The sequence below is a fragment of the Rhopalosiphum padi genome, chromosome 2 (assembly GCF_020882245.1).
Source record: "Rhopalosiphum padi isolate XX-2018 chromosome 2, ASM2088224v1, whole genome shotgun sequence".
NCBI classification, from domain to species: domain Eukaryota; kingdom Metazoa; phylum Arthropoda; class Insecta; order Hemiptera; family Aphididae; genus Rhopalosiphum; species Rhopalosiphum padi.
The window spans coordinates 46,037,192-46,109,280 of record NC_083598.1 but is presented as its reverse complement, the minus strand read 5'-3'; the positions used below and the strand labels follow the sequence as shown (position 1 = coordinate 46,109,280).

At 29.1% G+C, this 72,089-nt stretch overlaps 2 protein-coding genes across 2 annotated transcripts; both read right to left on the bottom strand.

Annotated features, from left to right (window-relative positions):
• Window positions 1-42,274: 42,274 nt before the first annotated feature.
• LOC132923279 (uncharacterized) lies at window positions 42,275-44,424 on the bottom strand. The gene is made up of 4 exons (XM_060987161.1): window positions 44,320-44,424; window positions 43,098-43,247; window positions 42,653-42,823; window positions 42,275-42,563 (listed from the first exon to the last, which is right to left on the bottom strand). Exons 1-4 carry the CDS (start codon window positions 44,407-44,409, stop codon window positions 42,387-42,389), a joined length of 588 nt encoding a protein of 195 aa, XP_060843144.1. The 5' UTR covers window positions 44,410-44,424; the 3' UTR covers window positions 42,275-42,386.
• Window positions 44,425-57,719: 13,295 nt separating this feature from the next.
• Window positions 57,720-60,632, bottom strand: LOC132918974 (uncharacterized). The gene has a single exon (XM_060980328.1). The coding sequence runs from the start codon at window positions 60,630-60,632 to the stop codon at window positions 57,720-57,722; it is 2,913 nt and encodes a 970-aa protein (XP_060836311.1).
• Window positions 60,633-72,089: the final 11,457 nt, after the last annotated feature.

The window sequence follows — 72,089 nt, the reverse complement described above, 5'->3', positions numbered from 1 at the left end:
GTTGACCGCTATTATTATAGTTGCCCTCTAATGAACATTTTAGTCATACCAATTGCATCACCCCACACTATATTCAATACAATTTTAGTAACCATTTTTTACTCCCAAATTATTGTCAAGTACCCCATTTTTTTTTTTTTTAAATCGTGCAATTTAATGTTATTTAGATTTATCATAATGTATATTACAGACTATACGATGAAATAAAAATTAAATCATCAAGCATTTTCTTAGACCAATATTGTTTTAATGATAAAATTTGGAAAACGTATACAAATTGTACAGACTTTGTTCGTAATATTATGATTAAAAAATATTAATGAATATAATGTAGATAACATATATCCAGTAGCCAAATTTATTGCGATTTAGCTATATTAATAATGTATTTAATATAAGTTTTTTAATTATTTACAAAATTCATAAAAATACTTAGCATAGGTACTAAATTAAAACATGTCTATCAATTAATAAAAATATAAGTTTCGAGTTGTCTTAAAACTTTTTTCTATTTTCCAACTTTTTGCCTTTTTTGAAATTATCAAATACTAAGAAATTTCTATTTTACATTCTGATCAAAGCGATGAATTTATTATACTGTATATATACTGATAAAAGTATATTACACGGAAAAATACTTTAAAATTAAACTCGTGATTTCTTATAAGTTGATAATTTATCAATTAAAAACTATCTACACTATTTATCGTCACAACATTTTAATAAGCATTTTAAGTTATACAAAATTGTATAAATTACAATAGTATTTAAAGTAATTTGTAAAAAAAAAAAATATATAATGTTCAATTTTTATAACTATAAGGTTTGGCATTGTTATATCATATACAACGTATCTCTTAAATAATCTAAAATGGGACTAAAAATATTTAAAAATGTATACAATCTTAATTATTTGTATAGATATTTGAAGTTCAGATTCGAACGAAATTACATATTTTAAATTTTAATGTTGAATAACAATTTATTATATAAACTATAGTTTTTGTTTTTTATAATTAAAAAACATATTTCATAAATAAGAACTTAAAATTCTTTGTTTATTATGAATTTCACCATACGCAATGACATTTTCAAAATACATATATTAATTTTAGGATAATATTATCAGTTTTTAGTTTATACTATGACTCTATTCACACTATTTCGCGGTAAAGTATTATAACTCAAAAGTTAATAGCGATAATATAATATATATATATAAATACTAATAATATAAAAAGGCAATATTTTTGAAAAATATTAAATCAGCTCACCGTAATGGTCGTAATACTAATAGTGAAATAAATTACTTATTTTAATAGCTATATCAAGAAATATACCGTGCAATAGGCTTATAGACCATCTTCGCTTAGAATAATTTTTTGTACACAACGATATATTATCATTGAATTTAAATATTTTAAATATAATTCATTCGTTAAAGTGACACTTTATTTACCACAGAGCGATACTCATTCATTCACTTATTTATTTTAAAATTTATTACATTTTAGTCAAATTCTTAAAATACAAAACGTGTTCTAATTAAAAGTATTATTAATAATTTCAAATTCTTCATTAATTGTACGAAATTTAGACACACTTCACATAGACTACAACTTATTTCCAGTTAAATCTATCATAAATGACTTGGATTAAAATTATGACAATCGATATCATTGACCATTTTTTTTAAAACGTAAGGATAGCATTACGCATTGTTACCTAATTAACAAATAAAAATCTACCGATGTCAGCTGTGCTTTATGTATAAACACTATAAGTGCTATGCATATTAATATGTTTATATTATTATCATCATATCAATTAATAAAGTTAAATATTTATACGATTTATTTTTACCATTTTGGTCGAAACAAAAAATATTTTTATTTTATAATTATAATCACGACGTGGTAAATCCGAAAAGCCAATCACAAAAACGAATAATATATCATCATTATTTTATTTTGTTATTGAAATGTTATATAACATAACTAATATTTCATTATAATATGAAATACCCGTAGAAACAACGAACACATGTAGTGTACCAAAATAGCCTATACAATACGCCGTGTAATCATAATATTATTTAAAAGATTAAATTAAAACACCGACTAGAAATTCAATATTTCTTTGTGACATTATGAATAAATTAAAATAATACCATTTGGGATAATAAATCAATTAAGATTTTCATGAGAAATGAGTAAAAATTCAATTCCAGAACAATAGTTTAAATAGTATTTAAAAACTTACTATTCATAAGCTTAGTTTTTTATTTTTGTAAATAGAATTTTACGGAAACATAACATTATTATAATAAAATAAGTAAACTATAATAAATATCGGATATAATTGAATATATTTTTATTGAAAAAAAAACTTTTTTATGGAGCAATACTAGTCCAATATAATGAGTAATCAAAATGAATATAATATACATATCTAATATGGTACTGTGGAAAAATAAACTGTACTAAAATATATACGAGGACAAATTCCGGGATAGAAAAAATATGATCGATGTCTGATTTTGGATAATGAAATAACTAAATTATAAGAAAATTAAAAGTGGTTTGTTCAAAAAAGAAATAATAACAATAATAATATTATTTTTATAATAATTAATTATAAATAACAATGAAATATTAATAATCACTTTATCCAAGTTCAAATCACATTAAAAATAAAAAAAATGTTTATTTTTTATAATGATTTTCAAGTTTCAATAAGAAATTATTAAATATTAATTATAACTATAAGAAAGTATAGTGCATAGTAAATTAATTAATAATAATACATTGCGTACTTTCGTATAATTAATTTTTCATGGAATACAATCAATATAGTTTTATAGTTCAAGAAAATTATACGTAAACTCCATTTTTTACAATAATTTACAATGAACGATCAATATCTTTAATATTATCGGTGTATATATTTAATATGTACAGTGTCTTCGAATTGTTAGACATATTATAATATGTGAGTTTAAGCTGATTATTTTATCAACATTTTTTTTTTGTAAATAACATATAATTATATTATAGTAATGTCTAATATTAGATTCATCAATTTTAATGGAACCATTGATTTACCTGCAGTGACTATACTATTAGAATTATGTACGTATTCTACCATCGTTAAGAGTAAGTAATATCAGTATAGCAGCATTGGAATAGTGTGTTAAAAATTTATAGGTATTTATTTTTTATTCGACGCTTTGTTTTAATTGTTTGTTATTTTGGAATTAATTAATAAAAATAAAATTTGTTAAAAAATATATATAAAAAATGCCATTCTTTATTTTTCTTATAGAACTTATTGCATGTTATTTTTAAAAGAAATAATTTCATTTTTAATGTTTACGTATACTCAAATAATGTAGTTATTTTTTTTTGGAGTTAGTTTTTAAAGTTTTTTTGAAATTATCATTTTATTTATATACCTATGATTAAATTTAAATAATAAACAATCTAATTATTATTATTATCTTAAGAGGTTATATTTTGAATTTTTTTTTTTATTCGGATATCATGTCATCTATTACTTTTTATAATGCTGCAATTTTTGTTCTTGAGATAACCTTGGATATTTTATTTCATGATATTTAGTGTTAGATCAATTTGATATACGAGTATATAATATGTTATAAATATCGTTCACATATACAGAATATAATATGTATTATGTATGATTTTTGTACTCGCTTAACATTTTTGTTGAAAAATCACTGCTGTACATTAACGTTCATGGTTTTATATACAGTTGGACCCAACTTGGTAGTGATAAATATGTATGTATATAATGCATACATGTATAATGACTCGACGATGACGTTTACGTTTTGCGTGCACTTTTAGTCGCTAGACGCATTTCCGGCTTGTCACGATCATTGCATACCACAAAAGTACAAATTGTATTTATATATATATATATAATAAACAAGCTGTAATAGTAGTTATATTTATATATAAGTGGAGTACACTGTATATTCACAGTTCAGTGTATTCTCCGAAGTAATCAATTCTTTCCGGACGTTTGTCGATTTGCACCCCGAAAATCATTCCAGCATATAAATATATAATAATATGCTTACCACGCCGATTGTTTGTCGGACTTTTTCGACTTTTTACAGTCACCGTCGTCAATCGCATCATCGATCACGTACGCAGTCAACTCTAGACTAATTTATTCAGATCGTTCGGTTGGATAACAAAAAAAACACTGCATTTATCGATTTTTATAATTGCATATCATTTACATTTAACTACAATATCTAGTACAGTACTAGGCACATTTGTACTACTAAATACACTGTGCGTTTGTTTTCAATAATATTATATTTGTAATTTTTTAAGACAGTACTTACAGCACGTAACGTATAAAAAACCTTTTTGTTTTTTCGGTCATGGTTTAAACTTAAAAATTAAACAGCTCTTCCTAATCAGTTTCTCGCGAGATTATAGAAGACAGAACAACTGTAGATATAAAATGTTTTACGATGCATCAACGAATCATATAACGTATGTATTATAGCTTTATTAATAGATATGGTTACCTTAAATATAATATTATGACTGCAGACTTGTATATTATTCAAATAGGTATCAAATTCTAATTGAAATCATTTCTTTGCGAAACCCTATATTAAAGTTTTTTGTTCGCCAAAAAAGATATTTTAGGGGCATGTGTTTTTTTTTAGGTACATTAGCATAGTCGGGTCTGTTTACATGCTCGGCGGTTATTCGGTTTGTTTATCAATATGAAAATAAAATGTTTTTGGTGCAAGAAAAATAAAGGGAGTGCAAAGGCTACACACACATACATAGTATATAAATACCCTTTTAAGCATGCACCCTCGTAAATTCGGTCAAAATCCGAGCTTATTTCCTAGAGACTCGCGATACGCCAAAATACCAAAATCATTGATATAATATGTGGGTTCACCTATATTTATGTATACATAGACATGTCAGACGTAATTGCTCGTGTATATAAAATGTATTTTATCGTCGATGTTGTTTTTATTCGTGACGTATATATTATGGAATATAACCACCACAAATACCCACCACAATCGCCCGCACAAACCATTATCTTGCTATAACATTTACCGTTGCTTAAAATATACATTATATTTATACCTCCTAAATCATTTAATATAATAGAATATTTCCCGTGGCGAGAGATGCGGTTCATTTTCATATGTAAACACCAGTGAACTCGTTTGACATTTGCCACCGTCTAGACTTTTATATAAACAATAACTATGTTAAACTATATACGTTGTATAATATATTATTGATATTATACCTAATTCATATTAATAAAGTTTATATGACTGAATGATATTATATATTATGGTTGACCTCCGAATAAAAATACAATTTGAAAGAATTAACAAAATTCCGAATACTCTCAAAATGGTTTTGTTTTGTACTATTATTATTTCGTTGTGCATACGCATTACGTATAGATTGGTTTGTTTTAGAATATCGTTAAATTGCGATCCTGAAAGTTTGAATTCGCAATTACAAAGACGAATTAAGTATAAAAATCAATATCACTAAATAAAAATAAAAAGCTGGTTTACTTTTAATTTAAAATTAAGCAATCAAAAGGAAATGTTCTTGTTATACAAACAATTATAATAACAATAATAATAATAACGTACAATATATATTCTTTACTATAATTATATTTATTTGTTTATAATTTCACTGACTTTAACTGTAATAAACGTAATTTTAAAATGTTTTTATTCAATTACAAAATCTTTTAAAAAGACAAATGTTTTTAAAATAATATAAAATATATATAAAACTCGAATAATTTAAAAAATGGAAAAAAATAAAACTGTAGCTATCATATAAGGGGGTGCATTTGCATCATCATGATGGAATATGATATTTTTATTCACGTATACTACTCGTATTTGCTATAGAAAATGATAAACATTTTTCTAATACAAATAATATTTTGATGGTTTTAGATACTTTATATTCTGAGTAGAGCGAGGATTGTAATTTCTTAGAATAATATGTGTTTTAAAAATATATCTCATAATGTTTAAAGCATAAGATTCGTTCCATTCTACCACATGTTTACACATGACGCAATCTTACATTTTTATTTTTTATTTTATATATGTGTTCAGTTAAGTTAAATAAAAAGATGAAAAAATAGACATTTATTATGTATTAAAAATAATAAAAATAAAGCTGTGAACAAGTAAGTAAATTATTAGTATCAAAAGTAAATTATATAATAAAACTTATTTACTTATATTATATTACGTATGTTACGTTTATATCTAAATTAAATATATAAATTATAATTTACAAGAGTAATAATTAAAGATAATAAAAAAATCTGAGACTTTTTTAATTTGAAAATGTTAGTTCTCGATTATAGAACGCAGATAATGATGGATTCGTTAAACTACGTATGCATACGCTTTTATTTGAATAATTATTTTAATACACTTTACCTATAACCTATAAACCATAAGGCAATTGATACTTCAGTACACTGCATTTAATGTAAATTACTATTAAAGTATTTGCTGGCAATCAATTTCTATTTATGAAATGTAAAAAATATCGATAAAAACAAAAGACAAAGTATTAGATTACTCTGTTATGTATGTATTTCTTGATTTAACAATTTTAACATAGAATTTGTAACGTGCAGTATTCTGTATTACCTATATCAGTATTTTATTTAGATAAAAATAATTTTAAGTTCCTTTCCGACTATCTATTTAAATAATATGGTTATCTGATAAAAATTATCAGGATAATAATATGTTATCATAAGATTTTAAATTCTATTTTTTTATAATTCATTTTTTGGTGGATGTGGAGACATTATTTTCTCTAATTTATTGCCTATTATTAACTATTGTGTCTTTTTTTCATATTTATTGATTACGTGTGTATTACACATATATTGTAAGTGCAACAATGTAGTTATGTCTTATAGTATATTGCTCATTCTCTGTAAACACTGATATGTATATTTAAAACACACATATTTTTGAGTGTCAACATTTAAACTTGTATCTATAGGTTTATATTTTTATTATATTTATATAGCAAAAACACTAACAACTGCAATTTTTAAATTATCTGTTTTTTATCTTGATGCATTTTATTTATCTGATATATTATTGTACAAGTTTTAAGTCAACTTTATGCTACGCTGAAACATATCCATTGCCTCCAATTATAACTTGAAAATTAACAAATCTAATCAATGTTGATGTCTTCCTATTTTGACCACTGAAATTGGACATACTTTAGTCGTTAGACGTAATGAAAATAAATATCGTAGAGACGCAGAGTATAGTGAGTATACCCCAGAGATGTGGTCTGTAATTTTGAAAAATTAATTAATTTTAACCAAACGTCGTGTTTTATATTACATTTTTTTTCCGAAACATTTACCATAACATTTAATTGTATAAAATGATATTATAAAGCAGCTATTTTTTATTTATTTATCAATCTGACCAATCGACAGCAGACACGTGCACACTAAGCCATTATTTATAAGTACACTCATCTGCATACATATTATTATTATTATTATCATGATAGTTTCCATGTTTTCTAAAACACATATTTTAACGTGCAATTATAATATATAGGTAACTATTACTGTACACAGTATGCTTATGAGGTAATAATAATATTATGATAACGCTTCCTCAAAGGATAGGTACTTTCAAAAGTATTTTTTTCCATTATTTTATCTATATTTTAATAACTATCTATATATTCGGGTACATACGTATATGTCATAAAATATTATAATTATTTATTATTTATATTAAATTGGTACCTACCTACATCGTAACAATATTATAATAACAATAATTAACTGTAATAATGCGCGCACCCCCCGCGTAATGACGCGTATATCATCAATTATAATATTATCTTCGTTATTTCTACGCACGTGCGGGGCGCGCGTCCGAAAACGGCAGCCGGGCCTATACTATACACACACCTAAGTGTCGGGCGCTTAACTACTATAGTTTTATATACATTATATTATTATTATTATTATATGTACACGAGAATTAATACGCATGCACTGCCGCGGGAGGAACTTCTCTCGTCGCGCAGCAGTAGAACCACCACCAGGTGCTATTGTTATTGTTGCAGGAAGAAAGCTGCTACCCTGCAACGAGCGCCATACCTACCTATACCTATATACTGTATATTATACACGTAATATACTATTATATTATACTATATAAATAGTTTTTCCGAGGGTTCTGGCACGGCGTTCGCACTTACGCATTAATTATTTATTTAAATGTTTTGCTTAATGGCGTCAAAATGGGTTTTCCACCGAAATCGGCCCGAGACCCGCGTTGTATGTGTATATACGTATATATACGATATATATATATATATATATACGAATACACTACACAGCAGCACTGACTTGGGAAAAATAATGTGTATAATGTGTATATATATATATATATATATATATATATACGATTGTAGGGTCTGTCGGTATTGGCTGCTGGTCGGTTATGGGTGAAGATTGAGGGGACGCGGAGGAAACGAACAGTTGTGCGGTATATTATACTGAAGAGCGATTCGGAACGAACCCACACCGCTCCGTCGTCGCTGCCGAAGAGTGGTTAACCGTCACGTTTCGGTCGGGATCAAAAAAGTTTTGTGCGTTGATTTCACTGGCGCGGCCCGCCGCCGCGCGACTATTTTCCTTAAACTTTTAAATCCTTTTCGCGTTTTACGTAAACTTTAAAACGCATAATTCATATAAATTATTTTCGTTTTAAGTATAAGAGATTATAATATTTTGATAATATAATAATAAACGCGTTCATATTATAATACTTTACTTTGTACTTAAAACGTATATGTATATGTGTTATACACAATATATAATGTATAATGCCGCTTAGGTACTATACATACGGTGTGATTAGTTTTGTTCTATTTATTTTATTTTTCCAAAAACTTGTAACCATAGACATAATATCCCGTTTTATATTTTCTGTCGATTATGATATATATAATTATATATTATATATATTTACCGATATGGATATTCTATCGGCAATAAAGATTAGAGTAGTATACATAATATATCTATACTAACTATACTAACTAAACTAACTATAGTATCTAACTATCTGTGTTACTATCGCCACTGTCATCAATAAGTTATATACAAAGATATTATAAAAATAATACATTTCTAATTTTTTTATCGATTTTTTAATTTTCGAATTTTCCTAAATTTAAAATAAAATTTAATTATATAGTTTTTTTTAGTTTTTTATATCATGAAAACATTTTAAGCTTTCAAAGCATCGTTTATGACATCTCCCCCAAAACATTCAAAATTCATCAACATTTGGGCCTTTATCACAACGAAATTAGTGCCCTGATCACGCTCTTTTTTTGTCACATTTTGTTAAAACCCCATGTTCAAATTATTAATATATTATCGACTTTGGATATTTGTTATAACGACAAAAAATAATTTAAATTTTCCACATTTAGACATTATTTTCAAATACTTATTTACTTATAAATAAATTACTTTTAAATGTCAACTTACTTGAATTGGTCAATTTATCAATGAAAAAACATTTTTTGACAATAAAAATTGTTTAAAAAAATCGTCTATCCAGTCTTATATATAAAAAAATACTGCTGTCATTTAAAATAAAGTACCTAAATTCTAAATTGTATTGCGCATATAATATTAACCAAAAAGAGTAAAATGTTCTCAAAATGTGTACTTCAATATTCTTTGAAATATTTAGTGGTACCATTTATCGTTATATATTTTTAAATTCAACCCTTCTCACTATATCTACTCATCGTATGACCCAAAATAAAATACATAATTATAATTAATTACCAACCTTTACCGATGTTAATATTTATTTATAATAAAAATTAAGGATTTATTCTCCGAGATACAGCGTGTAGGTTTATTTAAAAAAAAAAAAAAAATATCACACTTTAACCTTTTCGATGAAATAACAAAAACAATAATTATAAATTTATAACACTAAAACATACCCATCGTTATTTAGGTACAGATGTATATAATTTAACCCTGAACGCAGAATCGGATTCAACCCAATTTTTGATGGGGTGAAAATTGTGAAAAGGATAAAATATCTCTCATGGACCGCCATAAATATGTGAAATGTGCATATTAATATAATAGGGTGTTATTGTATGTATCGAAATTCGAATGTACATTAAACATTATAGTATTTCAATTTTTTTTTCATATAATACTATCGGTCAATAAACAAAATTACATTGAAAAACATTATATTATAAAAAAAAAAAAAAAAAAATCAATGGATGGATACAAAGAAAAAACTACAAACGCACTTTTCCTTTTATAGTATTATGGATTTTAATGAAACTGAAAATAATCCGTTTTAATGACCAAAACGAAAGTATTACTTCGATATACTACCATGTTTGTCCATTTAGCTTGACGTGCAGTACATGAGAGTTGATGATAACACGTCACTGAATAATAGTTATTCGAAATAACTAATTAACATTAAATGGGTTTTTTTTTTTGAAAATAATAATAGTAAAGTATATGGCTTTCAAAAATAATGTTTTGTTTGTTTTTTATTCAAAGCAGATGTCGGTGGCGGTTGTATGATAACAAAGAAAAGAAAACGTATATCATTAGCATGCAAATCAAAATCAATTTATTAAATTAAAAACAACGACACGAAAAACAGAAATGATTAATATTTACGTTTAGGAATCATTTTAATTCCATTTTACAATCCGTTGAATAAATTAATATGATTACGTATTTATATTAGTAAAAAATATAAATATATAACTACAGTATTCATAGTTGTAACTAATTTTTTTTGTTGTTTATTAAATTCATAATTATTAATTTATTCCGAAATATACGTTGAATTTATATCGACCCCTACAACGCGAAGCTAATGGAATATTGAACAAATAATGAGATTACAATATACCGAAACGTTAGAATTCAATAACGTTTTTCGACACTTTTTCCGTCGACAGGAATAATAATTAAAATTGGTCATACATAAATTATGAATACGCGGATGTACGAAGACGAAAACACCGTGAAGTAAATACTATAATCTCAGTTAGGAACATCGGCCACTCTAGCGCATACGCTGTACTATATTATTGTGTACACGCCATAAACCATCCGTATAAATATACTAATATAAATAATATATTAATATTATGTATTTGATATTAGCCCCCAAACACCTGTCAGTTTTACTTTAAAAATTATAACAACTTTACTCTCTACGGTCATTTCTCAATCGTAACAGGTACCATAATATAATTAGTGAACAGTCTTATTGTGAATATATTTTATGTTTGTATCGTAAATTTATTATATGTTTATCGTAATATATAAACACACATTTATTATTATAATATAATACCTATAGGTACCTATCATATTATAATCCACCGTTATTATTACATTTTCGTTCGATGTATATTACAATAATTATTCTATGAAGTAAAAACATTTGTTAATGCACGATATGGGTAGTATGATATTATCAGGTAGATTCCGTTCATTTAATATATATTTTGCTTCGCGGTGCATATGTAATAATAATATATAACGGCGTTTAAGTTTAATACACATACCTAGGCATAACGTCGATGGACGTAATTTGTTACCTTTAATCGCACGATCGGATGCCACGAATGTGTGCGTATAATGTCACATAACATTGTAATATTATTACAATGATAAATTATAAATAATATAGTATTATGATGTGTTATATTTTGTTAAAATACGACAACAAATTATGTCAGTAAATGTTATTTAAACGTAAAGATTATGATGTAAACACACAATAATATTGTAACATTGTGACCTGTAAACAAATTAATACACATTTATTAAAATGACTTTTGATTGTTTATTTGAAACAATTATCATCGATTAATGTACATTATCAATAAATAATAAATAATAAATAAATAATAATATATAATAATACACCTCATAAACTCAAACTAAAATTCACAAATTCGTCTGTTATGATGATAATATGTAAGTTGTAAGAACTAGGTAAGTCTAAGAATCCTCCTTGTCGACTCCAGAGAAAACGTTGCCACCATTATCGATAAAATCGCATAGATGAAAGTGTCATTAATGACTATAATGACTAATGAGTAACTCGGCTTTTCAAGTCTTTACAAATACATAAAAAAAAACCAAAAAATATGCTTAATATACAAGAAGCAATGCATACATGGTAAATCACAATTCAATTAAAAATTAATATATATAATATATATATTTATTTATTTAAAACGTCAGTTTTTTGATCCAATACTATATGGAACCAAAAAGAAACATGATCAAGTCCTATAATAATGCAATACAAACGAATCGAACTATTCGTTAACTAATTTCCTTTACAATATAATACATAGTATAATGTATTACAATATATTTTTTAGTATTTATTTATTGTACAACGATTCGACTGTGAAGTCTGTACATTTTACTCGCCGATAATATGAAAAATATACACTTCAAAGTCCACCAAACCACATTGTGTTTTTTTCATTTTTGTAAAAAAATTAATCAATTACAAAAATGTTTAGACTATTTTCAAATGGACAATACCATTATAATATTGAATATAAAAAAAAAGGTTCTTTATTATAGTTTATGTTTATAATTATGGAATAGTATTAAGTATATATATTTTTTTTTTTTACGAAATTTGCCCGCACAAACCGTATTATAATATGAGTGTATGATATATTATTTGGTTTTACAAAAATACTTCGAATTTATATATTATAAATATAAATAAAAATAATAATGTATGCGTATACCAAAGCACCGAGGTTGGTTTAATATATATTAGCATAAAATATTTATTTTTTAATTTTTCACAATATGCTTACACGTGTGGGACGTGAGTGCCTATTTGATTTCATATAATATACGCAGGCAGGTACCTACATTTAAAATATTTTATCGTCCGGTATACCATATCATGATAATTAATAATAATGTAGGTACACTATTACGATCACGGTTCCGCTAAAAATTTATATGCACTATATTTTATAATGTATTACTCGTGCTGGTTTTTTTGCCACGCGAAATAATAATATATACGATAAAAGTGTATGTTATTGTATTTAGCGCTGATATATTATAGTTAGGCACTTCAAAAGTGTGGCAATAATAATTTAATATTTATACAACTACTGTACCTGCTATAGGTATACTCTCGTGTGCACATTGTACACACGTACATAATATAATATCATACTTATGTGCGTTGCCGAGTACACTGTACGTGTATTAGATAATATATCCGAACGTAAAGTGAGCGAAGAGAAAAAAAATGTTTGTGAAAAAGAAAGAAGATTTTCCGTATAGACTCATCGGGGTTAGTGTGCGCGTGCAACAGCGGCATCGGAAGCTTTCATTAGTGCGGTTGATGAAAATGTTTAATTGAAACGTCGTCGTGAGTGTACGTATTTAATAATAATAATATGGTATAATATTATACAATGCGGGTATATATATACCTATATAATACATCCGAGGACAACGGCAACGTGTTCACCCGCGGAATGCTGTGTAAATCGAGAGTCTATATATAGTGTACATATTATTGTACACACGTTTTATTATTTTATAATATATAATATATATACTTATATATATATTTTATCATTCGGAGCGTATACAAACCCACGTACGCACATACGCGCGAACACGAATATATATATTATTAATTATTATGTCCGATCAGGTTTGAAGAAATATAGGTATTATTTTATAATATATTATATATTCCTTTATAGTGTGTAATATAATGTAGTTTATATGATAATTATTAATGTCACACGATATATTATATTATACTATAATATGGTATGTGGGTTTTCGGTTTATTTTCAACAAGTACTTATAATTATTATTATACAGGTACGCGCGATACGAGTTGATCTACGCTATTATTTTTAAACGACAGAATTATAATAACCTGCGAAAGTTTTAGTTCACTACGCGGCCGACCGGGATAACTAAACTTGAAACACTTAAAAATGAAAAAAAGAAAACGTTTTCTCCAATACATGGTACTAATAAATCAATATTTTTGGAAAAGTATTCTGTGGTTTCTAATGTTCTTTACCCGTAAGTTTTTAATTATTGTTATATCAAAAACTGAGATATTTATTTAAAAATCGCTATCATGAACAGTTGATAGTCAAAATTAGATTTGTTTGTTAAAACGTAATGATATAAAATAATAAATTCATACTATAGTATAAAAAAATACGACACTATTGTTTTATGGAGTTAGTGTTGCCCAGTTGCCTTGTATGATATTGTATTATTAAGTATTATACATAGTACCTACCCACATGTCTGGTATCTGGTGCTCATAATCTGGTCAGTATCGGAAATACGATTAAAAAAAACGTGAGAATGAAAACGGGAAATCACATGTTATATATTTTGGCAATCGGCGAAGATAATATTATTATTAATTGTTATTACATGAGTAGGAAGAGGACATAACCTAACCTCTCCCATCAACAGGTCCGTTTCCGTTGCATATCGTTTGGTAGAGCTTGCGGTGAAGGCGACGGGCCAGCTATAGCAGCGCGCCTCGCTGAAAAATGCGCGGATACGAAAAAAAAATGCGCGGAATAAATCAATGAGAGAGAAAGACCGTGTGGTGAGCGAGTCTGTCGTGTTTCGTGTATTATAATAATACTGCGTATAATATATATATATATAGATACATTTGCGTACATTGTAGTCCGACGTATTATAATACTGGGTAGTAAAAAAAAAAAATAAAAATAAAAAACCGACAAGTAAAATATCTTAACGGTGTTTTTTTTTTCATTTATACCTAATCCTGTATACCGGGTAATGCGCACGCTATCGTGGGACGCGGGCGCGCGTGTATATATAATATAATCTAAGGATTAGTAAATATAATATATAATATATACTGTAAGACGTTCGGAGGAAAAGATTACGCAAAAATTTAGTTATTACTATAGTATATATATATATACATTTTTTTTAATCGATATAGAGGTACCTATGCGTATATATATATATATGTATGCGTAGGTGCAGCGTGGTAGCCGAAGATGATGATGACGAGGAGTAGGATGAGAAAGCGTACAACGAATATATTATTATTATAACTAACTATACAATATACATATAATAATATTATAAATCCTCGTCGACGATGACGGACGTTTAGCTGCACTTACGTTTTTAATATATTATAAACAGACAATGTAAATGTAAAAAAAAAAATCACCGGCAAAGAGGTAGGGCGTATGGGTTAAAAAGGTTTTCGTTAAAGCTTTTTCAAAGCGATCGGATAACGCGAGCGTGTGCGGGTAAAGAAAGTCATCATCTGCTGTTTTCTCCAGCATATATATAATATATATATTATATTTATATATTTATATATATTATTATAGACAAGGTATACACTAAACACATACATACCTATATAACTCCTGTAAATACATTATAATAGGTTAGGATCTATTTCATGATATGACGTCATAAAACATTTTTACCATTTCGGGATGATATTCGCTCAGTTATAATATTATAATAATTGTTTTCTGTTACACGATTCTAGAAAGTGTACCGAGTGGCGAATAGGACATCTGTCAAATCCGGCAGTATGCGGACTGCAGCGACTCCTAATATATTATAATTATTCACCTCTTGTTAGTGTTTATCATCCAAATGTTTGTCATTCGCGTCGACTGATTAACATAATAGTATAAAATCATATAATTCTAAATTTGGATCGTCGATGTTAATTTAAACACAGAGTGGTAACCAGTGAATTTTTATTTGATGTATTAACAATTTACTGTTATCCTACCATCGCCGGACCCACTCGCTGCACAAATATTTAAAGCTGAATATATAAACTCAATTTTTAGGTTACAAAGGTTATTTTAATATTGAAACTTGTTTCAGTTGGAACATTTTCAACAGTTTTCGAGAATATCACAAAAATGTGAAAAAGGTAACATTTTTTGTAAATCTAATATTCTGAAATCATATTTTCGCGAGTTTCGCTCAGAATCGTTTTTAATATAATGGAACAATATATTTTTATAATATTGCCTTACAGAATAAACAAAATAATTGGCAATATTTACACCGTTATAGTGCTATTACACCATTATATTATTATATTATATCCAGCCCTTAGGTGAGTGGAGAGGATACAGACGAGTGGCTTAAATAATAATCTGGGACATATAATAAAATATCAACATTTTTTTTTTAACACCGGGCGTGAATCCGGGGGTAGGCTAAAGGACTTTACTCTCCACTTACTCCTCTCCTTGTAAATCGTGTATATTATATTATATTTATTTACATAGTAAAAAATAGTCCATAAATTAAAAATACAATATATAGTTGTAAATATCGTTATCGTATCTACAATGTTTACAGTCTATTAAGTACTTACTTAAATATCATAATTACATTTTATCTTCAAAGAATGTGGCCCCTCCTTGCAGATCATTGCAGATTTCTATATCCACGCCCGTATCAACGCACAATGAGTATTATATCCTCATCGAGTCTTCTGCATTCATGTAATCATAAGGTTTCTATCAAAAACAAAAACAAAATTATTATTTATTATATGATTTAAATTTAAAAATATATACATTTTTTTACACGAGATCTAATCTAACCCATAGCCATATCGTATAATAATAATACTATAATATATGTATTATGATCAGAAGATAGATACACGGACACAATATAATTGATTGTCGAGGTATTAAAACATATTCTACACATCCTCGCACCGCCATTCCCTCTTCACACGGCGCACTGCGGGGAGATGAGAAACAGAGAAGACGATATTATGAATAATATACCTAATATTTTCGACCGTAAATGCGAATTATGCATATTACGTCGCAATACATAGGTATATCTATATCACATTGACATCTCGAAACTAACTCTTGCGGTACACGCGTATTTACACGAAATGTCAAATGGCCCGCTATTTATATTTCGGTATAACGTTGTAACACGTTTTACGAAAAAAAAAAATATATACAATTTTAACTAGGTATATATATATATATATATATTATACGCATATTAAATTGATATCACGGATATCTGTAGTACATGTGTAGTAATATACGACGGCGACGACGGCGGACGGTCGAGTCGACGACTAATTGCCGTCATCAAACGGCGGTTATACGACGCACGGGGGTTTAGCGCGACGGCAATCGAACTATAGTTATTCATTATAATAATATTATTACATAACAATAATATAGCGCCGCCGCTGCAGCGCGTCTAAGTAGGTAGGTATGTGTGTGTATACCGAAAGAAGAAAACCGACGGCGGTGATTTATTATTATTTTTTTTGTATTTTATATTTTGTTTCCCGTTCGTTTGCGGGGTAACACACATTATTCGTAATAAATAAAAAAATAATAAAACGCCTCACCATATATATCGGCGGTACGAACGTTTTATATTATAATACGTACGACTGTTGTAGGTATACGGTGTATTAGGTATCCATATATTATTATTATGATTATTATTTAGCCGATACCGACGACCGTATGATATACGGTCAACGCGCGCGGTTTTCCATCGGACGCGTGTTATTTATTTTTTATTTCGACACAAATAATTAACTCCTAAATAAACTAATAAAGAACCGTTTTCAGGTTCGTTGTTTTAAATATAATTATGCGCTTACTCGTGTGTAATTTACGCGTTCGTGCCGAGGGCGCACATAAGTCGTATATTATTTACCTCTTTAAAACGTAATTTGTCCCGCAGACACGTCACAGCGCGGCGGCGGTGCTTACGATAACATTATATTATATACGTATACGTATACGCACTTACATGAACGGAATGTAAAACGAATATTATTATTTTTCATCAACTTCCATACCGAGTGCGTTTCATTATTTAGTTTGTGTTTTAGTTCATACAGGATGATTTCTCGCGATCGATATATATATATATATATATTATATTATATTCTATGGAATTTTTACCTTTTTTTTTAACTTTGAATACCTACACAGAATATAATATTAAAATTTAATTAAATACAGTTCTTCAAAACAAACATGATATTACGATTTACCCATATTTACAACTTGTATTCCATAAATGCAACTACACATATTATATACCCAATCTCGTAAGTACCTATATATTTTACAAATGTTTTGTGTATTATATTTTGATACCTACCTTGTAAAAAAAAAAAAAAAATAATTACATATTTACATGCAATATCCAAACAATGTGAAATGTAGTTATAGTTATTTGTCAATATTCATTTAATACGAATACAAATATTTTCTATTGTAGATATTTTATTATATATATATATATATTTTATTTTAATCTTTATAAATATTGTAAATAAAAATGAGTTTATATCGATAATTTATTGTTTTATATTATTAATTTATTAAGGTTTTCTTTGTTTAGTCACCGTTATAAACTATTCTCATCTTGTACACAAATTTTATTAAACATATTTTATCATTATAAATTATAATAATTATATCAATAAATATCATTTTAAAATATCGTACGAATAGTCTCCAATTCGGAAATATTAGTTTTTTTAGTAATTACCACTATAGTTTATGTTCTCACTGCTAAACCTAAATAATATTATTATTTTTATTTATGTTAAACATTATAGAATTGATATTCAATCAACAATTATAATGTCTCGATTCAGATATACCAATATATATATAAAAAAAAAAGGAATATATTTTAAAATAAAGATATTCTAATTTAAAAACAAAAGTAAATTACCAGGTCTACCATATGCCAGGATATATATTAAACGCCTACAAAGTATAAGTGCTTAAAATATAGTCTCTTAGTATATAGGTGCTAATGTGCTATATACCTACTTATGTTTTGTTTAAATTCCTAAAATCAGAATTAAAATAAATACTATATAATATACTTAGTTTTAAGTATAAAATATTCAATGAGTGAGCATGTAAATGTGCGTAGTATAAAAAAATTACCCTGTAGAATATATTATACCTGCCGATTCTCAGATATATAAACTACAGCTACAACAATAACAACATCCAGCGGTGAATAGCAATAATGCGCATACACAAACGTCTCTTTTGCATATTTATTGCACAAATAAGAATGAAACGTGCAATTTTCAACTTCTCCGATTTAGATTCTGAAGCAATTCACCAAAACTTTTACTTATCGTAAATAGTTGGCACATTTGAAGAACGGCTGGAATATGCGCTTGCCATTATGTAAGATGAGCTTAACAACTTAAAGTGTATATCGAATTAATTGTGCACTCGTTATAAATTCGAGTTTATCGTCAATGTTAAGTTCCAGAATAATTATTTTGTTTTCACAACAAAGTTCAATGTGATAAAACTCCACGGAACAAGCATAAGCGTAATTATAGTGTAATTATAGTGTATAAATAACCTATTTCTCCTTTCCATTGTTATACGGCGTACAACAACAATTAATCGATGTGTTGTATCAAATGATTAACAATGTTTTTTGACATGAAAAATGTCAAGATATATTATTCATCTAGACTTTGAAAATAAATTTAGTCACCATCAAAATTAAAATGCGCTCGTTATGTACAAAAAATAAAAGTTTTCTGAAATAAGTAAGTACTTCGAACATGGACATTTTAATGTCGACTTTGCGAGTGTTTAATGCAATGCCATTAAAATTTGATTAATTACCGAGTATATTATTATTTTATTTATTACAATTTGTATACAAGTAATTGGTCATAAGTTATAAAAGTATCTACTGATTAAAATATTAAAGTATGAATTAGTTTTAAAAGTAAAAAAGAATTCTAAACGATAATATATTGATTATATTTCGTACATAACCGCCAAGCTATACGTAAATTAAACTAAAGGTCGTCGGTTAGGTATTAATTTAATAAATAGCTCTTTTTACGTATAACCACAATAATTATAATGCAATATTCGATCATTCAAATAAACTCAGGTCTTTCCAATTACTAAAAAAACTGAATTATATGATTTTGTCTAAAGAAAGATAATATCACTTGACATCTGAACGAATATTGTGAAAAACGGGTAACGAGAAGATGATGTATCGCAAATATGGTAAACTTGTTTTTCTTGTATCAACAACATTTCCAAAAAATTAGCAACATCCTAATAAAAATAATTATTTATTCACTTATTATGTATAACTTTATATAATAAAGAAAAATTATCTTTTGTTACTATAAAAAATTAATCTACTGGCAATTTATAGCACCTATGGTGGTAATTAATTAGTGTGTGTTTTCAATTGTCGGGACTTATCACTAAAAAAGATCGAATTCGAATTTAGAATATGTAATTAATATAGTGCATTTATTTGATGATATATTCAAACTCAATTAATAATAGACATATTTTGGATCAGATTTTGAATTTCATATTTTTTTTATACATTCAACAGTTATTTTAATTTATATCATTGATTTCCAAAACCTAGCATCAATAAAAATAATATTTAATGGCTTTACATTTTTATTTGTATTCGTATATTTTCGAAATGTCGCTATAGAATGTATTATAATTTTGGTAAGATAAAAATAACAAAAAATAATACAATACATAAGTTTTAATTTACAAATCTAAAATACTACAGTTTTTCCTATAAAGACCTGACTTTGAAGAACATTATTTGTGAATACCATATAACAAATTTAGTTTCATAAAATTATAAAATTTAAATTATGATGTAGTATATTTTGATATCTTTAAAAATTAAAATTCATTACTGATAATAATACATTAATAATTTGAGATTTACATATATTAAAAATTCTAAAGGCATGATTGCGTCAATAATTTTCTAAATAATGAGAGCTATGACTTAACGAGTTAAAAATAAATGCCTTAAAATACTATCGATGTATAATAATATTATGTGTATATTATTGTATATTATTATCTTAAAACTCTTTATTTTATTTATTGGGTTATACCTAATTGTTGGATTTTTATTCACATTTAAACCATATTATATACATTATATGCTTATAACCTTAATATGCTTTTAGCATAGGTAGTAGGTTACCTATACTGGGTACCTACCTCTACTGTAAAAAATATACAATTCGTTTTACGTTTCAATTCACCTACCTCTCCTCTCTTCCGCGGGTAGGCCACTGCAGCGTTTTCCGATTACTTACAGCTGAAACGTATAAACGTGAACACGTGATACTACGGAAACGGGTCTTGACGAAAAACTCGACCGTCATAGGTGATTCTCGTAACGACGACATTCATAATACGAGTATAATATATATATAATATTTACTATATAGGTACAATTTGCTATGGTGTTTATAATAATATGTATATATATATACGACCTGCCGTGCAGTTTCTACAGGACACTCTTATAATATGCCTCGTTTTTTTGACGATAATATTATGTACTTATGTGCACACACACACACACACACACACACACACACCCACACACACATTATAATATATAAATAGGTAGGTATTAGGAATAAAAATAATATATACGTTTTTCCGACTTTGGACACGCGCGCGCGTTCCGTAATAATAATATGATGATGTATATGATATGAGCTGTCCCAGATATTCACATCGCTCTGCACATAAGATTATACCGCGTTCGGTGCCATTTGTCGAGGCTTCTGCGGCTCTGCGAGAGGGATATGCACGGCGAGAAGTCGCGCGGAGAAAGGATTACACGTCGCGCGCATTCAAATCGCGCGCGCGGGCTTTGCTTCTTACCGCCGCCACCGCCGTCACCGCGTAAGACTCCTGCAATTGCCCGATAAGAAAACGAACGTAATATCATATATATGTGTGTATAAATACACTGCGGTGAGAAGCAGACGACGAGGAGACGATATATCACGACCCCGAGGCCGTTTTATTTATATTATTACGCAGTGCTTTATACAAAATATACACACACACACACACATATTTATGTATATTTATGTGTGTGTTTGTGCGTGTACATCTACCGCCACCACCGTCGCCACTGCCAGCGATTGGCGTGCGGGTCGTGTTATATTATCGTACAGAAGTATTTCCGGTGGCGCGGAGAGGGCGGAGAGCTCGAGACTTGTATTATATATATACTCGACACGCGGACGTTATCGCCGGACTCGTGCTTTCGCCGAGCCCGGCTTAAGTACGCGCGACCGCTGCGCAGTATAGTAACGCATAAAGCTGTTCGCTTTGGGTTTCGCAGTGTTTTTTTTCTTATTTTTTTTTTTTCTTAACGTCTCGTTATATCTCGGCGTACAATAATAACGCGGCATGTTGGCGAGCAGAGGGGGATGTTTTTTTTTACCCGCGTCCACCTCCCCTCACTACGCGCGAGACGCGAAACAACTGCGAATGACCAGTCCTGTATATTATATACACATATTGTGCTATATGCATGCGCATTATTGTGTGTATATAGGCTTATACTTGTGCGCGATAACGGGCGTACATACACTCGTATGTATATACCTCCCGTTATAGGTACCGCGACCGTATCTGAGAAATTGCGTTGCAGCATCGTTTCGGCGGCCGATAGACGGCCAAAGCGAACGCGCGCGCGTGTGTGCGTATACGGAAAAGAGAAAAAAGAACGGCGGAAGACCATTGAAAAATATTGTTAAGTGATTCGGAAAATAAAGGAAAGAAAAGGGTCCCGTCTGTCCACCCGTCCGACCCTTCCGCCTCACTGCCCGTCCGTCCGGCCGGCCGACGAAGAAGCTCCGGTGCACTGTATAAGGGTTTTGTAGTGCACGAGAGGGTCTCCTCCGCCGGGCCATTTGGTATTCCCGTAGCGCACACAGTCGGGCGAAATATAAAAAGGAAATTGGAGAGAGAACGAGAGCAAGAGTGTTATTGTAGACGGGAGCTGATCGTGTGTACAGGGTTGCTATATTTTGAGTTCTATCGCGAACCGAACACTATATTATATTCTCATCCTAACCTCTGTTTTACGTTTTATACGCTTAAATGCCATTTTTTTTTTTGAGGACAAATGCTGTTCTGTTTTTTTTACGATTTGATAGTGTCGTCAGTATTTAAATTTCACGAAAACCTTCATAAATAAAATCGTATAACCATAATATGTGCCCGGAAAATATATCACTTGATTGAAGGTATAAAGAAAACTTCATCCTGTATATACCGTGTATAGATATAGTCGATAGACTCTCCGCGCCGCGATGCTCACTGTTCCGTTTTAATGCAAAATTTATTTATTGGGAAATGGTATTTTTTTTTTCTTCCTCCTTAGAATTCTTTAATCGTAGATTCGGACCGAGTCGTGGTGGTAGAGACGGGGATAGCGGTTATTCAAATTAATTTCCCGAGGCCTCCGGGGCTCCGAATAACGATTAATGGGCGCGGTAGCGGCCGAAAAAAGGAATTCCAACAAGTACCTTAATAATATTATACTCAATACACATGTATATACATTATACGTATATGTATGTATGTGTGTGTGTGTGTGTGTGTGTGTGAGAGAGTGAGTCGATATTGGTGGAGCGTTTTTCAATTTCGAATTTCTAAGAAAATTTTTCCACTTATAGCTGGAATCCAAGGCCAGAAGAATGCTTGTGTAGTTGTGTATTTTCGTAACATAATACTCGTATCATCACACGTGTGTACTAGTACATCGCGCACATCGTTTCCGACTTGATTACATAGATTTTAAACAAACAGCTATAATTACACAGGACCAAAGTACACAGTATATAATATAAATATACCGAGTGCCATCGATCAATAAATATTTAAGCCACGAATATAATATCGATAACTACGAGTATACTCGTAAAGTATGTGAACTACTGTAATGCCCTGAAGTATACAATATTATTAATTATTGTTGATAATTTTGTTATTTTAAATAATATTGTTTTAACTGAGTGTTTAATTTATGAACATTTCGTTTGTCGGCAGGAATATTTTTATGGGTTTTATAAGAAACGAATATATTATCGTTCGAGATGTTTCAAATTTTCCCCGAATTTCTTAGCTATTCACTTCTTTTAATCGATTTTTTAACCTCGAAGCTGAACATTCTAAATACATACGCATTATATTTACTATCTAATAATCTAATAAGTAGATTCCTTCTTAATTCATAAATAATATATAATTTAAGTTTCCTATAAATAATTACTTTCTATGATCGCATGTTGGATATAAATTTAGTTTTTGTTCGTATAATGAGTGAATTAGGTTTTATAAAAAACTACTATTTAAACTACTTATATAGGTAGATAGCTATAATACGAGTAGTATAAATGAATAATCTATACGTATATTATAATTTACAATATATTACAGTATTAGAATGTAGGCATTAATAAATTTAAGTTAATCTTAAGTTAGGATATTCGATCGTTACTCCATTTGTATATATACCTACCTCGCTATACCTCCATGAGGAAATTTATTACCCATCTTCCTATTAAGTTTCCGCCGTAGTTCAGTACCTATGAACTAAATTACAATGTATTAACGTGAATTGAAAAACTTTAAAAATTAAAATAAAACTTTTGGAGTACAAAAAGTATTGTCATTCTCTGGGTAACGCTGAATTATACTCAAATATATAACTAAAATAATTTATGTAGATACAATATAGATATTTATATTGACTATACCAAAAATGTGAAAACGAATAATTTTATCTAAACAACTATTGAAAAATGCAAAATTAATTTTAAATTGATCTAAATTGGTACGAGCGAAACGGGAACCATTATATATTAACAATGTATGGGTAAAATGAGTATCTTAGCAAAAAGGAAAAAATAATTTTTGGACGAGACATAAATAAAATATTTACAACGGGAATGAAATTGGTAATTATAACTCTAACATAACGATAATAATATTGTATATATATATATTTTAAGACTATAAATAAATTAAGTGTTATAAATATTTAAAAATACCTATTAACTAGTAATAATTTAACGAGTTGCTATAATAGTGTATTTTATGAAAATCGTCTGAAAAAACTATGTTATCTGAAACCTTTTAAACACAAGTATCAGTCGTATAAAGTGTTTCTACTGCTGCAACTACGTTTTGTGAACCATGGTGCCAAAATCTATTACGGATCCCCATAAAATAGCATAATCACAATCATAATAAGTTTTGATTTTTATTAGCTTGAAAATGTACGATGTTAATTTTTTGTGGCACAAATAAATCTTACAATCAAAACGTATAAAAAAAAATAATTTTTGAGTGATGAATGTAACGGTTTTGTAATGTATATTTTTATCTTTATCCGGTCATATTTAAATAAAAATATTTGTTTTAATCCTCTACTTTGTGTGTGGTTTCTGATGATATTGATTTTATAGATTTTATTAAACTCTAAATGACACAATACTTGAAATCGAATATTGATACATTAAATCTTAATAAAAACATCATACATAAAGTTATGTATTTTCATTCTATAATTTCCAATTGTTATAACAATACGCGTATTGTATCACAATATAAACCACGACTGTTGTAATATAATATTATAATAACTATACTGCGGCATTGAAGAATGATTTACTTGATTTTCCGCCTGCAATATACGTTACGTATACCGTTAAAACTACTCTATTTTTAAAAATAAATATATTTATTTACATGACCACACAAATTGTTAAGCTGGATAAAAATGTTAAACTAAAAAGTTAAGCTATAAATCACGGTGGCATATATGCAAAACTTTAAAAAGAATAGGAAAATTTATTATACTATCGCAAAAATTTGTTAAAAATAACTCGCTTAGGATCGTAAATAACAGAAGTTTAAGACAATTTTTTCTGAGGTTTTGTAAATAATGTTCATATTCTTCGATGTTTAAATCCCATTGGCCAATATTTATTGTAATACAATAAATAATTTACGCAGAAATTGGTACTTAAACCAAATTACTTCAAAAAAAATAAATTAACATTATTTGTACATAAATAAAAATATATTTAAGACGTACCGTAAGGGGCGTAAACTTTAGTTTTACTATTGACTGCAATCAATGGATATTAGACGATCGGAGAAAATCTGAAATTAAATTTATTTTTATTTACACCGGTACATATCACTCATGAGTCATGACTATAATAACTATGTAGTTATAGGTACTTATATGAGATTATAAGTTATACAATTCCACTGTTTTAAAAATACGTTCATCAAATTCTTGATATTATTATATAAAGTACAAACATAATTATTCTTGAATTGTTTATTTCGGTTCATCTCGAGGTATTCAACATATATTAAGTAGTAAAATGATATGTATTATCAAAATAAAATTGAAATAACTCGAGCTTTTGTCTTTGCCATACAATTCGCATATAGTTCGTATTCGTTATGTTAAATGTGAATAATGCAATAATGACGACTGACGACTCGAAGCGCACTTGTCTGTGGTATACTAATTGATGTGTCGTACAGTCGGCATACGACTTTTTTGAGCGTTTCGATTCGAACGTCGATATTATAGTGTATATATATGTACAATAGCAGCGAACGGGTTTCACGCTCGTTCTCCTCGAGGGCACCGCTCGTAATAGTAATAATAACAATACTATTATACGCGGCGTTTATTTTCTACGCAAGTATATACTAATATATTTTTACTATATCACGAGTACATAGATCGATATACTTATTGCAAACATCGAACGTTTTCGGTTGCCGACTGTGCGAGACGTCGGGTCTCGTGCGATTCAAATATTTACGAGGAAAGGGGGAAGAAAAACGGAAGTCCTTCTTCCGGCCGCCACCTCGGCAACCATCATCATCAGCCAGCAGCGAGCATTATACGATGTTATATTATACAGGTACGCTGTATGTGTGTACACACGCACGCGCTGTATAGGCGTATATATATATATCGTATCGCGGCGCGGTGGCGGAGTGATTGGATGCGGCACACTCCATAAATATTGAGAATGAAAATCTAAAGCGACGAGCTGCGCAGTGCGAGGCGGGCACGTAAAAAGTGTGTGCATAATATATAGGTTATAGGTATATACGTCCTGCCCTCGCCGTATACGTATATAATATATATAATATATATTATTATAGTAATTTATTCGAACAACGAAGCGCATTGCACAACGATGGAGATCATCAATATAAATACGTGTACATATAGTGTACGTATAGGTATACGGCTTGCGGCGAGGCAATCGCGGTAAAACGCGGTTTTACGATGAAAACTGCAAAACGTCGAGAAACACGACACACCCGCGCGTATTACCCACCCTGAGACGCGTTCGCCATATACCTCGTCTCGCAATAATACAACACGTCGTATATAATAATAATATGTGGATATTAGTCGATGTGTACAAGACGATGTTGCGATATTGTCCCGAGGGATGTGCACGGCGAGCGAAAGCTCTTGCCCCCCCCCGGCCCATGTACACACACATATATATAACCCGTGATATTATTATTAATATAATTTATATTAAACACATTTACGCGTTCGTGCGTGTGTGTGTGTGTGTGTGTGTGTTTTTAGACGTATGGACGAGAGCGTGTGACGTGCATGTGCGCGCGGCCAATATTCGTCGTTGATTAATGAATGCGTCGGAAAAACGGAGTGCGTGGGCGGAGAAAATAATAATATGACGATTTGTGGCGGCGGCGCAACGACGCAACACTGCGCACGCCAGTGTATAATAATAATAATAATACGACATAATTGAAAATTATTATTAATCCACTATAAACATATATATATATATATATATATACATACCTATATATAGACGCACTTATTATTGCTCGTGTTATTGTAATAAATGCTTTATATGTATATACTTTGCGTAGCATATTCGTACACAGTAAACGGTACGGTCTCGGTCGCGAGTATACCCACATATATAATATATATATATATATTGTTATTACGTATATACATGCATACGTATCGTATATTCGTATATACACTTAGAGCGTAATTTATCACAACGTTGTTCGGCAGCAATGGGCCCATTGAACGCTCGAAAACCTAATTTGATTTTCGGTAACACATTACAATAGTAATCGAGTTTGACACTCGGGAAATATGAAATTGCGGAGAAAACGAGTGTGCGTGTGTGTGTTTTGAGTGTACTGCGATATTGAGCTAACCGCCTACCTCGCCGCACTCCGTCGTACGTGTCGTATACCTCGCGCGCGCGTCTCATAATACGATTTGATACAGCGACGTTTTTTACTTGTTATTCGTATTATTTCGATTTTAACCGGCAACCGCCGCCGTATTTTTGAAGCGATTATAATATGAAATATAATTTTAGATTATGCGACGTGTCGCGGACGACTACACGGCTTCACAACGTATACATACAAACGGCGGGTATATACATAATATTATATAATACGATATAATACCTATACACCTATACACCTATACTTACTTAATAATACGCGTTTGTCACTCGAACGCGCGTTTACATATCATTATTGTTTTGTCTGAATCACGCGTGTTAATACACAGCATCTCTGCGTGTACAACTACAGACGCGCTGCGACGGATCGATGATTTGAAAACAAACATTATATAATACTATATATACACTGCAGAGATAGAAGGAACGACAACCGCCGCCACCGTCATCATCAACGCCTGATTGTATACATTTTTTTTCCCTCGTGCGGGAATTCGCAACGAAATAGACGGAGGACAAAAAGCGTGTTGTGCGGGGGAGGGGGTTAGGAAACGCGTACGTGTCGACAATAACTTGCGAGTTTTGCTTTACTGGTGTGCGCACACCGCACAACCGCGAACGAGATCGTATCGCATTGTGTGTGTATAAGCGGAGTGCTGTGCGTACGTTTGCCCACGAAGTATAAGCTTTTCCGAACGCCATCACAAAGTAACATAATAATAATATAATAGTATTCATTTAGTTGGCGATAGAATATAAATACATATATATATATACATAATACGCGCGGTTGTACGTTCAGAGAAACGAGATTCAGATGGACGGAAAAGTAGACACGCTGGTGCTTACTACGTTTGTAATGTTTGTATGATACGTATATTATATTATGGTATTATATAAGTAGGATAGATGTGTGCATGCGGGTCGGACGTGTACGCTTTTGGAAAAAGTTTCGTTTGCATATTAAACCGGAGCTTTTCGTCGGTGTGGGTGCAGGTGACAGTCGAAATAAAGCTATAATATTCACAAAAGACACACTGCACGTCAACGGTCGTATTACATCACATAAATCTAATTTAAACATTTTACGAATCATATCGTAATACGTGTCGAGATATTTCAGTGAACATTTACATAATACTATAATATATTTTAAATAATCGTGGAAAATTGTATTTTACTAATAATATTATCTTGCTACTCTTCATGTTTTCTTCTTTTTTTAACCACATAATAATATTATGATCAATATGATCTTATTCCAGATAAGAACGGGAATACAAACCCACTCGTTTACTCACCTTCAAATAGTTCTCAGCCAAAACCCCCGCTGCCACAATCAAAATACTCAATAAAATAGCAAATATTTATCGAGAAATATAAAACAATATAATATTATAATCTACTGCTATAATAATAAGCCTATCTCCTTGACATTTACCAATAATATCTCCAATGGCCGTTGCTGCCGTAAATGTATATTTAATAAAATTAATATATTATTTTATATATATTCTATGTATTTATAATTATAATTATACGGAATTTACCAGTAAATCAATTATTAATGAGTTATAATTAGTAGTTATCATATAAATGTATTCCCAGACCTATCTATCAGTAAAAGTTTCTTTTATGTACCCACACAGTATATACGGTTGTCGGTTATACGATTTAAATGAATCCAACTGAATGTTTGAAATGTTTGCAATGTTGTTATATATACAGCGAACGATATGCATATATATTACGAACATTTCAAAAATCAGATTTTGAATAACTGAAATATTGAAAAAAATATAGGAAGTATGAGTATGTTTGGCGAATCACCATCTATATTATATTCAGAGAATCGTTCAAGCAGGCGAGTCGTGAATATCATGATGACGTACGCGGGAAAGTTAATACACATAGTGTAAATTATACGCGTACATGACGTGCTCGTGTGGATAGTCATCGCACGTGTGCGCCTTTCCGAAAAATGTCATTTGCATATTTAAACCCGAACTTTCCGGTGGGATGACGATCACCGTTATTAGTTATCATATACATAAATTACTCTGCACATGATAACATTAAATTATTATTTGTATTTACATAACTTTGTGGTGTATATACACTGATACGAGTGGTATACGCCATACTCATAATAAATACTTTGAAAAAATATGCTAAAAATGTTTTTAAATAGACTTACTTACGCGAGAGTACCTCTTTGAGAAAATTATGAAGCTTATATTAAAAAATTATATATATATATATATATTTATTATACAAAAATATACTTTGTGTTTTTAAATGTAAAATCACAAAATAAGTATTTAGAAATTTAAATTTTAAATAATTATTTAATTCTAAACGTACTTACTCCGAATATATTTTAAAATAATAACACTCATTAATAGTTAACAACTAACAAGTCTCAACTGCTCCGTGGCTATATTATTATATTACAGTAATAAAAAATAAGCACATACCGATTGGTTTACGCGATTAAATTAAATAGTCATATTAAAATATATATTACCGTGCGAAGATAGCCCATAATAGCCGTAATAATAACGATATAACGCACACTGTAATACAGTTTAGATAATATCGTGTACATGCCATCATGTACGGGCGTATCCCGATTGTACGGGGCTCGTGCGGAGTCTGCAGCAGGTGAAAGACGGGTGCTGTAGGTCGCAGGTGATTTCTCTGATCGCGGCCGCCAAAGGAGCACATTTTGGATCAACGGCCAAGCGTTTTATTCTCACCACGCGCTGCTCGTCTGGAATTTTTATTTTCAAAATAAGCGTATAGCATATCAGTTAAGCATTCTCAAACTCGCCACGAAAACAACCCAACAGTACGCGATCTGCGTAACAATAATATTCTACCACGACGTCGAATTAATATCGTTTGGGTTGCCGCCGCGGTGATCATCTATACTCAGTGCCCGCGGGATATCGGAATTTTTCCCCGTGCCGGCGAGGCTGTTGGTGGACATCGGGGCTGTTCGTACAATTAACAATAAATCAGAGGAATTTCTGCTCGTGGCAGTAGAGAAAAACGTACCGAACCATATTGATGTAGAAAACATATTATTATATTATATATTGTCATCGTTTAAAAAAAAAATATGATTTATTAAATAAAAAACTATGTACATTTTTTTTTTGAAAATTCACGTTTTATTCAGTTTTTATAGTGAAAATACCACGAGTTAATTCGTTAATCAATTTTTGATTTTAGGACGACATATCTTATAGATTTGAAAATAAGCACGCGTTTATATTCACGAATCTGAAGACGGTTCGTCTGCAAAGCGCGATGCGTCGTTCGACGACGGTTATGGCGTGTCTTGATTCGATTCGTTCGTCTTACGGTTTCCCGAGATTTCGTGAAAATACTTCGAGATCGCCGGTACACATAGCGGGAATTGTCGGACGAAACGTATTTTTTTTATACACGATTCGCCGCCCGTAAAATTTTATGACGGTAAACACGCGACGACCGGCACCGCGTGCAGCAGCCGAAAGTACCTGTAATAATATTTTGAGCGTTGGTTTTTACGACCGTTTCACGAGCGGCTATAATATCGACACGTCCGTCCGCTGTGTGTGCAACGTACGCATAATGCGCGCGTATGATGCGTTCAGTATAGGTACACGCGTGACACGTCGCACTGATGACATTGTCACGGGGACAGATGCAGCTCGGCCGTGTCATCGTAATTCGACGTCGTCACTACATTGTCGGCGGTGGGCCGAGATTAAACGAAATATTCTGTACCGCAAACGATACCGCTTGTATAAATTTAATAAAACGTAGACGGTGGCGCGATGTGATTTACTGGAAAAAATGCAGATCGGCATCGTCGCGATAACTTTTCTCGAGATTCGAATAACTGAAGTGTCCACGCACGACTTCTGAAAACGCGCGTGTAAATATTATTATACTGCGTTATAATAGTATTCGAATGTTCGGTGTGTAAAATATAATTCATAATAATCGAATCGAAACAAGTCCTATTGCTGGTTCCGAATATTGTAAGCAAATAATAACGGCGAGCGAGATTATAACGATGAGTGCAGTTTTTGAAACGTGACGTTATAACTTAACGTGGGAACGGACTTTTATACTATTTACAATAAATTATTTGATCGCACGTGTGCATATTAAAATATTATGGATATTATACCTATTTATTATTCACCTTTCGCGGTAAAGTATATAAGATGCCTAGAAACTTATAGAAACAAAATAATATATTATAGTATAATTATTAAATAAATAAATTATTTACAATAAACTTAGGCCAAAATTATCGCAACGTTTAATACATAATATATGCCTACTTTTGTTAGGTAATGTATTCGAAAACCTACGGAGTTACTATATTATAAATTATAATATTAAAAAGTAAACTAATAGTTTTTCATAAATATTTCTATTTTATTTTTTTATTCTCAAAAATAAAACTTTTTCTTGCATATATAATATTTAGCTCGACTCAAATAAAATATGTATACCGTCAATTTAAGTTTAAAAATATTTTGAAAACAAACTATATATAAAATTATATATATATATATATAAAATATATACAATATTTGATGAACTCCTTTTTAGAAACCATTTTTATTATGGATTTAAATTATTTGCACACACTCACAAATAAGTAACATCTCAGAAGTCAAAAGTTTTAGAAGTTCCTTTAGAGATTTTGCGTTTTTGTATTATTTTGACATTTCAAAAATGTTCACTCATAGTGAATTAGATCCATTTTTAAATGAGTGAATTTTGTATTGTTATAAAACAAAATGGAACAGTAATTAAAATTATCATTATCAAAATATTCTGAATGACCGTCTGTGTCGTTAAACTTAAAAGGATAGTATTTTCCTTTGTCCTAAGACGTTTATCTTTTTTCTCTTTGTATATTATTCAACTTGCGCTGAAAGTTCTGTCCAATTATTTTGATAATTGCAATGGGGTTTTCCAACGTCTAACAGTTATGTATTTTAATGGACACCATACATCGTTATATGTATATATATATATATATTATTTATTACTTTATTAAACATTTAAGACTTCATACTGTATCAAATAATTTGATTTTAATACGTTTTTCGGGATGCCTATATCGATAATCGAATCCATCACTTATATTATTTATGTTATACAATGGCAATTTGTAATTTTTTTGATACAAACATTATTAGTATTTCTGCATTTCGTGTTCACTTTAAAGTATCATATTATTATCACGTTTGAAATTTCCAATCTGCAGAAGTTATGCACGCACCCTTTTTTTAAGAACTTTTACCACCTCGAAAGTTTATTTATCGATAAATAATGCACGCAGTTTTTAAAGCATATGCTAAGAATATAAATTATATGACGTGTCGTCCGATTATTTACATGTATAACTAACATAATGATATATGTTTTGTAAACACTGTTATTGAAGTGGTGTAACCAAGTCGAGTCAAGACCCTTTTTATAATATATCAAATATATGAATGATTTATGGGGGTAATATAATATACTGAAACATGACGCAGACGCGACTTCTATCGCAATGTAGTCAGTGCAGCCATAACTCATATATACGAGTATATAGCGATACTTAAGTATATTTTTAATTTGACCATTTTATTTTCTATGTAATTATGCATATTTAATGTTATTATCGATTACTAAGTTACGTATATAGGTATATAACTCGCGTATAAAACCCCAATATCACAACCCCTTCCAAGTTTTAAAACGTCTAGTTGCAGAAGCACTAAAACGAAAAACTATAATTATTATATTATTTTTTTATTTCAAAATATCCAGACAATCGAGTATCTGAGGTTGGATTTTTGGTGTTGCGCAGTATTGGGGCACCTATAATAACCGATTGTTACGAAACACAATGAAAAAAAGCTCGTTTCGTCTTATCGCCATTGTTAATATTACACGAATCGACGGGTAAACTGAAACGTTACTATAATAATATGTTAAACCAATATGCACATGCGTATTATAAATGGTATACGCTCGATCGCCCTAGCGAATATTATATAATAATATGCAATATAACGACGTGACGTTTCCACTTCACATAGAACACTGCAGGTGATCCACCGCAGGGGTACGGCAGCGGCGGCGGCGTCGGTGGCGGTGATGTAGCAGTCCCTTCCTCGTTTTCACAGTCGCACACTACCGCACATGCAGTGGAATACTAATGAACGATGGCCACGAACACTCGTGTATAATATATTATATATTGTTATAAGTACACACATCAAGTCGACTCACATTTATTTGTTTTCCCGACCACGAATCGTCCGTGGCGATGTTCGGAGCATCAGTATCGGCGTAGGTACCAGCTATACTATAGTATATTATATGTACTTATAGTTATGGTAGTTTAATATATAATATATAATATATACCTACTACACTGATTTATTATAAACACAATATAGTAAGTATATTATTGTGTTAAAATGTCTGGTGTGAAAAATCTTTGAGAAAATATTTCCAAAAGCATTAAATACCAAGTCGATTTCATGTTATGTAGTGGTTATATGACATATTTTTCTATAATTTATCTTTATGTCTACATGAAACGTTAAAATGTTTCGAATGTTATAATAATTAATAAATACATTCAAAAACTATACTGGAGCAATTATAACGTATGGTTTTTTGAAAAATCTTCCGCATTGTTCGGAGATGGTGCGTATGTAACCATTTTAATCATCTTTGGTAACCACACTGCAACACCCAAAATAATTTTTATATGTACAAAAACACTAATGTAATGAATTTTTTTTTATTATTATTTACGGGTTACCTCGGTAACACAAATGAAAAAAAATTAGTCATCAATTATTATAAAAAATAAATATTTAAATGAATAAGATGTCAAATTTATATTTCAGAAATATATTTTAGATGAAATTTGTGCCATACACAACTCAAACTATCTTTCTATCTTTACGCTTCGCAATGTGAACAATTAATAAGAACTGAGAATTATTTTAATGTTTCGTGTAATTTAAATTTAAATGAGCTTAAAATGGGATAAATCAACAATTCGTGGGCAGCCAAATTTAACACATATGCATTTTTTTCCGGGCGATGAAGTGCACAGCTAGTATAAAGTATATAATATGAAAAGAATTATCGTAACGCAGAGGTCAGAATTTAATAATGATATGGCACTATTAGACTTTACAACAATGCGGTTATTTAATTAATTTAATATTTCACTACGTATTGATTCGATGATGTTAATTGAATTATAACTTCGAAAAAAAAACCACATCATTGTAAAATCAATACATTCATCGCGCTCTGCTTAGAATCTAAAATGTAATGGGTCAAAATGAGTTCATGTGTCCCACAATGCCGTGTATTGGTATTATTTAAAACTTTGTGTTCATCAATAATATGGTCACAGACATTTAACGGTCAAATAATAAGTATCCGTGTGCGATTCAATAACATACGGTTCAAAATAAAAATACGTTTGCAGCTGACATAGTGACGTAGGCAATTCGTTAAATCGTTTTGTTGTTAATAACTGAGTTGATAATAAATTATACACATTTTATAGTTAATACGTAAACCGCATGTCATTCACTTCCAGTGGATTCTGCAAGTAAGTATAACATCATATTTACAGAGCTTTGGAACTGAATTATTTATTAAGATTTAAGGTTTTGTGTGCTAGATGAATCTAGATGTGTTTAAACACTACAGGAATAAATAAAATCTAAAAAAAATTGGGTGTTAGTAACCGTTATTATCGCGTTAATATGAGTTAATTCGTGTTAAATAGTCTAGAGAAAACTAAATTGTAAGCTATATTTTCAATTCATGAAACAATATAACTAAATTAAATTATTATTATAAATTATGATAATTTATTATTATTATTATTACAAAATGTCCATTTAGATAGTTTTATAGAACAAAAACAGTTTATTTCACTTAAAAGTTAAAAGTTAAAACATATTGTGTACCCGTCAGTATTTATTATTAAAACACTAAACAAAAAATAGAATTAACTATTAAATAAACACACAAAAAGACATATTATCACATAAAATGTTTAAAATGAATAATTAAAAGTATTTAGTGTTGGCATGAACACATTGTATTTTTATTTTTTTTATCTCGAAAAAAACATCTCGGTTATGGGTTTTAGGTTTTCGAGTTATTGAGGGTATTTGAGGGTTTTACGGGTTCTGGTTGATTCTGAAAAAAAATCCTGAATATTTTAATTTATTTAAATCTATGGTGGGGTTTCAGCAAACAAAAACTTCATTACCCCTCTCCTGTGTTAATGTCCATCCCAATAGCAGCAATTACGATATTTTTTCGATCATTCCTGTTTTACACACGACGATTAAAGTAGAAGAACCATAAAAAAAGGTGACAATTATCACAATAAATTACCGAATTTACGACCGCACCTGAACCTGCTTTGCATATATTTACATGTGTGTCAAATGCGGGTAATATAATGGTAACACACAGCTACATCCAGTGCAAAATCACCAGATCTCACAGCAAAATCCGCATTCTGCAAATTATTAAATTTGCTAACTATAAATAATGATGTACAATGTACATTACACAATAAACAAGCAACTGACCACACAATTACAAAATTTCAAACTAAAAACTTCAACAACTTCCACCATTCTACTTAAAACTATTAGTCCTAAACACCATTTATTAATCAACAAGACAACAACTAGCCACTGAAAACCCTACAAACCGCGTTCGTTTGCAAATGTGAAAAAGTATCACTTATCATTCAAACAAACTCCTACTCGATAAACTATAATTATTTCTCATTTTTTAATCTACTTGATGAATTTAAATCCATTCTCGTATCTTTCTTCATCATTGTACCTACTTTTAATTTTTACAAGAACCTCTCGTCGTTCCTTCGATGAATACGATCATCAAAACGGCGTAGTCTATTTTGTATTAATCTATATCACAATAATATGTATAATTATTCTATTTATCTATTTATTGTAAATTGTAATTTTTTACAGATTGTTCAATTCTTAATTTAAAAATATAAATATACGTCACATGTTTATATTACCTCTTATTGATTAGGATTTTCCATCGGTTTGCAAGAATTCATATAGATGCATACTTTTAAATATAATAAAAATATATTTAATAATATACCTAATACTGTTTTGGCCAGTGTTATTACGAATACTTGGTGTCTGTATAGTGTATAGCTGGTGTAGCTTCAGCAATCGACCGATTGGCTTCTGTGAAATTTATAATAATGTTAGGTTTGCAATAATTGCAATGAGAAAGAGAAGACGAAACAAAAACATGACGACGAAATTGCATACTCAGCGATACAAATAATCGTGTGACGGAAGAGAAACGCGGAAAGGTCGCGATCGTTCAGTCATATTATACATCGTTATTCGAAGGAGAACGAATTGTCTCTTGAATAAAGCTATTGCTGTTATCTTTGCAACTCTCACAAGTACTTATATATTATGTATATTGTACAATACGGCGAAAACAAGTTTACGCAAATCGGTCATAAATTATCTGACAAGTAGTCTCACAGCTAAGCGCAGCAACAGATAATGATATAAACTATTATAGAAAACAATATCCCGTTGATTATTTTATTTATTTTAACATCACATATTTAATATAATTAATAATACCCATGCTTTGAATTAATTTATCTATATATATTTTTTATTTATTATTTATGTATTTTATTTGATATAAAAAAAGATTACTGAACTTTACCGAGTGGAAAATCGTGTGGATTCCTAGGAGTTATCTTGATTACAAATATCGTTATTAATACACACATACAATTTCAAAATCATAAATTAAACAGAATTTTCAAAACACGGAAAATAATAAAATAAAACGCTATTTAGGTATCTCATCAACATGATAAATTGATAATTTTAGTTTAAATCACATCGTATTCATATTGAAGTCCGTGTATGTATATATATTTGTCGGATTTGATTTAAACTGCAGTCTTAACTATTATGATATAATTCACGTGTGAGAGATAATACACTCGATATACTTTACATCGGGCGAATTGGTACATATTGTTGACGTCAAATTACGTCCTATGAATATTCTAAGTATTGAAAACTACTGTTGTTCCGAACGTTATTTAATACACCAACAAAATTATCGGTTTACCAATTAAAAAGTTATAATATTAACCGGTTTTCATTACTATAGTGCTCCGTATGCATATTTTCGCAGTAGTTTATTGTTATTGAAATATTAAAAGACAGATCAGTGAAGGTATATACTATATAAGTAGCATGAGAAAAAATATCACGCGAGAAGTTATCGTAATATCGTGAAATTTCAAAGAAAATTTTACACACACATCACACTGTGTTATGTGTATACAGCAGTGCCATGTTATGATAGCGATACCGTACGTATAATTTATTTGTTTTGTAAATAATTTATCGTAATAATAATTCATGTTTTTTAATTATTAATGTGGTATATAAATCTTGAGAAATAAGTAGTTGCCGGAGAATTATAATAAGCAGTTGCGACGTCCACCGAGCCGAAGTGACAAAGATCAATGAGTGAAAACGAATTTTTGATACGGTTTTCTCGTGTCAAATAAATATATGCTGTACGTCGCGGTGGAATCGACGTCGGGCCATTAAAAAAAAAAAAGAAGAAAAAACCAACCCGGACCTATAATTTAGTTAAGACCGGATAAATGGGTAGACGACTATATAATACCGTCTGTTTAGGGTTTAATACCCCCCACCCCATACGAACGCACTCGGATTGTAAGTGCATTGTATAATATAATGTACCTATAAAGGTATATGTTTATAATAACAATAATAAAATAAAGATTTATTTTACCAATTGTGTTATGATATTAGTGGAGGCGAAGGTGGAGGTATACGCGGCTATTATTATTCACCACCGAATTCCGTATGCGCGCGCGTTTTGAATATTGTTTAAATTACTATGTCTACAATATTATATAGTATAGAATAATAACAATAATAATAATAATATGCTATATAGTATATATATATTATAATATGTAGGTATATAAAGCGTTTAGGGTAACAGATCATTACTTCAAACGTCTGGGAAAAAAATACGACGGAGATATTATTATACAGGTACAATATTTTAATATAATATTTACCGTATAATATGCATACTCGTGTGTATGCAAGGCGATGGATCGATGTAGGTACACGAGTAAGTCGTTCTATTATTATAATATAAAAAATATCATATATAAGATCGTGTGTATATTCTTTATAATATATATATGTATATATATATATACCTAACCTATATAATATATATATGCATGATGGGTACTGGGTATATGTGTACATAATATATTATGGAGCGTGTGCTTAGGCGACGGTTTAAATTACACATAATATAGAAAAAAAATGCCAAGTTTCTCATTGAATACTATTAATAGGTTTACTGTGTTTAAAACGACCGGCAACCCCATCGCAGTACATTAATTCGTGTGTTCATTTTTCGATGGTTAATATTATTCAGTTACTTGCGGACGAAAGAAAAAAAAATGTTGCAGGAATACGCGCGATGGCTACGAAACTGCTCCAATAATATTATGATGATGATAACAATAATAACAATATAATCTGCAATTGTATATGACTATATTATACAAATCATAATGGAAATCGTTTAATATTACAATTATTGCATTCCTATAGGATACGTTGTATAGACGAATAGTGTAAGCAATTATTAAACAAAACACGTGTACATTATATGTATACATACAAAACATAGAAGCGTTCTCGGAGACGTATACTTTTTATCGATTTAAATCAAAGTTAAAATATCTGCAGCGCAATATTTAACCGAAAAATGTAATAAAATATAATATAATATTATTATCATACTAATCTTCATTAAATTTGTTCTGCAGTGTATGCAACTATATACAGCTGTGTAAACCCCATTTTATTCGCTCATATCGGCTATAATAGATATCATACATGTATTATATCACGTTATGACTATAATATTTTATTTACACATAATAATTGCTATGCTATATAGTAATAAAAAATAAGTTATTACTAATAACAAATGGCATCAAATTTTATTCATAGTTTATAGGGCAATTCTTTTAGCAGTTAACCCGTATAATCTCGTAAAGTATTAGAGTTCTCAAAAATATTGATCAATAAAACTACATAATTTAAAAACATTACAAAATAATGTTTTTTGAAAATTATTATATAACTGTTCACTTATTATTTATTAGGTATAATTATTTACCTTTTTAAGTTTATAATCCAAAGTAGAATATTGATGTATAAAAATTGTATTTTAGACAAATTGGTAGTTAATTAATTATACCCGGTATTTTATGTTAATGTTTAGATGAATTAGACTGGCGCAGGAGTATTTTGCTAAAATATTAATAGGTTACTCCACATACATAAATAACTTAAATACTTATAATAGTTAAAGCAAATTAACTACTCGTTTAAAACTCAAAAAGATATCCGAAAATAAATCATCCAATAATGGACATGTTTTTAACCAAATATAACTTACATAATTCCTCAAAAATAACTAATTGTATTATAGCGCTTTGGATTTAAAAAGTGCTCGAAAAAAATATTGCTAAACAGACAGTTTTTAGCTGTAAAATATTAAAGACAAGCCTTCAAAAAAATTGATTTTCTAAAAGAGTAAAAGTAAGAAACTTATTTTATATCCATAAGATGTTTGATGAGATCTTTCAACTATCATTTTAAGAAAAGGTAAGTGGTTGAAAATTTAGTTCAGAAAATGGCAAAATAAAAAATATGTTAAATGTATACGTACAGAAATATTCAAGAATCAAAGCAGGTGTAATAGATGATATTAATGATATTTAATCGACTAAAATATTTAGGTCGAGAATACTAAGAAATAAACTAATAGTACTCAACAACTCAACTAACTTAACTAATCCAATCTGCAGTAGTATATACATGTGACACTTGATTTATGTATAAACTATTAATACAGTTAATTAATATAAACGAAATAAATATTTAAACCTATTTTATGTGAGGCATTTCCTGTTAAAAGAAGGTTAAATATTATACATTAGATACAACGCAATAATAGATAGCTAGGTGTGGTGTGGGTGGTGGGTCTTTCAGTATAGTCATAAGGCTAGTTATTAAGAAAAATAAATGGTTTTGAAATAAACCGCCACGATTTTCACCTACATTGAAAAAGGGTACTAGAAATTTAGAACTAAAGTATGAATATAATAAAAGAATAATCATACTGGCTTAAACCCCCAACTATTAAATTGCAAAAATGAAATAATCGTTAATAGATTACGAAGAATAGACTCTCAAACATAATACTTATAGACGTTTTATGCAGAAATAAGAACAAACACAGTGTCTAACCTGTGGTGAACCTCTAAAATAAGCACCTCTTTGTTTACTGACTGTCAAAACCAAACGGAAACCAATAGAAGCCAAGGAAATTCAGATAACCTTTTCGATGCTCTGAACCCAATTGAAAACAACGGAAATAATATAGTATTTCCTAAAAGGTATAATACTATCTGTAGAAAAACTCCTGTATATATTCTAATTATATGTAGCATTGATATTATATTTATAAGGTAATATCCATGAGTTGTTGGAGTTGTGTACCAAAAAATATACTATAATACATAATACAATATAACTGATATAGAATAAATAACCAACAACTGCAGAAAGGGGTTTTTTTAAACATAGGTCACAACTTGTGACTCACAACTCACAAGCAATATTAATACATTTGTTGGTATCTATGAAAAAAAAAATAAAAATTGCAAGTTTTGTAAATATACCCATACAACCATTTAATATAATAATTATAGCTTTCTACGTTTTTTTTTTTAAAAAAAATCCTAAATAATATCTAAAATGTATATTTTTAACATATTACAAATATCACACGTGAATTGAGAAATTTATTCAATTTCCCACGGACGTTTTACTTCAATAACAAATGTGAAACATCCGCATCTATCACCATTTTTTTCCGTATAAATAATATTAAATTTGTAAGTTCCATAAAAAATCTGTTTTGGAAAATTTGTATTTTCTGGATAGTTTGAAACGTCATAGCCTTTGGTGGTATATATTCCCTAAAAATATATATTATGTTATTATGTTTGTATAATATATTAATATTATTTAATTTTTATATACCTAAGACTCATTTAAAACGACTCACCGGTGGTATAATATTATATATTGATGCATTGATTCCATATTTATTTAGAAATTTTGGGAACTCGCCTCCAAGAAAGTTTTTAATACATGTATATGCCTGAGGTGATTTATATGTATACGCATTACTTTGCCAGTTACCGATTTTGTCTTTTATGTCCATTTTAAGATTTATCTATACATAGCAACAATTTTAGTTATTAAATTATAATAACTATTTGTGAATCTTTGAAGTACATCAAATATTTAGGACAGTCAAATATAATATCTTTTGATTGAAGTCTATAATATAATGAAAAGACGTATATAAATATATTTTAAATCATACAATATTATTAATATTGTAATAATGGTATACAAAAAAAAATAATATTATTTTATAAATTAAGTACAGTTAACAATTTGACTACAATAAACTATTGTATGTAGATTTTATTTTATAAACTTACTATTAAAGAATCATCAAACGCCCTTAAAGATGTTATATTTCCTCTTAAGTCAGTTGTATTTCTAGATGTCTTATACAAAAAAAAATTATGCTGAATTGTGGAATTGGAATTACATTGTATAATAGCTATAAAATGTATTCGATAATCTCCCTGAAATCAATTCTACAAATCACATTTCTATATTATATTTTATTTTTTGTATTTAAATTGTTATTTAACATACGTTTTTCCTAAAGATTTAAATATTATAAATCTAATAATAAAAAATAAATCTTGACTAAGAACTGCTATAAATTCCGATAACAATTTTTTTAGACGATTTAACTGATTTAAGACAACACAAACAAACGATATTATAAACGAATCTCTTATAATTTTAGGTATACAACAAGGTGTAACACAACGTTGATACATTACTACATTGTATTGATAAAATGTATAGCTCACAACTTAATTCAGTTTTCTACAGCATTTAAAGAAAATATTAAGCTAATGACTAATAAGCGGCTGTGGTATATGGTTTAAATAGATATAATTATTCTTGTTACCAGCAAACAATTTTGTGATCAATATTATATAATTTTTGGTTATTTAAAAATTAAAAAATGTATATATACGAGATATGAATTAAAGTTTCTGTAACCAAATTAAATAGAAAACTAGCTTATAATTTACAGATTTAAGTTCATAAATAAGCATTAATAGCATTTGTAAGTTTGCAGACAAGTTATTGAGTAATCAAGTTTTTCTTCAAGAAATCTCTACGAATTGAGAGGTATTATTTATTATTTATAAATTAATATAAACATAATATGTTATATTATAACTACCCTAGATTTGTTTTATTCAAATACCTACACAATATTATGCTTTAAAATACTTGTGATACTTCTTTAGTCAATTTCTTAAGACAATAGGGTACCTATTATTTTCATCTTTATTAAATATAGGTTTAACCTATATAATCCTTACAGTATATTATAATTATCAAGTAACTGAAACTTTTATAAAAATCATTATTTATGACATTAAGGTCTAACCATAAAAAAGTACACACCAAGAATTTGCGTTAATAATAATAACAATTTAAATGAACACTAAATTATAAAATTTTTCAGAAATATTAGTTTTTATGAAAGTCTAGATTGAATATACTAATAGTATGCTATAGTACTAATTATAAATATAATTCATATTCATTAATCAAACTCCACTCACTTACTAGAGGTAAATTTGGTCGAAACTTGAAATCTCTTACTCCAGAATCGACTAAAATCAAAAATTCTGTTAAAATTATAAGAATATACTTCATGGTTTTTTACTTTAAAATGAGAATATGTAATATTTTTTTACACACAAACAATACAATGAGAGTTTAATATAAATGTACTCGAGTACTTGATGCTATTAATTATATTTCAAAAATTAATTTATAATGTTTTTTTTTTTATAAACCTTCCGCTATATATATATTACACATGTATTATTTGTGTTCAATATAAAAAATAATGAATGTTATATATGAACTGAATATAAATTATCATGATTATTGTGAATAATATTATCTTGATTTTCCTATGTGAATTTTGACAAAATGTAATTGCAAGTTCGCATGCTGATTTTTTATTTATTTTTTTGATTATACATTTATTTAATTTCTATTCTAATTTTTAGAACTTTTAAATATATTTATATAATTTTTTTTTTAAATAGTTAAATTTGTATACTGTTCAAGAAGCAGTTCCAAAAACTTTTTTTTTATGAATACTTTTCCTTTTTATTGTAAACTATAGAGTAAATTATTTTTAAGAATCTAAATTAAAATTTGAACTTGTATTTTTGAGTTATTAAATTGTATTCATTAAAATTCACTAAATTATACACATAGACATAATACATAATGATTATAGATTTATAGCAAATATGAGCTATTTTTAGTAATATTTTGTAATAAATTCATAATAAAATAACGTTTTTGAATATACTCTGCCTCTAACACATAATATAATATAATTATTCCAACGGAGATCACGAATCGCGTCGGATTCATATTGTAATCTGTATATATATGTATATATATATATATATATTATGATTATTATGCATCATCAAAAAAGATTAATTAGGTGTACCTATATAATAGTACTATTGGAAAATACAATTATGAGTCTTATCGATCATATTTTCAAATTGTTCAATAAGTACTCGTGTTAACACATAATTTACATAGTACATCCTGATATATTTTTGTTTTCACATTTAATCAAACAAACTTATTCATCTACAATAAGAGAAAATAATCACAAATAAAGTAACTAAAATAAAAATTATGAATTGAAAAGAAATTTTAAGAGCTATTTTTGGCAATTAAAAAAAAAAAATTATCACTTATATTATCACTATTTTAAAATTGACAATTTAATTTAACTTTGCAACAAATCTTATATTGTTTATTTTAATGATTTCTTTAACCATATGCTTATTTAAATTTTCTAATTGTGTACGACAATGTTTGGTGATCATTTAAATACAAACAATAATAGGTAATTATATGAGTTTTATTATTTTGTTTATGTGTTATAAACCGACTGGATCAAAATATGCAAATGTGTGAAACAATCGATAAAACCACGCCGATAAAAACTTCTCTTGCTTTTAGAATGTATTATCGAAAAATAATAATAAATACAAATATACAATACAACATATTTTACTATGGCGTACACATAAATAATTGTTGTGGGTACCCAGACTAGTGAACTGCGCGTCTTGTGACAATTCGAAAATCACGCGTAATTTACTTGTTTGTTGTAAGACCGACAATAATTATTTAATTATTTCATGTACCGTTTGTACTCGGTGTAATTTTTTTGAACGGCTGCATCGAAGATTGATCGTTTTTTTCTGGTGTTGAGCGATCGTGCAGACGGGCCAGAGGTAAAATAAGATGTTAATAATAATAACTATTCGTTTGCTTGCAATGATGGCCGTGACGGATTTGCGAACTGCGAGTGTATGGAAGTTTCGTGCGATTTGTTCTAAAATTTAAAACTGAAAAACGTATAATACCTATAATACATGTATAATATTATATTTAGTCGTATTATATAACCACGTGTTCGTCCCTTATAAAAATGACGGAAGCGCGACTATGATGTGTCTGATAATAAAACGTTGGAAATTTACAAATGCACCTACACAGGGTTGAAAAAACACGTTTAAAAAAATAAAAAATAAAAACATTATTTTTTAAAAAGCATTTTTGTTTAAAAATACGTTTTAATGAATCCCTATAAATTATAATAGTAAATTAGCCATTGACAATGACTAATAGATAATAACTAATGATTTTGATAGAAGATTTTGCTAATCTAAGTTAAACACAGTATTCCGTTTTAACTAAGAACTTGTGGCGTCTTAATTGTCTAAAGAACAGGTAGAACCTATATTGACTATTGAGTACCTATATTGAACATTAAAATTAGTGTACTCCGACTTTTAAGTTAGGACCTTCTGCATTAAATTGTCAGTTGTCAGTTTGTCACTCGTACGACCTACATCACTGTCCATAAATTTCGTTATAAATAATTCTCTTTGTAACTAGTAGGCACGATCAAAGCTCTCCTCCTCCCTATAACCACCATGCCATTGACATTACGTTATCTACTAAAGACTTAAATAATCGTTGTGTCGTGGGTGTGAACAATATAATAATAATATGATTTATGATATTATGACGATGACGATGACAACTATACTATTATGACGTAACGTGTTGATTATTTATATTCATTATGTTAATTAAACGGAATGTGAATTATCATAGTTTATGATAAATTAAGAATATCCAAGTGCAGTTATTTCAAATGTATATAATAATATGTGCGCTATAGCTATTTACTTATTAACGGGATAAAATATTTCAATTATTGTAATATTACTACAGCATTACTTTTTTTTAAGGGATAACATGTACGAATAACAATTTGATATAATTACACATTTTTTATAGACTAAAATAACGATAACACTATATTTTTTATAATAAAAAGGTATTTTAAATTTTTTTTTTAAAAACAACTAAAATATTCGTACTACATCCTGAACCGTGGTTATTGAATTTCTAATTGCGTTTGTGTTCTACATACGCTATAACACGTTATGTTATGTCGATGCAAAATACACCGAAATACCAATCTGCGGGAAGCAGGAAATCGTACGAAGGCCGGCCGTCTATTGTATATTATGTGCGTGGTATGAAAATATATACGAATAAAAAAAAAAGATTGATATCTACTAGAAATTATAGTAGTAGGTACACATCACGTGTGTGTACGCGATTCGTGTACATCGTAATAATAGTGTGCCGTTAAATTATCCTAATAAATATCTTAATAATCCTACGCGTCTTACGGGTAATGTGATCGCCGCACAAACGAAGCGGCCTATATTATAATACTTTGATAATCAGCATTCGGCGTATTACCGTGTACGTGTTTGTAACTACACCTATTTATATATGACTACGATACATTGTATATAATACGCGTATTCGTGTATCCTTATACTGTAAACGGTAAAAATAAAAAACAGATACCGCGTGTATTAATAGATTGCGGTAATCATAATTATTATTGACAAAATAATTTTAGTCATTAATAATATTATGCGTAAAATAGTACACGTAAGTTAGGTACCCACCTATATATATTATTTTAACAAACTATAAAAATATATAATTATAGTGTTATCGTGGAGAGGGGTCTTATCGATTGATTAATCGTCCTATAATTTAGTTCAACCAAAAGTGTTTGTAATTAATATTCATCGTTTAAACTGTCTATACGTATTATGTATTATATGGGTATAATTTATATATTATTATTATTATTATTATTATTATTATGTACATCGGGCACTTGCGACCGTTTGCAAAACGTTCACACCTCATTTTTGGAATTCCGAATCAGAGTGTAATAATTTAATACGTTTTTCACACATGACACCACTTCACGCACGGACGATGTTAAAACAGCGCATTTTCAGACGTTAGTATAATTTAAATTCCACCAATATATTGTATACGCGTGCTATATAAAATTACATTTTGCCATTTTGACCTGAGCGACTATAATGTAACTATATTTTTTTTTTGTTCATATATGCAACAATATTTGTGATCCAATACAATAAAAATAATATTTTTGAATAAAAGATCTAAAATTTGTGTTTCAATAAGCTATCTAAGCTATTTTATTTTAAGAACTTCAGGACTTACTTGTTAGCTATTTTACCGTAATGTTCAGATGCATGGATTCCGTTTATTTGCATTGATCGAGGAAATGTTTGACGGTCAGTTGTACCACATATACTGCACATTTGGTTAGGTCCTCTTTGCTTATAAGGTAAACGTGGGTTTATCGGATATATTCCATTATAACTTAAACGTCACGTAATGATGAATTTTTAATCTGTTTAAATGTCCCTGTTATTTTTTAACTTTCGGTAAACCTTCGGGCTTTAATTATCATTTATAACATTAATAAGTATTAAGCAAATGTACATAACACTCAGTGTTCTTTATTGATTTCAATTATATTGTAATCTGCTATTTTTTTTGCTAGTTTGTTACTTTGTCACTTGAATAATGGTTTTAGTCCAAAGTATTGTAAATTTCGATTGGAAATAAAAACACGTTATTAAAGCTTATAATTTTTAAATAATTTCTAATAATCATGGACAATTTCTTTTATGGAATATAAAATAAATAAAAACAATACGTTGAGACGATAATACTATCACTAATAAATAAGAACAATAATATTTAATCTAGAATTACCTAGCTGAAAATTATTTTAAGTTTTTCAGAATAAACAAATATGGAATTATGCTAGTAAAATATTTTTTAATTAATAATAAGTCTATATAAGACTGAAAAAAATAAATATAAATATTATGATCATTAATATTTTGATGAAAAAATTAAATTAATTTGTTTAACCTCAGAAATGGACAAGACAACAGGCAGTGTAAGAAAATGAATTTATAATAAAAATCATTAATTAATTAATGAATATTTTTTTTTTTGTATACAAGCGGTATTATGTAAAAATTCTGACAGATGCAGACCCATCGTAGGTATAACGATCGTTATATTTCTGGTCCGACTCGAATTTCGCACTACGAATAGTATAGGTACATATGCAAAACTTGCAGATGGCGATGGAATTTTTTACAGACGCAGGGTCGACGGGACTACGTGTAACAAGTGTTGAACAGTTTACGACGATGTAAAAATCTGACGAGACGTTTGGGATTTTGCAAAGTGTCAAGTTTCCGCGTAAGACCTATAAAGAAAGAAAAAATAGAGGGATACGAAAAGAAAAGAAGGATTTCCTCGGAGACACGAAGCGCTAAATCCCTTAAGACTGTCGCTGACGAGGGAGATAACAAATATATATATATATATATCATAGTAATAACGTTGTTATTAAATAATATAACAATAATATCATATCAATGTAACATCGTATTATGCTCGAGAAAAACGGTGACAGGCGCGGGCTATACGCGTACAGCTGAATGCTGATATAATCATCTAGTGTATGTGTAATACACCAATACACGTGAGGCGTGTGAATTATAATATTATTATCGCGAAAACGTACATTATACAAACCTTATTGAAGCTGTCGCGAATCGATTAGTACATCACTTATATACCTATAAAGTTTATCGATTTTTAGAAGGACCAAATCTCTCGCGAGATTTCGGATAATTTTTTTTCGAAATGGCAATTATTAAAATCTCTGAAAACTCATATTTACCAGTTCTTAAAAATAATTGTTTAGCGAATATTAAAACGGCTATTCACAGAGTTTTCGCGGTGTTGGAAATTTGGGCTATGGGGATCTGTAAGCGGTGTATTTTAAGCAATAGTAATTTATAACAAACATGTGTATTATAATAATATAGTATGGCATAATATTATAATATTGTTTACATAATAATGCACACATCAGCTGGCCAATAACTGTATCAATCACCGTCCCGTCATGCGAGCAGACAACAATAATATTATTAATGTAATAACAGTATTATACATATAATTATTACTCACATAATACGTGATGTAAAATAAACGGTTCTATTTTATCCGCTCGCCGAGTAATCGTTCACTATTTATTTGGTTTTCGATAAACAATAATATTGTTACAAAATGTAATAGTTTATACGTCATGATGATATATACATACAATACGTATTGTCAATTGCGAGAACGCGACCGCAATATACTTCAATCGATACCTGACTTTATCGTGAAAAGCAAACACGTACAATATTCAAAGCTTAATTATTGGCCTTTGTCGGAAAATGATTATATAATGTATGTCATCGCGTTAGAAATCATTCCATCACGTTTAGATTTCGCTTTGATGTCTTTCTCGCATGCGTTCATATTATTTTACGGCCTGTACGTCGACCTATTAAAACAATGAAACTTGATAATTGCTGCATACGTAATTATTGCAATCAATCGTCAAAAAGGTAAATTTTCGAAACATCTTCGCGTCGAAAAGAACGGCGGTGACATACAATTTAAAATATACTTACACAAATCAAGGAATATTTTGTTTCCGGGAGGTCGTCGCGAGTATGAAATAAAGACAAGCGGTCGCGACGTCGAGATGAAGTACAACACTTGTATAGTCACTTGAATCAAAATGTACATAATATTACGTATAATAAAAATAATAATAATATATATATATAGAGTGACATAATGTACATCAGAGATGATGTCTCGCGTGTTAATATTATGAATTTATTTTATACGCTGCATTTACGGAAAGATATTTTTATTTTTTAAATAAGTGTTTTTAGGTACGTAAGCTAAATATTATGTTTGCGTTGAAATATTTTTTTCGTTAACTCCTCAAAATCTGGTGGCATCGATGAAAGACAGAAAGAACAGTTCTGAGTGAGGGGATCATCAGTTGAATGTAGACTAACAATAATTCAACGCTTTTATCTGCTTTTATATAGCTGTCTATATAAAACCGATTTCATATAATTTATTAAATTTAATCTCATCTGAAACACTGATCGAAACTCTGCTCATTGATATATCGTCGCGTTTATCCGCGTGATTCGCAAATATATTTATGATTTCGACCATCCCCGCGATATACCTATAGTAGATATTATATCAATAGCCAATAGGTACTACATAGTAAACTGCACGCAGCTCAATCGTGTTCATTCGGATCCGGTGCAGTACGAAACGGAATATTATTATATACTATACCTACACTATACGCGTGTCCCCCAAAGTCCACCGCTACGAATGCACACTCTACGCCGTCGCATTTAATAATGTATACAAGCCCTTTCGCCGACGAACTGCATTAGCCGTATATATAAAATAATATAGTCTACGTGAAAGTCATCCCCTCGACAGTGAATGACTATATATACGTACGCGCGGTACGTATTTTATAAATAAATAGATATATATATATATATATACATATAACTAGCTACTTTTGCTGCTGTACTACACAATACCACTACAACGTATATATTACGCGTATATATCGGGCGAGGGGATAGAAACAAGGGAGTTTTCCATTAAAGCGGCGGCGGCGGAATACGTGACCAGTCGACTTTAAATTAGCTGCACACGTCGGCCTATGCGTCGTGTACACTACACATACGCGTAGTCGACGTTCGTATTATTGTACTCGCGTATATATATGTATATATACATGTGTGTACAGTAGAAAAGCCTAGGGCCAATATATATATATATATAAAATATATGATGTCTATACTATATATATATAGTGTACTGACTGCTGTGTGCAGTACAATAGTATATATATATATATACAAAATATAGTAAAAAGTTGCACTGTGAGGGGTAGGCCAGACGAAAACTCTCGACGGCTATATGATGTGTATGTGTGTGTGTGAGTGTGTGTATATTACGCGTCGTGGCGTGAGAGCGGCGGCAGCGTTTGGGGGGGAGGTGGTGAGAGACTTGAAGATGGCTAGACGACGTCGGCGGCGTACCAGGCGACGGCGGGCAAAAAGTGGTCGAAATGCATACACGGGACGCGTATAATATGTTTACACAGCGTGCACTTTTAGGTAATTTGAACGTGCTCCGTCGAAAGTATTTGGTTTTTATTTTTTTCCTCCACCCCCCTCCGCCCGAACACGCCTAACCGTACACGTCGTGCATAATGCGCGCGCTCGTATACGTATATTATACTACTATATTACTATATAAGTACATTACAATGGGGCCCCGTTCGACGGCGGCGGCGGCGGAGCGGCTATGCTCTTCTCCGCTGCCGTTCCGGAGGACAAGTATATTGTAGCTCGGGCGACATGCACAACCTTTTAGTCCTTCCGCTCTTCCGCGAGCATTTTTCGTATACTATTACGCGCGTTGTCGATGTCATCGGTACACGCGTTCCCGATATAATACGTAATATTATTATGCAATACATTATTATTGTATCGGCGAGCGCGTCTGCGTGTCGCCGAGCCACGAGTATGCGGAAGTACGCACGTGTGGGTGAGCGTAACGCGACGATCCGTCTAGCGATACGTTTGCGATGTATTATTATGCGCGTAAAAACATCCATCCCGCGACTACGGCTATCACTGGGTACCGCAACCGTCGACACTGAAAAAAAAAATAATAAAAACATATTTCGATATCGGCACGAAAATATAGGAATCGCGAGGAGGAATTCACGAGTCGTATTATTTTCGAACTCGCTAACGTCTGGGGCGCGTGGCCATGATATTGTACATAACTCCAAAATCGTATGAAATAGATGTGACCAAAAAAAAAAAACTTGATTTTTTTTTCAAATTTGTTTAACGTAACCCCGTTCAATTATATTTAATGTATCGTGCGTGTGACCATAAAATGATAAATTCACGGGTAATATTTATAAAAATATGTTATCAAAATAAATAATTTATAATGTATGTTAGACAAATAATTTTGAAATTTAAAATCATAATAGGAAATGAATAAATATAGTGGACATTTTCGATTTTCTTTGTAAATAAATTTTGGATACAACAAAATAATTAACATATTGTTTGAGACAAACCCGTTATTTTCATTCATCGTTGTCAATAAACGTAATAGTAAAAATAAATTGAATATTTTTACGTATTTTTAATCATTTAAATGCCTGTTAGAGCGAAACAACAACTCGTGAGTAACCTTGTATTAAAATTAACAATTTAAAATTTAAACATATTAAAATAATGAAAAAAGCTAAAATATATTATATATGAACGTCGCATAAATAAAGAAGACTATAAATACCACGAAAATGACCAAAATATTATCTATAAATTAGTAATACAAGTATTTAGTAAACATTTCAAATCACACCAAAAACTATGTATAAATTATAAGACTTCAAATTACATTGATGTAATTTTGTTGGTCCATAAAATATGAAAAAAAATATTATAAACTATTTGTATTTAAAAAAAAATAACCATGCTATTTAGATAAAATATTCTTTAAAAACTGATTGATAAATATTTAAATATTATTATATTAAGCTTGTTGATATAATTATTTATTATAATTCTAAATATTAATAAATATCATATTATTTTATAAGAACAAGAAAATGGGTCCACAACCATCGTGTAGCTAAATTGACTATACAAGTCGCCGTATTAACATAATGCTTTAATTTATTGGATTAGTTTATAAAATAGTACAATATAATAAATTATTTACATTTATTTAAACAGTATGATTTTAATTTTACAATAATTGTAGACAAAAAAAAATCATAATATAATGGATCAAAATAAGATATAAGTATCTAAGAATTATTTAAATGTTATATTAATATTGATTCCTTAGTAAATTTAATAATTTTAATCTCAATTCTATAATATTTGAAAATACAGAATAAACATTTAAATATTTAAGTACTCGTACTAGGAATTAAATATAATATATGTACTTTAAAAAAATGTCTAATACTATGTAACATATAATAATGTAACGCATAATATATATAATATTTAACAAAATAATAAGCAAATTCAGTATTGAGCACAGTTCATATTAGAATTTACATAGGTAAGAAGAATATGATTTTTTAATAAATGTTAAAATGAATCATTGAAATAATATTTAAATATTTTTTTTAAATGTAATTAGAAACAAAATATAATATAATTCTCAGTCTGAATAAATATGATTGTTATTTTCAATACGTTAATAGAAATATTTTATAAGGCTAGCATTCTTATATTATTACTCTATACGTTTATTGATTGGTAGGAACCTAACTACTTTAAATTATTATAACATAATTTCATAAAACTATGTTTTTCATAGTTTAAAAGCTTTTTAGTTAGTTATAGTAGTTAATTGTCTCTAACTACTCGTATATTTTAATTTTTAATAGTTATAAGTTATAACTCAAAACTGATTTGTACTCCAAATTACTATTTATACCATTAATGAAAAAACTTTAGAAACCACTGCAAGGAGCATTAATTTAAAAACGTATATAAATATACTAATTGACATTCTAAAGAGTGACATTCTTTACTCATAATTTATTACTTATTTTGTCAGCAATTTATCATTTTGAAATTTTAGTTCTACTTATGTTTTACTTCAACAAATTACTTACTATTCTAATATTTAGAATAATGCTGAAATGTTATATTATAATATATAAATTTAAGTTTTTTAACGCCCGTGTATTTTAACTTTATACTTATAGACATTTTTAAAATAAAATAATTAGCCCAGTGTCTTACTATGAAGGTTTCAAGTATATAACTTTAAAACATTAAATATTATAATATTATGGTTGAATTTTCATTGTCCCGATGAATTTTAAATAATTATTGTTGGACTCGGGACTTAAAAACTTTCACATTAAATACTTGTAGTAAGCACAGCTAGACAGCTATTACATCATCACTAATCCTTTAACTATTTGTATAATGAATACTGTGCACATTTTAGATTATTCGATGGCCATTTGACTTGTTACGAACTAAGATTCCTTTTCGGTATATCACACCCGCTTTTGAATAACAGTCTGGTCGATTTATTATCAAGAGAAACCACAGTCTACAGTTGTTAGTTTCATGGGAAACATGAGGGCTCGGTCATGTCTCCTGGTTGGGTGGAGTTACGCATCAAATTTAAACTTGACCCACGTCGCACTAGGATTGCCGGAACTTACTGAAGATCCCCAGAGAGCAGGGAGTAGTAACGGGCAGAGTAACCGTCTTTGGCTACGGTATCGGTGGACCACGTACCCGCAGTTCGAGTTGACTACGTCCTTCGTCTTGCGATTAGCCCTGTCCGAGTCTAATCTCCACGGATTCACAACACAGAATAAATTATATGCACAAGAATTTGGTGTACGTATTCGTATCTTATTAGTATATTGTTTTATTCAAATGTTTACAGCCTACGATGCCGTATCCGTTGTAGTTTAAGGCCAAAAAAAATGTTGCCCGTGTAGATAAAATGATGGAAACAGGGTTTATAGAAATATAATAATAATAAATATAAATAATCTAAATACGATTATTTAATATAGTAATAATAATATTTTATATTTTCATTATAAAGATATGAATTTAAATTCCTAAATCCATCATCAATGATTAAGATTGGAGCTTATTTCTGTTCAAAATGTTATATGATATATATATATATATATATATAATATATAGGTTAGGTTAGGTTAGGTTAGGTTAGGTATATATATTATATATACCAACACACATTCCTAACTCCCATTAGAGTCTAAAATATCATATATGCAATACATATGCCAATTTTCAACATAGTATATTCCCCTATTCAGGTTGTTATTTATACATAAAAATGGAATGAAAATTCACTAAAATATTAATACATTTATAAATATTACATCATAAATAATTTTTATTGAAAATTTGATAACATATAGTATCTATAGCTAAAGAGGTATATATTTTTTTTTTATAAACAAAAGATAAACATAATAATTAGTATAATTAGCAAGATATGTGATTAAATTAAGGAATTAAATATATTTAGGAGAGACTGAAAGTAGTTTTGATAGTTAATTATCAAATGAGGATCAAAAAGGATTAATCTTTTTAATCACTATACTTGAAAATCTCCAATAATAAAGTTTTAATGGTAGTACTAAAATCTAAAATAATTAATAGAACGAATAATTTAATCAAAGTTACTATGTCTACTGTTACTATGACTAACATGTGACTAGTAAAGCAGCTCTATTCAATCAAAATCAATAATAATTATAAATAATAATCTATAATTTTATAATTTATAGGTATGCATTAATAATATTAGTACGTCGTATAAATTATAGAAAATATCACAACAATAAAATTATAAATACATTTTGTTAGGCAGAAGTGTTTTTTTTTATTTATCAAATCTATATACATATTTTGTATGTATAGTATGTATTTTTATAAATTATATTGTGTAAAAGTATTTTAAATAATATTTACCTAGGAACATAAACGTTTGCGGCCAGGACTTCCTCAGACATAAAAAATACTGAACATTTATCATCAAAAGGAAAAGATTATTATTAATATTAATAAACTAAATTTTCATCATACTAATAATATCGCTGTGAACACATTTTCATTATTATCATTATAAAACCATGCTTAAATATTTACAATTAATTAATAACTGTAAAACATAAATACTTGTAGTAACACGAGGTTTGCTGATACATTTTATAATCTTAAAACAAATAAAAAAATAATACTGAGTGTTTTAAAATTGGCATATGCCCACGTCAATCAAAAATTAATATAAATTATAATTAAAAAAAAAAATGACAGTTATGAGAATTAAAATCTGGTTCTGAGACCTTTTAAGATTTTATTGGTACTAATTCCTGCTGCTAAGAAAGTCATTTAATGGTTCTGTTACTTAAAAAAAAATATGTAAAATTACATATAGTTACATAATATCTATAAATAATAAATATGCATGTAGGTACATATTTTTATATACATCTTACATTATAAATAATGACCAATAATCGTTATAATGTGCCATTAATATTTATTCGTAATATTTGCCCCATCTAGTTCTTCTTCGTAGGTGGTATTTTTTTTTATATGTATTCATAAAAATCAAATTTATTTTTTATACTACGGATATATAAATTTAAAATATTATTTAAATTTTATTTTTAATTTCTAAATTTTTTTTTAAAAACATTTTATTCTTAATCTATAATAATTTAGTTTTTCACGACTCTTCACTCGTGTATTATATTTTAATTAAATCTAGCAACGTTCATATCTGAAAAATAAAAAAGACAGTATGTGATTATTTTTTCTACTACCTCGAAATTTATATAATAATAATAATAATAATAATAATAGTTTATTCAATAGAATAAAACGGGCCAAGGCCCAATAGTACAGATAGTAAAGTTTGAATACAAATACAAAAGAAATGCAATATTACATAAAATAAAATCTTATAAGTATATGAAGTTTACAAAAATCTAAAAAGGAAAAATAGTATTAAATAGATAGGCAAACCCAGCATTACGTATTCACATTGTTCATGTGAGCATTTATTATCTCCTTTAAGGAAGAGAAGAAAAAGTCAACTCTCGTCGAAAGTTTATTGCATAGAGCCATAGCCCTAGGAATAGGTGAGTTTTTCAAATAGTTTGTGCTATATACTGGAATATAAAACAAAGATGTGGAACGGTTATTGTAGGCTGGAATAGTAAAGGGGATGCATTTTAAAAGATCAGGATCATCGGTGATACCATTAATTAACTTATATATAAAAGATATATCTGCTATTTCACGTCTGGAGGATAAGGCTGGAATGTTAAGAAAAGATCTGATTTGTGTATAATCATGATTATCAATGGTCAAATTAAATTTAAAGGCTACGAATTTTAAAAACCTATTTTGAACGCGTTCAATGAAGTCGATATCGGTTTTGGTGTATGGATTCCAGATAGGAGCCCCGTATTCAAGAATAGACCTGACTAATGCACAATACAGGAGTTTGAATGATCTAACGTTTTTGAATTCAGATGAATGCCGCTTAATAAATCCTAGAACTTTTAACGATTTTTTTACAACACTCTCAATATGATCACGGAAATTTAAATTAGTGGTTAAAGTTACTCCTAAGTCTGTAATTGAAGAGACTGATCTAAGCTGAACATCATTTATAGAGTATGTATAGGTTATATGCCTACGGGATCTGTAAAAACACATTGAATAACATTTATCAGTATTGAGACACATTCCCCAATTACGACACCATATAGATAATATATTTAATTCATCTTGTAGAACTAGGCAATCCTCAAACGAAGAAATACGAGTAAATATTTTTAAATCGTCCGCAAAAAACAGAATTTGGCATTTTTTAAGAACAAGTGATAGTCCGTTTATAAATAAATTGAATAGAATGGGCGATAAGTGACCTCCTTGGGGAGTACCAGATGGGACCGGGACCGTCTCTGAGTAGAAGCCATGCACTTGGGTGAACTGAGATCTGTTTGTGAGATAAGATTTAAACCAGGATAACAATGGATGACTAAACCCTAATTTATCCAATATAATAATCAATAATTCATGATCGACACGGTCAAAAGCTTTCGCAAAATCGGTATAAATTACGTCAACTTGACAATTATCATTAAAAGCGTTGAGTATGAAATTTTGCAGCGATAAATTACAAGTTAAGGTGGACCTCCCCGGTCTAAAACCATGCTGGCTTTTGTCTAAAATGTTATTAATTGGCTTGATCATTTGAACTAGAACCAATTTTTCTAACAATTTACCAATTTGTACTAGACCAGAGATGGGGCGATAATTTTTGACGTTAGATTTATCGCCTTTCTTGAAAACTGGGGTGATAGAGCTTGTTTTCCAGATGGATGGAAATACTCCTTCCTCAAGTGATTTGTTATATAAGATAAATATGGGATAAGCTATAGAATTTGCTAAGTTTGCCAAGAAGTAACCAGAAACACCATCTGGGCCGGGAGACCTACATTTTATAAGTGCCCGTAGACCATCAGATACCTCATTAAGAGAGATACTACATTTATTGGGGATGATGTGATCAAATTGATAAGTAGAGGCGAAAATGTAAGGTTCATCAGGTGAATGGACGGGTGAAGTGTTATATACAGAGGAGAAATAATCTGAGAATAAATTAGCAATAGCCGCACCATTATTAGCAATAGTATCACCTAAGAATACAGAATTGGGTATACCATGAGACTTAGTATTAAAGTTAACCCAGTTCCAAAAATATTTCGGGTTACTTATAATTTCACTTTCTGATCGGTTTATAAAATCATGAAAAACAATTTTAGACTGCGATTTATATTGAGCACGCAACAAGGAGAATTTTTCATAATTTGATTTACTTTTATTTTTGATATAATTTGAATGAGCTTTATTTTTCTTCCAAACAAGGGTTTTGAGTTCTTTGTTAAACCAGTAAGGGAAATTATGGGAGGTGCTTATGGTTTTTTGAGGGACAAAAGAGTGTAAAGCTTCTAAAAGTGCGTGTTGGAATACGAGCGCCGCTGCCTCAGTATTGAGGTGTTTAAAAGTTTTCAACCAATTAAAAGAATTAAAAAACAGGTTCGCATTAATATAATCACCTTTCACATAATTGTAGATTGTTCTGTCGTTGTTAAGAATAGGCTGAGAGATAGGTAAACGAACATTAATTTGAATTGGAGGGTGGCATGGGTCAATAGGGACAAACGGGTCGTCGTAAAGATTTATGGAGCTCTCTGGGAGATTAGAAAACACCAAATCTAGAATATTTCCATGAGCATTAATGATAGAATTAAACTGGTATAAATTTAACACAGAACAACTCTCAATAAGAGAACTTCCTACTTGGGAAGAAAGGAAGTTGACACACTTAAGCCCGTGCTTATCACTTTCCCAGGATAGGGAGGGAATATTATAATCACCACAAATGATAAACTTACAATTCGGAAAAGAAGACTCAATAGACTCTAAGACTGAAAGGTGATTTAAGTATAACTGTAAATCACTATTAGGTGGAAAGTATACGGCACAAAAAATAATCAAAAGATCACCAACTATAACTTTGACAAAAACTTGTTCAACGTTTAAAGTATCAATATTAAGCAATTTGGAATTAAAAGTCTTCCTAATAGCGATGAGAACTCCTCCACCACGGTTATGAGGACTAGTTTTTTCGGTTCTATCACGTCGAAATACATTATGCTGGGTAAAACCTAACTCATTGTCAAAGAAAGTGTTATTTAACCATGTCTCAGTAAATATTATAAAATCAAGAGTAGATGAAGGTATTGAACATTTTAATAAATTTAATTTGGTCCTTAGACCACGGACATTTTGGTAGTAACCAGACAGAAAAGAATTGATATAAACAGAAGGCTTGTTAAAAAAAACATTTGATTTATGATTATTGAACATTGATTTTAACTTACTAATATAACTATTGGGCTTAGCCCTATCATTTAGTTTTTTTTAATATTTATAATTTTAGGAATTCCATTGAAATATTGAACTTTTATATCCTTTTCCCCTGCCTCGGATCTGTTCTTGAAATCCACGTATACTTCCTTTATGTGACGGCGTTCTGCCTGAGTGCGGTCTTTGACGAGGGAGATATTTCGCACAGTGGTTGGAGATTCGCGTTTTACTTTCATAAAGGACGTTAAAATTCTATCAGCATCACAAGGATTCCGTAAAATCAATTTAATTGGCCGTTGATTTGATGAAGATGGATGACCCAATCTTGAAATGTTAGCTATTACATCCGAATTGATAGATAGTAGGGTAAAAAGCTCGTTAATTTTATTGTTGTCGTGTGTTATACGCTCTTTAGCAACCGTTTCAATAGATTCCTTAACACCATGTAAGATAACATTAAGAGAGCGCTTTTGGACATCAAGAACCTCATTCCTGACAACCAGGGAAAAGTCTATAGAGTTGTTATCCAAAACTGATTTTTGGGTTTCTAATGCTTTAACCCTGTCTTCGAGACGCTGTGTTTTATTTTGACACTCAGCTAGAGCCGAGTCTAATTTGCTTAAATGCGTTGATAAATCATCAATACGAGAATTAATTAATTTAAAGCTATTGTCCTGATTAGAAGACAACGTACTAATCATTTTAGCTAAGTCGCTTAATGTAAGAGTGTTATTCGCTTTAACAGCATCTACGGTTATTTTTGGTGTACTAGGCATAGTTATAGAGTGTATAGGACAGATCCAATTACTGTTTGGTTTTTTGTAGAGTGTAAGAGACTTAGGTGGTATATTCAGACAAGATGAATGGTAAAGGGTAAAACAAATCGAGCAACCAATTGATGATGAATGACGTGGAACAGCTATGTTGCATACAGGACAATTGGGTGGCATTAATCAATTATAAATATTCCGCGTTCCGTATAAAACGTGGAATAAAACTTGAAACCGTTAAAACGATGTATAACAGATAAATGTTATTCAACGGTTAATCAACGGTGGGCGATTAAGTCGTATTGCGATATGTGAGAGTATAATAAAAATAATATTTATAATAAAATCATGACCTTGACGAGTAGAACGTTGTAATATCAATATATACCTATATATATTTATTTCATATTGCATTCTGTTCACTTTACCATCTACCGAAAACTATTTTGACCAACCAAAACGTGTTTTCACGTACGTTGTACGGCGTGGGACGTATTATAGGTATATACGGTATATCGTATATGGTTGATTATTTCTCGAAAATAACGATTCGGTCCAATGTTTTTTCTTTATTTTTTTTATTCAATTTTGCCCGGATAACTTTACACTATGTGTTCTTGTACGTGATCGACATTTACTTAAAACTTGTTTCCAACATTTTATAAGGGTCGACGAGTCGTGGAAGGGTCTAGCACTAGTTTCAGTTCAACTGCCTTGTCGAGTTAAATCGTATCAAACACATATATCTATATACACACACCATGCACACGTATTGTCATTCGAAACTTTACTCAGTCTATCAAAGCTTATCTTATATTTTTATCAAGTGCAACCAAATTTAAGCAAAAGTATGTTTTAGTAATACCTAAGCCACAAACCATAAACACGATACATTGTATCATGTATAATAAATTCGCCACTATATTACAGATGTAGTAAAATAATAAACAAACAAATTTATCTGATAAAAAATAATAATAATTGGTGTCAATATGATAATATTCCAAGACTTTATATTCAATTAATATAGTTTTACAATATTATATACATAATAAACTCTATATTTAATCAAAAACTTAATCACGTAGAGACCTTTCTAACAGGATAATCATGTATATATAATAGGTATATATATATATATAAATTACAATAACATGAATAGTTGTAATATACAAATAGATGTATATTAAATATTTATATACATAATAATATTTTATTGTGAAGGAATAAATTGAGATGTTATCACAATAATGTTTATGTGGCGAGTGGTGAATGTATACCTTTTGTCTATAGTACACAACTATAATATATATATATGTGTAATATACCAATTACATACAACGCATAGATAGTGCTGTGTAGTTAAATTTGCAACTAGAGAGTTATTAATTTAATTTATTATTATTTTACCACGTTGAAAAAATAATTAAGTGGGTAATCATAATCATCAGATTTATAAACATTTTTATTTGTTTATTAGTACTAAAGCTAATCAGTTAATATTTCAAATACAATATATTCGACTAAATATATAAAAATAATTTGTAAATTTTTTTTTTTTTAGGAATCCCGTTTTCTAATAATTTTTATGGCACGAGAAAGCACAGGCACTTCCATAAAACATACTTTACAAAATGCTGTCATCACTTCCCTTTTTTACAGACTATTTACAAACATCTACCTTTATTGCTTATTGATATCTACGGAGACACAGAGTTCACAAATTCACGATACACTTAATTTTGTTATAAATTATCATAATATGTGGTTATGATATTATTGTACCTTTGTACGAATAAAATTATACATTTTACACATTATACATAATAAGCTGCAACGTTCGGCGTTTATGCGTATTATGGAATAATTGAGTTTGCAATAAATTAATAACTCAAGTACAACGTTGGAATATAATATTATTCTAACACTTGCAGCCGTTGTCTGAGTACAGAAGTGTTGTAAATCGACGAATTTGATAAAACAATTGTGAAGACACGGCCGTAATGAAAACACTCGAGATGGAAAGATTGAAAATTAAATTCCGGGCGATGGATTTATGTCAAATTTGTAGAATAAGTGTAAATTTAAAATTTTTAATACTATCAAGTATGCGTACCACACAAAGCAATATAATATATTTTAGTCTCTCACGAAAAAACGGTACAGTTTCGCGCATATAGACTGAGCTAAGGAACCGGTATCGTTGAATTATTTTTTATTTATTTTTTTTTTTTGGGGGGGGGGGGGGAATAAGGCGCGGTGAGATACGGGGATGAGTAAGAATATCCGGTATAACGCGGTCCTTTTTTTCGCGAGACAGACTAGATAGGTACATCAAACACGCATTAGATAATAATAAATTTTATTCGCTATATTATAAAACGTATTTTTTCGTCTTCGAGTTCATGATATGCCTGCTATATGCGTATATTATACATCTGAAAGAGGCTATAGTGGCGATTTTGTTTGCACAAGATTTTCTTATATATTATACAAAAGCATTTGCGTACACCTATATAATAATAATAATAATAATAATAGCATACTCTAGTGTGAGCATACACTGCACTTCTAACATCCTCCCGAACACCGCCATTGTCAGTTCCCAGACTTCGATCCTCTATAATAATTATGATATTTCCATAAGTGCACCGTCGACCGCTCATCGCGCACATATTTATATATGTATTAAAACTGCAGTGCATAATATTATATAGCCATCGGCGGCCGCGTGCTGCAGCAATCATGTAGTATTATAATATAGTACACGCTATAATTGTATGCAATGCAACTTTAATGCAAGCCAACGTCGCGTCTCGCGTGACCCATTTAACATTTTTTTTTTTTGTTATTTCCTCGTTGATCATTCCGTTCCCGTCTCGTACGATTACGATCAGCAATTATGTTTTTAAACGAAATCCTGTGTGACACGACATGATGAAGCGCGACGTGATAGAAAATAGCTTTCATAAAAATAAAAAGATAATAATAATAACAAAAACAAATAACAACAATAATAACTAACCCTTGAAAATTGGGTCAAAGGTTTTGACCTAATTGTATTTTTTTTCCATTTGTTTATATGAGAATATTATATATATATATATATATATAATATATAATAGGGCGTCACCGTTTTTCGCCAAAGTGCAGATCCTTGACCGTTATTACTGTGTCCGTTTTCCGACAAAGGCCATATGCCAATTTCCACCAAAATAAATTTGATATATTATTTTAGATATCTTTTGAGAAACCTTTAAATCCATCATATCATTCATATTATAATGATTATACGATATACACACAACACACCTCACCTCACCGTCTATATAAAATCAAGCAATATAATATTGTATGTATTTCTCAACATAATATACGCTATTAGTTGGATTTATATTTGATACACAGTGTAAATAAGTTTGAGTTTAACATGAATATTACAGATGTGTAAAAATTAAACGAATAAAAAAATTTTAATCATTCTTCAAATTTATTACAGATCGTACAAACAGTACTGACCCGACGAATAACAATATAAAGCATTTTTTATTATTTTTTTTTTTCTGATGGCTATTAACCAAAACAAAAACTATTATTAGGAGTACCGTCCGAACATATGAATATGGCTTCGATATATACAATTTTATAAACATCCCTAGTTAAATTATAATAAAATAAAATTACATAAAAGAACTATTTAAACCTATTATTATAATGATTCAAGTTTTACTAAATAGAAAGGAAATTTTCTTGACATACTTAAATTTAGTCGAGTAGGTAGATACTCAAGTGTCCATGAATGTATTTTTGAATATTATATTCTTTATTTCTTATTTGTCTGAATTGTATAATATTTTGTGCAGTTTTTGGTTCATTCATACTTGGAATTTTGTAATATAATACATTCGTTTTGAGTTCATTTATCAAACTTTGAACCAACATAAATATGTGAGTAATAAAACAGTTGATTGAAATATGAAATAAAATATTCATGTGCAATTTTTATATCACCAGATGGGCACTTTGGCATACGTTAAGAAATATCAAATAGGGTAATATTATTTGACAATATTATACAGTAGAAACTACAGTGAAGTGAATCGCGTACATGGTAATGATTACGATTTTATGAATATAGGTTCAGAAGTTCTCAAAAATATCTAAAATAATACATTAATTTATTTTGATGAAAATTTGAATATGACCTTTGTTAGTGGAAAACGGTCACGGAGATAACGGTCGAAGGTCATTTTGGCGAAAAATGAAAATTCTAGTAATATAATATTATATATATATAGGTGCGAGTAATAAAATACGATGTTGTTGATAATACATTACCTATAGGTTATAATTTTATTAAAAAAAATTGTAAAAATAACATAATGTGGACATGGTTTGTTAAACAACCAGATTTTGTTATAATAGCTCGATGGATATGTAGATAAACGCGCGTAGTTAAATCATTTTTAATTTTGACTGACTTTTATTTTATTTTAAATTGTATTACCGAATATTTGAATAAATTATGTATATTATATTTTTATAATATCGTATAATAATTAACTATAAGTACGAGTAGTAAAGTAGGTAGGTACTGATGTTATTATTTTTTTTTTTTTGATTATAAAATGACGTTAGATTACCTACATATCATATCATAGTTTTATTATAACATTTAGTGCGATTATATATTATAATGATCAGTAGTTTTAAGTTTAACAACGTACATTTTGCAATAAGAAAATAACAAAAACGTACACTGACAGTTTCTTCTTTCTGAGTGACCAACAGTTTCGTTCAATCGTTATGTATAGTATTATGATCATGGATATCGGGTGATAATATTATTAATTATCTCTACTCTGCGAGAGAACACACCGATTTTGCACATCGTCTGTGTAGCGGTTCGCCGCAAAAACACGATAATCGTAAACGATTGTTACGTTATATATAATATTATATTATATACTCGCCGAAGCCCGTACTGCACCGTCCGCCTCGTAATATTTACTAGAAAAACATTTTCGTTGGACACGGCGGCATGTTTGATGTGTCTTTATAGTTTTTCGTTCTCTGTGTCGTGTTCAATGAACCGATCAATTCCGTCTGGTTTTTCAATAGATTTAAAATTCTTCACATTAACTATAATAATAATAATAAAAATACGACATAGCCGTACAATACATTATAATTTATACGTATATTTGCGTCGGCGATCACAATTTATTTTCATTAAAACTTTATGGTTTAGTATTTGATCCTAATTAGTGATTCGTGATGCAAATAATAACACGAAAAGAAAAAAAAATATAATACTTCCTCAAATTAACCATTAGATTGAATTTTATACGTCATTACGTCTTATTATGTACCTATCGTGCAATATATTATTTTAAGATTATCGATCGATGAGTCGATTTTATGAAACTCATATGACATTCGAATACATATAATTTTGTTCACAGTTATTGTTTAAATGTATCTTTTTTAACACAAAAAAATCTCAGTAATAATACAGTTTAAGAACGCTACCTTATGTTATATATTTACACAAACGCCGTCACGTTATTTGTAAAAAAACTTAGAACTCAATATAAAAATGTAAGAAAATCATTAGGTAAAATATTATTAAAAAGTTACATAAATATGCATGTGAAAATTTCTATCTATATGTCTAATAGTCAAATTTACTTAATCTTAAGTTTAAATTATATCTATTAGTACAGATTATAGTTTGCTAATTTAAACCACAGTCTTTAAAATAATGGTGTATAAATATAAATAAATTTTTATTAAAAAATAGAATCTGACAAATAATACATTTTCAAAACATTGTTATAAGACTTATAAGTTTAGTACTGAAAACGTTTCAATGATTACATAGTCTCAATGATAGGTACCTTTGTATTTTGCGGTTCCGGTTTTGGTTCCGGTACTTAATTATTTAATTAAAAGGTTATGGTTCCGGTTCCCATTCATAAAAAATATAAATAAATGTTAAAGTAAAAATCTATATTAAACGGTTTCAATTTTTTATTTTTTTTATTTATATACATACCTAAGTAAAATAATAATACACATCAAAATAAAATAAAAAAATGATAATTTCCTTGAACTTTGCGTTATTTTTTTCCTAATCAAATACGCTTATTCTATTACTACGAGTTTAATTACTCGTAATTAGTAGTTACTACTTTAGAATTTAGATTATAGCAAGAAAAAAAAGATTTCCAAAAAAGCAAATAGCATTAATTTCATTGTCTACGAGTACCTATACTAAAATAACATTAGATTATTAAGGCACTCCATGTCTCCTTATAGCCATTTAAAAAAATTATCACGGAGGTATAAGCATAGTCAATAATCATTGTAAAACTAATACATTTCGCTTATAAATATATGTTCCGGTTACTTAAAAATATTTTAATTCGTTTGCAGCTCCTAATATTTTAATTGGTTCAGCTCGTGTTCCTGTCTGTGCTCATACATTTGTTGGTTATATTTTATTTTAAATAGGTACTTAGATTCGTATAAATAATATTCATTTAGTCAGCTATTATTCTTAAAATTATGTAAAATAGATTAAAATATATTATATACTAGCAAAAGATTTAAGAATTAAATAAATTTCTTTTAATCTGCTCAAAAAATATTATTTTTATTCAGATATACTAAAATATCGGACAACGTAACGCTATCTATAAGTCAAATAGTGTAAAAGTAAACTTCAAGTATCAATGTAACGCCAGTAGATAGCACTGTAGTTATAAAAAACCTTGAAATATTAATATAATATAATTAACTTATTAATATAATATTATATTTTGTGTAAGTGAGTTTAGGATTTAAAATATGTCATTTTTTAAAACATAATATTGTATATCATGTAACTGTTATAGACACTAATTTTTGTATACTAAATTATTATTATTTCTTTAATATACATTTTTTTTATAGTAAGTAAATGCGATTGCCTATTGAAATAATAAAAATATAATTTTAGATATTTAATAAATTGAAGAATTGTTGATATGAATATCACAGTTTTTCTCTGTATAATAATAATATTTCCAAAATAAATTTAACGATTCAAAATCTTATACTAATATGAACAATTGTTATCACTTTTTATACCTTCGTAATATTAAACTATTGCTTACAGACATTGATGATATTTTTTCTGTTCAAATAACTGTAAATAATAGCAGTTTAAACCTTTACAAACATTTGGAAGTTCAAAATGAAAATGTCGCGACACCGGCGCAATACACCTCGTTATATCAATACTTTTCTTCCGCCGCAAATGTCGTCACGTGTAAATTCTCGGGTATAACGCATGAATTCTCTGCTAAATAATGAACTTATCATCGTGTTTGCCCTTTGAATAAACCATCAACTACTGCACCGACACCCGCGCATATTACGTATGCAAGGCCGGGCAAGTTAACGATGTTTTTTAACTGAATTAAGTTAAGCTGATGGAAAACGTTTTTAAAATGTTTAAGTTAATATTAATATATATACATTCATATATATACATGTTTAACTCAGTTTAATTAAGAGTTATACACAAACTTACATTTAGGTAAATTACTAACTTAGGTTAAGTTTTAATAGGATATATATTGACGTTGTAAGGTTTATCAATCCTGTATAATATTTCGTTTTCATTTTCAATTAAAGTTAAAATGTGTAGGTTTTATATTGTTTCGTGTATTGGAAAAGCCAAAAATACGGTTTAGTGCTCACAGTTAAAAATTAATTATTGATCAAACAACTCATCATAACATTTAATTCGGCGCTTCGCGTAGACAATTTAAAATCATAATTTAAAATGGGTAATGCAAGAATATAATTTCGTAGGTAGTACAAAGATAGTTCAAAGAAATCAAATTTTTTATGTAAAAATTAACCTCAGATCCTATAGTAAGGAAACCACGCTAAATTAATTTTATATTTAAGAAAACTTAGAATGTAATATAATGTTTTATTTTTTTTTTTCATAAAAAATACAAAAAAATTATTGTTATCTTAAAATGAGTTATTTTTTAGTTTCTTCAACTCATATAACTTTGTTGTGTAATTGATATGCACAGTTATACTCTTATATCACGTCATGACAATTTAAGTGTCTTATAGTAATTACATTCAAGTTTTATTCCATTAAATATATAATATAACCATTTATCCAAATAATTTTATAAATATACAGAAGGTCAGCAACTGACAATGATATTGACATGGAATCACTTTTAAGTTATCTTTAATTATTAAACTCCAGTAGAAAAATATTTATTTCATTAAAATTGTTTATATTAAACTCGTTAAAAAACATAGCATTTGTCATTCGTAGGTTGTTCAGTAAATCCTGAGGAATATTCGATTTATCTACGGTAGACCTGCATGACTGTCCAGAAAAATATTTCTCCTAAATTCTTACTTGCACACGTTTATACAATGCCATTTGCATAATATGGTTAATACATCAAACGACCAAAATAAGTTAAAACGATTAAATAAAATATACATTTGTGCATACAATAGTAGAATATTAAAATGTAGTTCATCGAATAATCAAATAGGATAATGTTAATCGAGTATAACCATAAAATGTGTTAACATTATAAAGGATGATTGTTAACAAAAATATAAAATATTATGTTTAATGTAGTGTTGTAGTATTAATAATGTATAGGTACTATTATTAATATAGTATACTGCCAAGCAATGTAGATTTATGACTGAGCATTATAATAATAAAAAATATAATAAATTCCCACAATATCACAAACATATTTTAAAAGTTATATATTTTAAAATATCTTGTTTTTATATTTTTGAAATGTTTAAAAATATATTTAACTGTCTACTTGTAAATATAATTATATTATAGGTATACCTACATACAATTTATTTTTGTTATAACATTTTATTTTTATCATTACACATAACAAAAGAGAAGTGTGATTTGAGGTTATATATTCGTCCATTAGAAATATTTTTTTTTAGGTGTAATATTGCGGTTTTTGTATTATAATTGAAATTATGTTATTAGTTAAAAAAAACTTTCCCCCTAATATCAAAGTCACACGCAGCGGTGAACAATTATAGTAACATTTAAGATTTTTGAAAAACTTGTACTACAAATATAATGTATGCAATACCCGGAAACACGAAACCTAGTTTTGAAATTCGTACGACAAATCTTTTCCGATAAAATGACATACAATAAAAAATAAAAAATATTGTCAGGCAACTGCAGGCGTCAACATTCCCCAAAAATTACTTTTTTAAATGTTTTTTTTTTTTTGTAAATATATAAAGTACATATTCTTTTGAACAGGCCATGCTATAGTTTTGAGATTTACAACACATTCTTCCCCTCTCATAATCAGAGTTACATGAAACGAACAGCTATTCGTACGTATTTTCAGAACTATCCTAGAATACTTTTAGTTAAAATACTTTCACTATATACGTTTAGTAATAAGTATTAAAATATATACTTAACAAGTACAAAAAGCTTATCGAATGTAATACCTACCTATTATATATAATTAAAGTTATGCATTTGTATAATATGTTGTCACTGATTTGTTATCGGCAGCTGATTCAAACCGTACCAATGACCAAAGTTTCTAGTCACTGAATCTATGGTGGCAAAATCCGCCTAAGACATCAACAAACACGGTCGGCGTCTAGACTGTGTCTATCTGATGCTGTCAGAAAAACATACCTTAAAACTTATAAATATAGCGCACAGACTAATATTTACCGTCTACATATTATAATACAGTTATAAACAAGATATAATATGGTACATTTATGATTACTTATACAGTTATACGATAACATCCCTTTCCATTGAATATTCCACGACATGCCACTGATAGTTTAGCTACATAATAATAATATAATACATTTGATAAATACCTCTTCGATAAATCGTTTAATTTAATTAATCCTTTGGAGCTCGTGCCTTATACACAATATTGTATACTTACTATGATTTAATTAATATTATTAGTGAACATGAATATCAAATATTATACTGTTAAATTTTTAATTTTCGTCAGACGTTATTGAATGATGTATTTGGGAAAAACGTGTTTTAAGTAGATTCCAGAGATATATTTCATCACTGATTCGAATAGTCTAAATTTTTAATTTTTCATCCTCTATCGATCATTGGTGTAAGTCAGTCAACAACATAATTATACACCGTCAATTGCTAAGAAATAATGAATTATTCAAAGATAATCGTATTATTGAGTAGTTATACGTTCGCTATTCGTTGAGAACCAACAATGTTTATTATTACTATTAATAAGTCTACGTTAAGCTTGGAAAAAATCTGTGTATGGCTTTGCACGTCTACTACTTATTCGCGGTTAATGCAACGGACAATTCGACGTGGTCTCGCTTGATTTCGAGTTTTTAACAATACAAAAACCGTTCATTATTAAGTGTGAAAATTGAATAATCATCGCCATCCATCAACACCAGATGAGGATCAATATTGCGATTATGGTATACGATAACGAGTAACTCGATAAAAATGGGCTTTAGCAGAATAATAATGGATAATGGTTCCTGTATCCGAGCATAATTATTGTTGTCCATTGGTGTAACGGACGTTCTTCTTATTTGGTTATGTCGGTTTCGATTATAACATTTTGAAGTCCCG

Bases quoted from the DNA above. Each gene is read 5' to 3' on its own strand.
- LOC132918974 (XM_060980328.1), bottom strand. From the start codon at position 60,632: ATGTTCAATAATCATAAATCAAATGTTTTTTTTAACAAGCCTTCTGTT.
- LOC132923279 (XM_060987161.1), bottom strand. From the start codon at position 44,409: ATGAAGTATATTCTTATAATTTTAACAGAATTTTTGATTTTAGTCGAT. The intron at 43,248-44,319 runs GTAAGTGAGTGG...AATTGATTTCAG, and splicing joins TTCGACCAAATTTACCTCTA to GGAGATTATCGAATACATTT. The intron at 42,824-43,097 runs GTAAGTTTATAA...TGCTATGTATAG, and splicing joins CGTTTGATGATTCTTTAATA to ATAAATCTTAAAATGGACAT.